Source organism: Pituophis catenifer, unplaced genomic scaffold, assembly GCF_029215685.1.
Source record: "Pituophis catenifer annectens isolate HBS135680 unplaced genomic scaffold, rPitCat1.0.hap2 SCAF_2, whole genome shotgun sequence".
Classification (NCBI taxonomy): Eukaryota; Metazoa; Chordata; class Lepidosauria; order Squamata; family Colubridae; genus Pituophis; species Pituophis catenifer.
In genome coordinates this window covers 169,310,144-169,380,157 of record NW_027256882.1, presented here as the reverse complement: position 1 = coordinate 169,380,157, position 70,014 = coordinate 169,310,144, and the positions used below count along the sequence as shown (strand labels likewise).

At 41.7% G+C, this 70,014-nt stretch overlaps 1 protein-coding gene across 1 annotated transcript; it reads left to right on the top strand.

The window, feature by feature from the left end:
- The first annotated feature begins 11,997 nt into the window (after nt 1-11,997).
- Nucleotides 11,998-40,714, top strand: ENDOU (endonuclease, poly(U) specific). The gene is made up of 9 exons (XM_070935001.1): nt 11,998-12,088; nt 25,656-25,790; nt 28,786-28,809; nt 31,293-31,458; nt 32,171-32,373; nt 33,957-34,073; nt 35,280-35,386; nt 38,428-38,570; nt 39,350-40,714. The coding sequence occupies exons 1-9, from the start codon at nt 12,031-12,033 to the stop codon at nt 39,462-39,464; spliced, it is 1,068 nt and encodes a 355-aa protein (XP_070791102.1). The 5' UTR covers nt 11,998-12,030; the 3' UTR covers nt 39,465-40,714.
- Nucleotides 40,715-70,014: the final 29,300 nt, after the last annotated feature.

The window sequence follows — 70,014 nt, the reverse complement described above, 5'->3', positions numbered from 1 at the left end:
CCAATTTCAAATGCTTATGGCGGAACAAGTTGCAACAAACTTACAATATGCGAAGCACAATACATTTTGTAATGCTAATAAACCGGGCAGATGGTTGGCTTACACATTGAGGAAAAAACAAAGTATACGGACTATTGATAGTATTGATATTGGAGGGAAAGAAATTTTTCAACAAAAATTAATTAAAGAAGCTTTTGTGGACTATTATACCAAACTATATGCCAAAGAGGAGGTGCAGAATGGACTTATAGAAAAATATTTAAACGATAAAAGAGTTACAAAAATTACTGATCAACAAAAGGAAAGAATGAATTATCCTATAACAGAGGAGGAGATAATAGTAGCAATTAAACAGCTAAAAACAGCCAAAGCTCCTGGCACGGATGGTTTGACCGCAGTGTATTACAAAACTTTGCAAGCTGAAATGGTGGAACAACTTAGAGACTTATTTTGCAATATTCAACAAGGGGGTAAAATACCCCCATCATGGACAACAGCTTACATATCTTTGATACCAAAAGAACAAGTCGGTCCTAAAAAACCAGAGAACTATAGACCAATATCTCTTTTGAATACAGATTATAAAATCTATGCGAAAGTATTAGCCAACAGGTTGATGCCAGTAATCCAAAAGGTGATTCATGATGATCAAGCGGGATTTATTGAGGGCAGACACATGAAGGATAATGTAAGGCAAGTAATAGATTTATTGGAATATCTTGAGAAGAATAAACAGATTCCTGCAGTGCTGGTCTTTTTGGATGCAGAGAAGGCCTTTGATAGAGTGGATTGGAATTTTCTACTAAAGACTTTAAAAAAGATGGATTTTGGGGATCAATTTATACAGGCGATTTCAGCAATTTACCAAGAGCAAAAGGCACAGATCATTATTAATGGAAGTTTGACAACAGAGTTTAAAATTGAAAAAGGAACAAGACAGGGATGTCCGTTGTCCCCACTTTTATTTATTCTAACACTAGAAGTCTTGCTAAATACAATACGGGACTCTAATATCTTGAAAGGTATAATGATTAGGCAAGAGGATTACAGAATAAAGGCATTTGCAGATGATCTGGTTGTTACCCTATCACAACCAATAGAATCAATAATCCTGATGAAGGACATTATACAAGACTATGGTAAAGTTTCAGGTTTTAGACTGAATCCAAAAAAGACTAAAATGATAGCTAAAAACATGACACAAGATCGTAAACATGAGCTTGAAAGGAGGGCAGGTTTTGAGATTGTACCTAAGGTAAAATATCTAGGAGTTCAGGTTGCAGAATCAAACATGAAATTGTTTCAAAATAACTATGAGGTGTTGTGGCGAGAGGTGCAGAAAGACATGGAGACTTGGAAAAAACTGCAGCTGTCTCTACTTGGAAGAATAGCAGCAGTTAAGATGAACATTTTGCCAAGATTTCTTTTTTTGTTTCAAATGATTCCGGTGCTTAAAAGTGATAAACAATTGAAAGTCTGGCAAACTGGACTCAATAAGTTTGTCTGGAACGAGAAAAAGCCGAGAGTGAAATTGAAAATTATGCAAGATCTTCCAGAAAGAGGAGGTCTTAAACTTCCAAACCTACAGTTATATTATGATGCAGCAGCTTTAACTTTAACAAGTGATTGGTTTGGAAGTAAAAAGGCTGGAATATTGAATGCAGAAAGTTTTGATCTTGAATTTGGATGGCATGCTTACTTATTTTATGATGACAAAGTTGATAAAGTATTTAAAAGTCATATACTTAGAGACTCTTTGATGAGAGTTTGGAAGAAGCACCGACTCAAATGGGATTATAAAATACCGCTATGGCTGGATCTTGGTCATACTTTGTGGAATACAAATATAATGTCACTCGGGGGGTTTTTATACAAAGAGGTTCTTTTTACAGATGCGGGCAGATGGCAGCTGAAGACATTGCAGACACTGTTGGACGAAGGGATTAATTTAACTTGGTTACAATATAATCAATTACAATTGAGATGGAAAGAGGACCAAAAAACTGGTATTATGTTGCATGAGGAAGAATTGGTTAGACATATAAAAGAGAAAGGTCCAATGCATATCAAAAGGCTTTATAATGTTTTGCTAGAAAGGGATTCAGAAACTGAATTAGTTAAAGATTGTATGATTAAGTGGGCACAAAATTTTGAAGAACCAGTGATGTTGGAAACATGGGAAAAAATTTGGGTTCAGAATGTTAAATTTACACAGTCGCAGAACCTGAGGGAAAATTTCTATAAAATGTTTTATAGATGGCATTTAGATCCCAAAAAGTTGTCATGTATGTACCCTAATGTTCAGCCAAAATGTTGGAGATGTGAATGTTTGGATGCTACGTATTATCATGTTTGGTGGACCTGTAGGAAAGTTAAGGCTTTTTGGATAAAAATTTGGTGGGTCATGCAGAATGTTTTGAAGAAAAAAATTCAATTCTCTCCACAATTGTTTTTATTGGGCATAGTTAAGGGTTTTACATTGGGTGAAACAAAATTGATATTGTATATGATAACAGCAGCAAGATTGTTGATAGGTAAATATTGGAAAAATGAAGCTTTGCCCACTATTGAGGAATGGACTTTGAAGATGGCCAGTTTTGCAGAGATGGCGAAGATTTCAGCATACTTAAAAGATTGTTCACAAGAGACTTATGAATGGGAATGGAAAAGGTGGATAGAATATGTTCAGAAATGATTTTTAAAGCTGAGAAATGTTCCCACCACACTGTAGAATGAAAGAATACATTTTTCTTCCAAATCAAGCTTCGAATCTATGTGAAAATATATAACAAAAAAAAAAAAGTGAATTGATGGGGAAATGTTCATTTTAAAAGGGGAGGCAAAGGATGAATGGCTACAGAAATAGTGCAGACTACCTGTGAACTCTTCCCCCCCCCTTTCTGATCCTTTCACTATCTTCTTTCAACGTCAGCGTTATTAATCTCATTATGCCATCTGTATGCATGGCACTTTACTTATGTAAAGTGGCCCACGCCCAGATGGCATCATGTGCACAAATCTATTTTGCATATGTGGCTTTCTTCCAGATGCGGATGGATCTAGGCCTCCCACGCCTTACATCCCAGGCCTCGCCTTTTCCTGCAGCTGCTTATTTTAGTATCCTAATTCTTCTCTTGCTACATCATAATGGGTGTAATGACAATCACTGGATCCTTGCACACATCCCTGGAGATGCCTAACTTTGGATTCTGTGATTGTCTTACCTAATGATGGGAGCCATCATCCTCATCTTCTCAAACAGCTCGAATTACAGTGACACCCAAGGATACGCAAATGAACTTCCTAAAGGTGGGAAGAACGATATAAGTGAGATCACTTGGGATAATTGTAGGGAAGTTCAGCAATCTCTCCGGGATGTCTTAATTGTTCTTTCCTCAACCGTGTTTCTCTTGGCTGAATGTAATTTTAAGCAGCCTAGGAAACTGGGTCTTATTCAGAGTTGAAGAAGTTTTTTGGGGGTGGGGGGGGCACACAGTTAGAAATAGGGAAAGCTGCTTACAACACAGAGTCCACAGTCTTGACTCAGATCTTCAGCAGCAGCTCACACATTTATTTTTGAATTTGTAAGCTGTTTTAGTTAAAGTGACTCTGATGGCAATAATGACAACAACAATAATAAAAGAACCACAATATATAATTACTGTTTTCATTAATTAACAAAGCATTATTGGCATCGAGAGCTCTTCAGCACTCAAGTCCCAAAGATTTCCAACAGACAGTTTTTAAAGAGCTCTTGGTAAGACCACAAAGGTTGAAACCCCTCTTGCATAGTTGTCAAGATATTTCAAGGGGGAATGGTTGCCACAGAGAATGCCTATCTTTGGGACCTTTCTAGGGGTGGGTTCTACTTACCTTTACTACCGGTTCGCATCATGCATGTGCAGATTACTTCTGATGACATCCGGGTCAGTGGGTGGAGCCTCCTGCCAGGTTTACTACCAGTTTTTGCGAACCAGTCTGAACCAGGGGCAACCTACCACTGGACCTTTCCCATTATACTTCTCAATAGGTGAGGATCTTCAGTAGGCTTTCTCTGTGTCCATCTTGCAAGGTAGTGCAGAAAAGAAGCAAGCCCAGATGAATTAATTCTAATTTATTGTAAGGTTACGTCAACAAAATTTTGCAAGTGCCAGGGTTCCGACCGATGCCCTAATGAATCAAGCAAAGTTTCAAGAAAAATCCAGTTGTTTATTAGGAGCACCATGTCAACATGGACCAAGTGAAGCCAGGTCTGACTTCACTCGGTTGCCTCTGATCCTGTTTCCCCCTCTCCCGCAAGGTGTGTCTTCAGTCACATTTCCCAATGAAGCAATTTTGCGGGTCGTAGAAGTCACTCCCTCCGACCGTTGCAGGTTTCTGTGGAGATGACCTTGACTTTGGCTGGCTAGGATGTGTTTTGTTTTGACTGAGGTGCAAATTCTCCGATGCAGCTGTGAGACTCCCCCTGCCTATGGCAACCCAGGAGCAGGTCAGGAAAGCTTTGCAAGTTGACAGCAAGTTTGAAACTCCCCCAGAAATGATGTTATATAATAATAGTGTTCAGTAACTCTATGGACTACAACTGAAGTTTCTAAGTGGTCTTCAAAGGATTTCTAAATAAAGCAAATCATAGTAATCCATATATGGGTGAGTGTTTACTTTAAGTGCGTTCTGTTTTAGGTAAATCTGTAATTGATACTCCAATTTAAGCAAGTGAAATGCCCACCTGACTGTCAATTCCATTGGCTGTTCTAGCAGGAGTCATGAAATCGGAGCAACCCCAGTCTTGGACTCTGTTTTCCACAAGCGAGTGCAACTTCACTGAGAGTCAAAGATAGTAGAATCTAGAATCAGAGGGCCATTCTGACTTGCTTCTTCCTGTTAATCCAGAATCGTGACACACTCCAAGCAGTTAGTCAGGGCTTCTATTGCCTTTCACCTAGGATGGAGATGAGCAACTGATTATCTCTGCATACTGGTGATACCTCACCCTCAGCTGATGGGTGACTTCTCCCAGAAGTTTCATATAGATGTTTAAGAGGGGAAGGGATTCAAGAAAAGTCAAGCAGGGCAAGATCAAGTTGGTATTTGGATCAAAGGCCATCAGGGAATTTCAATGTTGCTATTTGTACTAGAAAGTTAACAACAACCTTGCAGGTGCTGCCATACTAACCCCTTTGTTGTTATTGACTGAGTTAGAATGAAAATTAGAGAACTTTGTAATACTATATATTTTCTTTTTCCCGTTGTGAAAAGAAAATGGGTTGACAAAATCCTCTGTCTCAAGATTGTAAACACTATGATCTATTATTTCTTAACAGCTTTCCTTTTACTTTTTTGGGGGGTTGGTGGTGGAAACAATTAGAGCTGTAAGAAAAATGCAGAGTTTAAACTTGATATTTAAGAACCCCCAGCTGATCATTGTGCTGATCAACTTTTGCTTTGGAAATCTGATCTGAAGCATACTCTTAAAAATCAAAACCCATTTAAGGAACCTATTGTTTAATATTAATGCCATGCTGTTAAAACATTCACCCAATCTGGAGTTCAAAGCTTTGTCCCCCCTTCCCAGGAAGAGCAATCCTACTCTTGAATTAAGCAAGCTAAAGGGTTTTAAGACTTGATGCAAACTTGAAATACCATACAGATGAAACTATGTTCTTTTCTGATGAAACTACTGTTCTGGCTTATCTAGATAAGCCAGAACAGTAGTTTCCTGGTTTATCCATTCCATCTTCAAACTAGATGGTTTGAAGATGAAACACCTAACAGGAGGCTTTGAGTTACCTACAATCTCTGAAAGATTTCACTGGGATAAGGGAAATGAAGTAGCTGTCAACAATGGCTACTCCATCATAGCAAGTCCCAAGGGAAATTAGCTTACAGAAAGATAGTGTGTTTTCAGATCATGGGAAAATGGGTACATTTATCCAGTGGTGGGATTCAAATAATTTAACAACCGGTTCTCTGCCCTAATGATTTCTTCTAACAACCAGTTCACCAAACTGCTCAGAAAGTTAACAATCGGTTCTCCCAAAGTGGTGCGAACTGGCTGAATCTCACCACTGCATTTATCGAATATTTTCTTCTCCAAATATCCACACCTCTTATATTTAAACGAGGTTCCCTCCACCTGTGAATTGGGGGTAATAGCGTGGTGGTGGCCTTATCTTCAATAAGAATGTGGTGCTAGAGGAAGTTGTATTGAAAGTGAGTAAATAGTAGAGGAAAAATATTCTGAAAACGTTGCTTAGATAATTGTACAGATCTGCCCATGTACTCACCGGGGGACAAAATTGTCCTGAAGTTAAAAAAAAGAAGAAAAGATTTGTATAGATCATGTTTGCTGAATCTGGATTGTTGCAGTCCCCTCTTAGACACCATGTCAATTATCACAGCCACTCACAATTAAAGCTAATATAGGATAACAGCAAAGACAATAATGCTGGGGGAAAAAGAACATGGCAGAGGAGCATAAAAACATTTTCAAGAAAGCTCAACAAATGGCAGCCCATAGGGTTTTTAACAGGGTGCCAGAAACAGACTGACCAAAGTGTAGATGCCTAGCATGTGAGATGTCATTTCAGTTCAGTCTTCCTCACATGCAAAATGCAACTATCTACAGCAGAGGTGGGGAACGATGGCCCCTTTTTATGACTTGTGGACTTCAACTCCCAGAATTCCTAAGCTCAGGAATTCTGGGAGTTGAAGTCCACAAGTCATAAAAGGGCCATTGTTCCTCACCCCTGACCTACAATATAAGGCACCCTCTCTATTCATTCATTCATTCATTTATTTAAAACATTTATATAGACACCCATCTTTCAGCCAACTGGGTGGCTCCCAATCAAAAATTAAAAGACATAAGATCATTTTAAAAACTACAAAAAACAACTAGTTAAACACGAAACATTAAAACAACAAAAGTGCCACATCTGGCATCATTCCAGCTGTGCCATTATCTAATTCTCTCTCAAGCCTTTATGGAAGGCAAAAAGGGCAGAGACCTGCTGAACTTCAGGAGGAAGTGTGTTCTATAGGGCAAAGGCTGTCACAGAAAAGGCACACTTCCTAGTTCCCTAGTTCCCAATATTTGGGAAAAGGACAAGGAGTGTACTCAGCCTGTCTACCTAGTAGGATGGATAGATGTCCTTAGGGAAAGGCAGTCCCACAGATTGCCCAGTATTGTCTACATTAGCAAGGACTGATGGGACATAAATTCAAAGATGGACAGGTACCTTTCATAGAGATTTAATGGGAAGCGTCAAGTGCATATACACAATTGTTTCACATGAATCTTTTGTGTGTGTGCTGGCATGTATGAATTTGTGCCAAAAGATTATTTGATGAGCTTTCTCATCCCAATGGGTGGAGTCAAAAATCTACGCTCTTTGTTGTGGCTAATGTGACAGCCTGAAGCTTTTGTCTTGCTAGCAATAAGAATAATTCAAAACCTATTCCTGAGTTGAAGGCTGAATCTTGGGAAGTTTGGCCAACAGCATTAACTTAGTTTCTTTCTCTATTTCATGGATTGGCATTGTTACTTGAGATATGTTTCTGCCACAAATGATAAGAAGGGGTTGTTTTTTGTTTTTTTTTTTTTTTTTTTCTATATTGCAATAATAAAAAAAAAAAAACAGAAGTAAAATATGCCTTGGAAATGAAGCAAGCTGGCCAAAAATTGCTCCATGGATTTGACACCCTGGACTATAATACTGTATAGTAAACAGAGAGGGGGAGGGAGGGAGGGAGAGAGAGACTCAACAATGACTCTGGGCAACATACACATTAAAAACAAAACCACAGTACATAAAATCAAAATAATAAAAGATGATCATAACAGGAGGAACAGACCAGAGGTGGGTTTCAGCAGGTTCTGACTAGTTCTGGAGAACTGGTAGCAGAAAGTTTGAGTAGTTTGGAAAGCAGGTAGTAAAAATTCTGACTGGCCCCACCCCCATCTATTCTCTGCCTCCCACGTCCCAGCTGATCAGGAGGAAATGGGGATTTTGCAGTAACCTTCCTCTGGAGTGGGGTGGGAATGGAGATTTTACAGTATCCTTCCCCTGCCATGCCCACCAAGCCACACCCACAGAACCGGTAGTAAAAATTTTTGAAACCCACCACTGGAACAGACATACACTATAAATGAATACAACATGAAGCAGTGTAGATAACTATGCGATCCAGGGTCAGGGATAAAAGCCCAGTCTTCAAGACTTGTTTAATGGATAGCAGGTTCAGGGCTAATCAAACCTCTAAGGGCAGTGGGGTGGCCTGCTGTTCCAGGCAGCAGGTCTTGCAACATCTGCTTCCCAGGCCCTGTGAAAAGATGATATTGACAGGATTTGAAGCAACCTCACTTTGTTTAGGTTTTACAAAATCAATGAGCAAAACACATTCCTATTTATATATGTGTAATCCATATATCTCCTAGTTGACTAGAGCCTCTGTGAGATGAGGCAATTGGATCCATACCTTGATGAGCAGGTGGTTCCTTCCACCTCAATAAGTCATTGCTCGACCCTTGTCAGGTGCAAGCAACCGGAATAGCTCGGAGACCAAAGTCAAGAGGTTTCTTTATTGTTGATTCACCAGTTCACAGGAATCTCACTAGACTGCCTGCTTTTCCCTGGAAAAGCCTCATATAGACCTAAGTGTTTGATCTCATACACTTCCTCCAGGGGTGGGTTCTACTTACCTTTACTACCGGTTCACAACGGCATGCGCAAATCGCTGATGATGACATCTGGGGCAGTGGGCGGGGCCTCCCGCCAGTTTTACTACCGGTTCTTGCGAACCAGTCTGAACCGGGGGCAACCCACTACTGACTTCCTCCTACCTATGGAGTCCCAGTTGGAACATCTCTCAACATCCCCTACTTTACTGGAATTTACTTCCTTTCAGCTGTTGATTCCATCAAAGCCCAACACTTCTGGATCATTTTCATCCACTCCAACCTAGCCTTTTTAGGAATGGTTGATGAGAAAGTGATCAGGTTGCAGATTTAGAATAAGGGGATTATTTGGACCAGTAGTGGATTTCAAACACGGGCGCCACCAGTTCGCTATTGGGAGTGCGCAGAAGTTTCTGCACATGTGCAGAGCTTTTTGATGATGTCTGGGTGGGTGGGCAGAGCCTCCCACCACTGCCGCTACCAGTTCACCCGAACTGGGGCGAACCAGTAGCAACCCACCACTGATTTGGAACCATTTCAGGCAGGATCCTGGTAGACATGGCACTCATAGATTATCTTGGATGGAGACTGGATGGAGTTGGTACAGTCATCCTAATTTTCTTTGATCACTCAGCAGGTTTCAGTATCATCAATCATGATGCCCCTCTAAGACTGATTATGGGAATTGGGAGTGGAAGACAGTTTGTTACAGTGGTTCTATTTTCTCCATGTCTGCTACTAAAAGCGTTGAGAAGGGGAAGAGGTTGAACTCAAACCCCTGGTTTGTGAGGTGCTGTAGGACCTCACTTTGGGCCCCTCCTGTTCAAGGTCTACATGAAGCTACTAGATGAGATCACCTGTTAACACAACATCAAGTATCACGAATACAGCATTGATACTTAGTTATAGGTCAATCAGGATATGAAAGTCTCATCCCAATACTTGGAGATGGATGTGGCTTAAATGGAAAAAAACAGGCAATCCTGATAAGACCAAGTGGCTATACAATGCAAGGTTCTTCCTGTGCCAGGAATTTTCCATCCCAGATGGATTTGCACTTTCCTAGGCAGAACTAGTATGCAATTTATGAGTTTTCCTAGACTCATAACTCCTGCTTGAATTGGCAGTGGAAGCTATGGGCAGAATAAGCCTTGGTAGATTCTTTTAGTAAGTCAATTGCACACTTTCTTACATTGGAAGTCTTTTCTCATTGTCATTTACATTGTGTAGCAATTTTTTCTAAGTGCATATTAACCATGAATATGACATTTTTCTTCCACTGATAGTCTCACTGTCACATATCAATTGATCTGCTTAAATTCTGCATCACTTTACTCATAAAGTCTTTAACTTGATTCCTTTCTGAATTCTATTTCAAGATATAGATCAGCTCCAGTAAATGATCTGAATTTTGTGTTATAGGTTTTTCAAACTGTTGAATTTCTTAGCATTCTGTCTTGGTTTTGTAATCCCTTTTGAACTATACTGCTTATTTATAAATACTGAAACTGAAGATTTTGAAGTATTTCATCTTCATCTTATTAATAAGTTATTGTCCTTTCCTGATTACATTTCTTTGTACATTCTCTATCATGGAAATTACTATTTAATATCAAAGTAAGTTTAATATCAAAGTAAGAGGCCATAAATCTGGACTGTTTCTTGCTCTATCCCATACTTTTAAAATGCTATTTATTCTTGAGTGATTCCTTAAACTTTGTACTTTTCTATTTATATCAAACAAAGATATTTGAGCCGACCATCTGAAGGTCCTATTTCTTCCAGAGAAGCAATCTAGCCACAAAGTGTTACATCCATTCTGATATCCAGATTACTATGACAATTTATATTATCTTGATAAATTAAACTATCCATTTTTCTTAGTAATTTAAATTTTAGTACTGCCAATCTGTCTTGTCCTTTCAAATCTTATAAAATGTTAAAATTTACTCTGGGTCTTTTATCATTAACTCATATAAAATTGGTTAACTATCTCTGCCAGTTATTTAATGTCTTATCTTCAAATCTTACGGGGATCAAGTGAAACAGAAAATAGAACCCTGGCAATTATTTTTTAAAAAAATGTTCTCCTTCTACACTAGAACAACTTCAGCTTCCCTGTTTTGAAATGTCCTCCATAGTAAATAATAAATAGAGGTTTTTTGACTTCGCAGTCCAGAGCTGAAAGACAGTGACTGTCCCAAAGACATCCAGCCAGCTTCCATATCTAAGGGAGGACTAGAACCTGGGTCTCTCCACTCCTAGGCCATCTACACTTTGTCCATCCCTCCATCCATCCATCCATCCATCCATCCATCCATCCATCCATCTTTCTGTCCTTCCTTCCTTCCTTCCTTCCTTCCTTCCTTCCTTCCTTCCTTCCTTCCTTCCTTCCTTCCTTCCTTCTTTCCTTCCTTCCTTCCTTCCTTCCTTCCTTCCCTTCCTTCTTTCCTTCCTTCCTTCCTTCTGTCCTCCTCCTCCTCCTCCTCCTCCTCCTCCTCCTCCTCCTTCCCTCTCCCTCTCCCTCTCCCTCTCCCTCTCCCTCTCTCTCTCTCTCTCTCTCTCTCTCTCTCTCTCTCTCTCTCACACACACACACACACACACACACACACATCTATTTATTTATCTATGCTGAATATCATGGTATTATGAACTGTACAATTGGCTGCTACTAATCTGCATACAGAATGTTAGGATTTAAAATGATCTTGGATCATCTTCCCTGCCCATGTGGGGATCTACTGTCTGTAAGGCAGCTAGTCTTTGAAGTCTTTTCTGAGTCTAAAGATCCCAGTGGTACAGTATTTGCGGAATCCTCATATATTGCTAATTGATATGAGAATTTGGGGCTGAAAGCATGTAGCTTGTCTAATGCTGCAAATTTTGTGGCTGAGAGGTGAGATTTGTGTCAAGTGTGACCTAGTTCAACTTCTTAGTGACACTATCATTTTAACACCGTGTTTTGAAGGCGTTAATGGGCATCCTACACAGATAAAGACCTTCCCAGATGAATTCACTACAAATAGCTGTATCTCAGCACACTTTTGTCTTATGGGCAGATGCGTGTGTCACAGTAGCTGCAAACAAGAATTTCCTGCTTGGATTAATTTGATTTATATCAGACTAGAACACATAGACTCATGCCTATGGCAAGGGTTGATATTGGTGGACACGCCCCTCTCCTCCTTGTGGGATGCTGTGCTATCTATCCTTGAACCTCAAGCTCCTCCTAGCTTGACTCCACATGAACCACCCATGTAATATATACTGATGTAGCAATGACAACTGGCTGAAGTTGGTTGAGTCTGTTTCCTGTACCTCTTGGAGACTCAGCATCTGGGCTGCGGCGATAATGAAGAGTTGGGCATTTCTTCTCCTGTCAGTAGTGATATCCAAACTAGCATCTGGATGTAAGTTTCCTTGTAAATGGATTGTTTAGAAGAATTGCAACCAGAGATGGTCTGCTTCTTTAAGGTACTGAGAAAGAACTTGCTAGGGGAACTTCAAACCTTAAGAAATATTTTTTGTAATCCCATATGGGAATAAGGCTGAAGTCAGTTATGTATAGGCAGTGATCGCTAGGCTGCCAATCCATGATACATTTATTGTGGAGGAAGCTAAAAAGAAGAAAGCAGATAAGAAAACTTTTGATCATGTATACATGCATGTTAGTTGAGTTTTTACATATTTTAAGATGATGTGTTTAAAAAAGCCACAGCTGTACTGATTTTGTAATAAATGATTGAGTTGGGTGATAGGAAACTGATGTTGAGTAATAGGAAAGATTCTTAGATGAGGTATACGTGAATGTCAACATTCCCTTGCAGTCATCAAGTCAGCGGACCTAGGAGGGAGGATGTTTCTCCAGCTTGATTCATACAACCTTGTTGTAACTCAATCAAGTCTATTGCCAGTAGAAGAGAATATTTGTAGCTCAGGGTTGAATTGTTGGGTCCTTGGTACTCTCTTGTCTTGGTTATTTTCTTGCAATTGTTTTATTACCCAGCTAGGTAACATCTTCAATGCTGGAAAGGAGTGGTGTTTGCTCTCTGTTTATGTACAGTGGCTCATCAACACCTAATAGAAACCAAAGAAACATCTGCAGGAAAACAACCAAGCTCAGGGAGCAACAAATATTCCACAAACCTGTTGCTTTGGTTATTTTTCCTTCCATGGAACCCCACACCTATAGTCCCTCAAACACACATACACACACACACACACACACACACACACGTACAATATATACTGGGTTGTAATTTCCACCTTTTAAAATTATTTGTTTTATTTATATATTGCCACTTCACCTATGAACCTGATGTCAGTTCTCTTACTACTATCATAGCTTGCTGGATGAAGAGCTCTCGCTGTAAATTGTGAGAGATGGAATTAAATCGGAAAAGACTTTTACTGGAGAAATTTTTAGCAGAAATCGACATTCATTAAGGATGCCATGCAGTGGTGGGATTCAGCCAGTTCGCACCACTTCGGGAGAACCGGTTGTTAATTTTCTGAGCAGTTTGGCAAACTGGTTGTTGGAAGAAATCATTAGGGCAGAGAACCGGTTGTTAAATTACTTGAATCCCACCACTGATGCCATGATTGCAACAACACCCCTGGTCCTAAAATAAGATTGAATGGGTTAAGAATCTGTTCAGTTCTCATAATTTATGATTCCTTGATTACCCTTTCAAGGAAGACAAGTCTAGGGATATATAGAGCTTTGTAAAAGTGGTTTCAGAACTTGTAGTTCATGAATGTCAATGGGGATTCTCAGTTATCCAGGTCATGGCTGTCTGGAAGGTACTTTTAAAAAGGCAATTGGATTGTCTTTGTTTTTTCCTTGAAGACGTTTCACGTCTCATCCAAGAAGCATGGAGTTCTTCACATCCCCAAAGAACTTTTTGTTACATTTTAAGTTGAATAGCCTTGCCCTGAATGGCTGATATAACGAGGAACAAAAATGGGCTGAATATTGAAGTGGTTACTTAAAGAAAAAAAGGTGGATTTCATTTCCATATTTGTCACACTTGGAATTTGCTCCCTTGTGGTTTCTATGTATTTTTGTTGCATCAAGCGACAAGGTTGTTAAGCGAGTCATCACATGATTGGAACCAATTTTATGACCATTTTTATCATGGTTATTAAGTGAATTTACATAGTTGTTAAGGGAATCCAGCTACCCCAATTGATTTGCTTGTCGGAAGCCATCTGGGAATGTTGTAATCCCATGATCCCCAAGACTCTGCAACCATCATAAATGTGAGCCGATTGCCAAGCTCCTCAATTGCAATCACATGATTGTGGGGTAGGGCAATGGTCATAATTAGGAGGATGGGTCATAAGCAGGGGTGAAATTTACTTACCTTCGCTACCGGTTCGCAAATGTGAGTGTGTGCGTGTGTGCGTGCACTTGCTACATTTGCATATGACACCTCTGTGCATGCGCAGGACCTTCTGCGCATGCGCAGAGTGTAAAAAAACAGGACGCAATGACATCCAGGTGGGTGGGCGGAGCCTCCTGCCACCGGCGCTACCGGTTCACCTGAGCTGGATAGAACCAGCTCAATTTCACCACCGGTCACAAGTCACTTTTTCTGGGGTTGTTGTAACTTCAAGCCATCGTTAAACAAACAATTGTAAGTTGAGGACTGATTGGTATGACTATCAAAAAATAATTAAGATATGACAATATCAGAAAATAGGGTAACAATCAGAATTGCCTCAAACTGGAACAATCCAGAATGTATTTTAGATGGGAGGAAGAATAAAATTCCCCCTCCCACATGTACACACAATTTTTCAAGCAAGCTTTGGATACGTTTGATTTCTTTTCTGATCATAAAAATGTCTTAGCTTTTGACAGCATATTGCAGAACTCAACTGGATTTTTTTTTAAAAAAAAATCAGCTATTATTTTTTGAGGATTTATACTGTTGGAATTGGTAGGAAATATGATTGCCCATTTCAAATGAAAAAAACAAAATGTTTAAAAGTTACGATATTTATGTAGTTACTTACCAAGCACATCTAAATTATATTAAAGTAACCAAAATAACTTTACAATTCCCAAGACATGTCATAACTTTTGAGCACCCCAAATGTTTGGAAACTGAAAGCTGAAAAATTTGACACACCTTAAGCCCAGTGACATAGTCATAGGAATCACATGTTAGGTAAGAGCCCAGGCTAGGCTATTCCTTGAAGTAATGATTATTGATCAATGCAGTGATAAAATGTTCTCCTAGCATTTAGATAAATGCTAAGAAAAACAGCATTTGAATGCTCACAGAAAGCTATAGTTGTGCCTTAGAAACTAGCCCATCAGTGCATCTTCCTTATTAGTCTTCAGTGAATTAGGCTGAGTCAGATGGCATTTCCAAGCAACAATTTTGTACCATTTTCTTCCTTCCACCTGAAACAGGGCGGAAATCAAAGTAACTGGTGTGGGTGGAAGCATGGCAGCAATGAGAAACTATGAGTAAAGAGGTGTCCAACGGGTCTTTGGATGCAAAGCAAGAAATGCAGATGTATCAAGTTTCTTCTGGCAGGCTATATTGGAACCAGCTCAACTGGCATATCTAATTGGGAGTTTTATAGTAGAAAAGCTAAGAAGTGGTTAAGATAGAATTCCAGGGACAGCTGTGTATTAAATCTGATTCTTTGCGAAATCAGTGGTCAGACCCCTTACCCAGTGAAATCTAAATTTTTTACTACCGGTTCTGTGGACATGGTGTGGCTTGGTGGGCATGGCTCGGTGGGGAAGAATACTGCAAAATCTCTATTCCCACCCCACTCCATGAGAAGGATACTGCAAAATCCCCATTCCCTCCCCACTCCTGGGGGAAGGATTTTGCAAAATCTCCATTCCCACCCCACTCTGGGACCAGCCAGAGGTGGTATTTGCCGGTTCTCCAAACTACTCAAAATTTCCGCTACCGGTTCTCTGAACTGCTCAAAATTTCCACTACCGGTTCTCCAGAACCTGTCAGAACCTGCTGGATTTCACCTCTGCCTTTACCTCTTTCTCTGACCTTGGTTATGCAATGAGACGGATGGCCTCCTCTTATATGTGTGTGTGTGGGTGTGTGGGAGGGTACTTTTAATATTGCAATTTCTATTCATGTTGATAATGGACAGATTAACTATCAAAGTGTTTATGAACCTCAAAAACTCATTGCGGCACAGAGATGCTAGAAATCTGGAAGAGTTTGGGAGAGGGGAACAGTAGAAAAATAACTGCCTGGGGCAGTAGGGTGTGGTATTTGCTTCAAGGAGTAAATTTTAGTTAGCTGGAACCATTTATGCTTTTCATCAAGTTAAATTGTCCTCCATCTGAGCTCACGTTTTTTGGGGGATGGTTTGCCAATGCTGTCTTCAATGAATTCCCCCCCCCAGCACAGAGGATTTCCCTTTTAAAAATTTTACTGAGTATCAAAATGAACACAAGTTAGCAAAACATGGAACATTTAAGAAAGCATGAAAATAACATACAGATAATAAAGCCTGGGTAGATAAACAATATATCTAAGAATGAAGCTCCTAAATGTTTGTCATCCTACCTCTCTTTAAATACTAGATTTTTATTCCATCTTTATTACTTTGTACATAACTCAAGGTGGGGAATATATCTAATACTCCTTCCTCCTCCTATTTTCCCCATAACAACAACAACAATCCCAGGAGGTGGGTTGGGCTAAGAAAAAAAATGACTGGCCCAAAGTCACCAAGCCGGCTTTACTGTAGTCTTAATGTACACACCTTCCCTAAAAATCAAAACATGGAAATGTATACAAATGAACAATGAAAACAATAAAATGAAAGTTTGGGAAAGGTGGATTTATTGCAACAATGTAACCGAAAGGTTCTTCACATCTCACCTGGACTCTTACTGCCCTGACCCAAAGGGGATAACATTACACAACTTGGGAAATCCTGAACTAAGGTATCATAAAAACTAACGTGTTTCAGTATATATTTAAGGACATATATCATTATGGAATATTTCATATCCTTTCTCTAAAGAAAATCCAAGTATCCTTATTGGACTTAAACCTAAGCGCACATGGTGAACATGGTCACTTGTTGAGATGGGCAGCTACAGAACAGAACAGAACAGAACAGAACAGAACAGAAGATTGGATTGGATTGGATTGGATTGGATTGGATTGGATTGGATTGGATTGGATTGGATTGGATTGGAGTGGAGTGGATTGGAGTGGATTGGATTGGAGTGGAGTGGAGTGGAACGGAACGGAACGGAACGGAACGGAACGGAACGGAACGGAACAGAACAGAACAGAACAGAACAGAACAGAATGCTTTGGGATTTTCTGGATCCAAATTCTAAACCAGGCTGCTTAGTTTTCTAGGTCAGCTAAGGTTGGTTAATATCATCAATTCCTTACGTAAGAAAGATCACAGAATTATATCCAACAGGAAGATGTAATCTGGGTGAGATGTCCCAAGAGCATGGGCTGGTATAAACCATCTTCTCTCTCTCTCACTCACAGTTTGGAACTTCAAAACACTTTTATTGCTTAATGATCCGCCTTGACACTTGGCCAAGTTGTGCAAGAGAAGCACTTAATGGGTCATCATAGTCGCTGCAGTGCACAAGTGCTGCTTTCATCATTGTGCTTCGCGTTGCTCTGACAACTGATTGCTAAGTGTTCAATGTTGATTATGAAATATGAATCACCACCAAAGCGATGATAACAAGACGCGAACATCTCATAGATGGAAAGAGGTGGAAAACCATAAATCACATTTCTTAGAATCGAAATTAACTGCTCTAAGGTTGGGCTTTCAAATTAAAATTTCAAAATATGAGGGGAGACAATGGGAAGAGCTGAATATTATGTAATATTCAACATCTGCAAGTAATGCATGAAATGAATAGAAAGAGCTTAGCCTGAAGATCAGTATTTTGTAAGAGAGCCGAAGGCAATTAAAGACGACTTACTTTTCAGTGTATTTAGGTTAATGTATATTCACCATCATCAAATTACGCATCCTTATGGCCAGACAGTCAGTATGATTTAGGGGTTATAATTTTGGACTAGGACTGGGAAATCCCAATTTCAAGCACACACTCATCCATGAAAACTGACAAATTGTTAGTTCAGTCCATCTTGTAGGGTCATTGTGGGGAAAAAGGGAAAAAGGGAAGTCTACGCAATGCTGCTGGAGATAAATCAAACAAATAAAAAAATATGTATTGTCAGAAAGAGGACAGATACAGGGGCTGTATTCATGCAATGCATCTAATCAGGTTACGTTGTGGAGAATCACAGGGATGTAAACCTCTTAGTGCAGTGATGGCTAACCTTTTTGCTGTTGCGTGCCAAAAGTGGGGGGAGCATGGGGGAAGTTGTGCATGCACATGCCCATACCCATAATTCAATGTGCCCCGCCCCCATACATGCACACATGACTCCCCTGCACTCCCGCAGCTTTTGGCACATGATAGTATGGTGGGCCCGGTAGGCCCATTTTTTTGCCCTCCCCAGGCTCCAGAGCCTTTCTAGGGGCCTGGGGAGGGCTAAAACAGTTCCCCCCCCGGAGGCCCTCCGGAGGCTGGAAACAGCTAGTTTTCCGACTTCCAGTCCCTTCGGAGCTGAGCTAGGGCAACGCTCGCGTGCCCACCGATATGGCTTCGTGTGCCACCTGTGGCACGCGTGCCATAGGTTCGCCATCACAGTCTTAGTGTCTTATGTGAACAGGTTTATTTGGTTCATCATGATTCAATCTTTTCTGCCACTCTTCCAAATGGATTAATTCTTAACCAGATTCAAAACGTTGTATGGGCGATCCCTTTCCACACAACCACAAACCCCAGCTCAAAACTATTTGGACTTCATTTGAGATGTAATACAGGGAGTCCTCAACTTACAATAGTTCATTCAGTGACCATTTGAAGTTACAACAGCACTGAAAATAGTGACTTATGATAGTTTTTCACATTTATGACCATAGCAGCATCCCCATGGTCATGGGGATGACCCCATGCCAGATATAATTCCATGTCATCCATTGCCTTATTCGAGATTGTTAAGGTTATTGTTGTTGTGTTACCAACCAGCAGAGTAGATTGCACAGAGAAACGTTGCTGAGAGCAATGAATAAGAGATATGCAAACTGGTTTATCAAAAGCTTATTTTATAGTAGAAAAACAGTCTCGTAGTCTTTAAACAAATTCCAAGTCTTTGCCAGTAAATCAGTCCAGTAGTTACAGAATCTTCTTACTCAACAAACAGTAGTTGGTTAGAATAACAAACTCACTCTGGTTCACAAACCACGATGGTTGCAGATCCATCAAACAATGATTACAGATAGCACCTCCTCTCAATGATAGCTTATCATCACAGCTTCATCATCTCATCATCTTCATACACAATGGCAGCATAACATTGCAGCTTCATCATCAACAGCAGATCATAGCAGCTTCATCATCAACAGCAGACTGAATACGTTACAGTACCTTGCTTAAATATTCTCACAACCAGTAATTATGTAATTACAGCATGACTCAGCATTAAAGCCACATAATACATATACAGCTTAAAGTTACAATACACTTATATTGCCTGGACAACTGTTAGGCTCAAACCATATCCTAACAGAGATAATATTTTTTTACATTTATAACTGGTTGTCCTGAAGAAAATAATGTGGTTTCCAGAACAAGTGAGGACATGCTGGAAGGTAGGCTGTGGGATTGCAAGGAAAATCCTCCCTGCCTTCTGTATGAAATTAAAGGTAACAACAAGTGCAGAATTCCATTAGGTAGAGACCAAGATAAGAGTATTCTCTTTACAAATAATACATAATACATTTTTTCCAGTTAGCCGGTCTGTCTTGATTTTAGGGTTAGTTTTTAAAATTTTAATATTGATTTTAATTGACAAGTTTTAAATTATGGGCCAAATTATAAATTATTTTAACTTTATTTTTAAACTGTGATGTTTTGTATAGATGTTTTTATCTTGGCTGTTCACCGCCCTGAGTCCGAAAGGAGAAGGGCGGTATAGAAATTTGAATAAATAAATAAATAAATAAATAAATAAATATATAAATAATAAATAATATTATATATTATATTATATATAATATTATTGTAAATAAAACAATGCCCACCAAGGCCTGGCCCGAGCTGTGCTGTAAAGAATAGCAAAATAAAACAGACTTACTTTTCAACAAATTTGAAGATATTTATGTACATTTAGTTTTCTTTGTCTGCTGTGAAGCTCATGGGTGATTTCTTGAATTCGGGTAAAAGCAGTGGTAAATCAGAACAAACAACACAGTGAAGAGTGAGTCATTAGTCTGGCATTTCTGTACTATAATGAAAAAAAAGGTGCTTTTGTGGTGAAATAGTTTTATGGTTTGATAGTCAGAAAGGTCTCTGTGTGTGTATTTGTGTCTGTGTATCCCTCTATGGATTAAATTCTTTTAATTCCTTGGGCAGAGAAAGGCATAGGGCCATAATGTTTAGGAACTTTGATCCCATAGACCAGGGGTCCGCAACCTGCGGCTCTGGAGCTGCATGTGGCTCTTTCACCCTTCTGCTGCGGCTCCTTGTCATCCTTGTATGCGTCACAACCGGCAATGTACGACACCTGCCAGCACGTGATTTATTGAGCTTTGCAACTCCTGGTAGGCCAACCATGGATAAATCCAAGAAAAGAAAAGTTTCAGAAGAAAAACAGAATGTTTAATTCAACTACATATGCTAGTTTTGTGGCCGCTCAAGAAATAGTCAGGCATGGCTCCCGGTGTTTTCTTTTTCTTTCTTTTTTTTTTTCAATTAAAAAGTTTTAAAAAATTTTACACATATTTTTCCTTCCCTCCTCCCCCCTCCTGCCCCAACTCTCTCCCCCCCCCCCCGGACTTCCCAGAGCAAATACAGGATATAGCATTTAACAAACATATATAAAAAAATATAAGCTAACTATCTATAGATTTATCTCCCTTTTGCACTTTAACTCCCCATGTTCATATCTGGATATAACTATTTAAACCAATTATTGCTTGAAAATAATCAATCCAACTTCATTCTTGTCCATTCTTCAATAATAAGTAAGTCTTCTTTCTTCCAGCATTGTACAATCAGAACCCAATTACAATTAACCATCACATCTCCAACCCTTACATATATTAAGACATTAACAAAATATTTTAACCAATCTTAAATAAATTATATTGTAAAAACCTTATTTTTACTTTTTACCCCATAAACTCATATTGATTCTTCCTGAAAACATTCCTTACTTAATAGCTTTGCATAAACTTATTCATCTTGTTCTCTACAAATCCACTACTTATAATCAAATAACATCTTCACTATTTGATATCTATAAAAAATATTGTAAAAGACCTTCCCTCAACCCTTGCAACACTTATATTTTCCTTATAACCCATAAGTTTATATTTATTCTTCAACAAAACATTCTTTATAAGCTTATATAAATTTTTCAGCAAAGCATTCCTTGAAATATAACTTTAGTGTTAATATACTTCAGGACAAAAATGAAAGTTTGGTCAGTAGCCCATAACAATTCAAATGTAACATTACTTAATATAACTTTTCAAGACAAATCATGTTCCTAAATATGAGTAAATCATTCATTTACACTATAACATAATTTTTCAAAACAAATCATATCCCTAAATACAGGTCTAGTCATTCATTTTCACTACTACTATCCTCCCCAGGCAAAAAGATTGTAATTTTTCCATCTCGATTTTTTCCTGACTTTTTTGCGAACCTTCTTCTTCAGTCTTATTCCTCCATCTTTTTTTCTCTTCGCAAAGTTATTCCTTTCATTAAACACACCTCTTTAACTGCAATTGAGAGTCCATTTTTGTAAAAAAGTTGTAAAATTCCACTTCGAATCCTCCTTCTTATATTAGAGATCCCAACACCTCCTGACAATTTTCCAGTTGACTGTATCAAAGCCTCTGGAGAAATCTCTCTCAATATTTCCTGGTCACACTCCTTCAAACCTCTCAACCTTTCCTTCTTAATTTGAAAAACATCCAATCCATTTTCAAAAGGCACCTTAAACTGGATTGTTTCTTCCACCTCTTCATTCAGCAACTCACTATTATTTGGCAACTGAAATACCAATACAGTATCTTCGCTTGTAACTTTGTTTCGAGCTTGAATAAAATCCTTGTTGATAAACCCTTCCATTCTGTCCAGCACGGAGGTAAATGATTCTAAATTTCTTTAAAGAGATCCTCAATCAACATTTGTGTATTTACTGATGTTTGTAATAGTGAGCCTTCATCACTTTCAAAAAAGCCAGCCATTTTTTTTTATCCATCCACCTTGAACAATGCTGGGTGTTAACAGCTTTATCGAAAGTTAACTTTCACTTTCACACCCTATTAAGCACATGCACCATTTTCTTCACTCCTTTAAGCAGCTTCAAAAAGTAGCAATTTAAGCGTGGAATTAAGGGTTTGTTACTTGCAATTGTCTGTTCTCCTGTCTTCACTCCGTCTGCATAGATAATCAACTTAGATCTCATTAAAGATTGCAGAAGTGGCTGCGATGTTTTTTTCTGCTTAAAGCAGAAGGACCCTGGATCTCGGAGTTTCACCGGACTTCCTGGGGAGCTCTCACCCTCCGAGCCCCCAAAGCTATTTCAGGGGCTTTTGGGGAGCTCTACCCCCATCCGATTACTCTCCTTTCCCTCTTCTCCCAGGGGAAAGGTTTTCCAGCTGCCAGACAGCTGATTTGCACTGTCAGGGCGGCTTTACAAGATCACAGGGCTGGCGCTCCGAAAGAGAGCATCCAGCAATGTCGGCGTTGCCACCGGAAGTCCCCCGGTGTTTTCTTTTAATCTGGGAAACGGATCCAAATGGCTCTTTGAGTGTTTAAGGTCGTAGATATTGGAAGCCCGGACTCGTAGGATCTATAGGTGCAAAACACATGGGAGTAAATAAATACCAAACAGTATGATCATGTCTCATTATAACAGAAGACAAATGTGTAACAGCTACAAAATGAATATTTTCTTCTGCTTTAGAGGAAATTTTTTTTAAAAAAATACTTTGAATACTATTTTTTTAAAATTAAAACATCCAAGTAAAAAGTATTTATGAAGATCTAAGATATGTAAGAGTACTTTGTTAGCTGGATGTTATACTGAAGAAAGATGGACCTGGATACAGATTGGTTGATTCGTGTCAGAAGCATCACAATTAAAATAAGGCATACTATACAAAATAAAATGTAAAATATAAAATACAAGATTAAAAATATGTACAAGTTAAACAACTCTTGCCCAGAAATGAGCAACATTAACTGCATCCTATCAAGTGGCCATGAGGTCCTCAGGTGTACACTGATTGGGACACAAAGAGATACATATGTATTGTGGTCCACATGTCACCACAATTGCAAAGAGCAAAAGCCACTGGATAGCCCCCATTTGTTCAGAGTGTCTCTGAATCTTGATACAGATGTCCCTGGGTAGGTTCTGATGCTATTTCAAAAATGTAAGAAAAAAGATGATTCCATATGAGGTTTATTTTGTGACAAATGAAGATGATTTATATGCAATAGAATTGTGGCATGTGTAACATCCTTAGGGAGACAAGGAAAGGAAAGCAAGGAGAAAAAACAAGCAAGTTTTAAAAAACTTGTCCCACTTTGAATCTTTCATAGCAATTCTCCATGGAAAAATGTAGAAAGCAGAGGTGATATTCAGCAGGTTCTGACTGGTTCTGGTGAACCGGTAGCGGAACTTTTGAGTAGTTTGGAGAATCGGTAAATACCACCTCTGGCTGGCCCCGCCCTTATCTATTCTCTAACTCCCCAGTCCCAGCTGATGAGCTGGGTCTTCTTTTGTTGCCCTGCACAGGAGAACGGAGCTGGAAAGCAAGTTAGTGGGCTGAGGAGGGAATGGGGATTTTGCAGTATATATATATATATATATATATATATATATATATATGTATATATGTATATATGTATATATGTATATATGTATATATGTATATATGTATATATGTATATGTATATGTATATGTATATGTATATGTATATGTATATGTATATGTATATGTATGTATGTATGTATGTATGTATCTATCTATCTATCTATCTATCTATCTATCTATCTATCTATGTATCTATCTATGTATGTATCTATCTATGTATATATATTTGTCTTCTTAAGTTTTCGCGGGTGTGCATATGCAAAAAATTAAAATCTCGGGTGTTTTTCCGCGTCATTATAAATAAGTTGGTTAAAATATTTAAAATCCTGGTTAAAATCCCATCTTAAAATCTTCTAAAATCTTCTATTTTTTGCATATATATATATATATATATATATATATATATATATATATATATATATATATATATATATATATATATATATTCTTGTCTGGGATCTATTTTTTGGCCAATCCAAATTGAGAGTTCTATGTTTGGTTTCCCTGGCATAGTTAGTTTGGAAGTAAGCCACCAGCAATAGAAGGTGAAGTTGACTTAGTTCCAGAAGAATGTGATTAACTTTTTTTTTTTTAACTAAAAGCTTTGTGTTTTGAGGAAGTGCATTTGATACATTGTCAGCTGTGTAAACCATCTCTTTCTCTATATTGTTTAAAATAAAAAGAATACAACAAAAAGGAGAGAGAGGGGGGGAGGGAAGGAGGGAGAGAGAGGCAAAGAAGAGGAAGAGAAGAATAAGAGGGAAATGTTATTTTAAATGGGTGTATTTCAAATGATCAAGAAACAATACAATAAATACTTTTCAAATATTTGAAGGGTCATCATTCAGACAAGGGAGATGTATCTTCTGTTGCTCTAAGGGATTATATCCAAACAAGTGAATTCAGATAACAAAAATAGGCTCTGGATTAAAGATGAGAAATATCTATTCCTGGTGGAATAAAGTATCTGAACCATCTTCCAACGATTCTTAACAAGGTAATGAGACAAGTCTCCCTTGGAAGGGGGACTTAAAGCTTCAGATGCAGGAAGGCTTCAGGAAGGCTTCTGAAGCTAATCTCAGTGAATGAATAAGTTTATAGCAGGGGTGAAATGTAAAATTTGTTACTACCGGTTCTGTGGGTGTGGCTTGGTGGTGGTGGTGGGTAATGTGACTGGGTGGGCATGGCCAACTTTTTTTAAAAAAAACTTTTCAAAGCATTTTTTCTAATGCTTTGAAAAGCCTCTGCCGATCAGGCAACTCAGCTGGGATCATCAGAGAGGCTTTTTAAAAAATACCTCTCTGCTGATCAGGCAACTCAGCTGGGATCGTCAGAGACTTTTCAAAGCATTTTTTTTACCATCTCTTCGGCCAAGAGGTTGCAGAAAAAAATGCTTTGAAAAGCCTCTGACGATCCCAGCTGAGCCGCGCAGTCATTAGAGGCTTTTTTTTTTACTTTTAAAAGCATTTTTTTCGTTGGAAGAGGTTGTAGAAAAAATGCTTTTAAAAGTTAAAAAAAAAAAAAAGCCTCTGATGATCCTGCGTCTCAGCTGGGCATGGTGGGGCGGGGGGCGCAGGGATTTTTGCTACCGGTTCTCCGAACCACCCGCCGCCATCGCTACCGGATCAGGTGATCCGGTCTGAACCGGGAGCATTTCACCCCTAGTTTATAGGAATAAGTAACCTTTAATATATTCTAAGCTTCAGTGTTTTAAAGATCATCACCATTATTTTGAGCTGGTACCTAAAACCAATGTGGAAGCCAATTCAAATCAAGTGTTCTCTATATGCCACCCACACATCATTGGGTTGTTGTAATTGCTGTATATTTAGAGAGACTCCCTTTCTTTGACAATATTCAAAGGAACAGAACCCAAATGTTCTTGAAGCCAGCTTCTAGCTGAGGGAGACACTCCATTAGCCCTCAAATACTGCATCAGGATCATCTTTTTCACTGCCATTTTCTGCTAATCGTGGCCCTGCTCATTATTTTTGCCTCTTCCAATATATTTCTGCTTTTCAGCTTTGTATGGTCCTGTGGATTCCTGCAAAGGACGATGTAATGAAAAATATAACAAGGAAGATGAGTGCCACTGTGATGTTAACTGTGAACAAAATCAGAACTGCTGCAAAGATTACCACATCCACTGCAGAACAGGTAAACCATTCTCTGATCAAGCTTGACTAAGTGGATGTCACTACTATGTATTAGTTGTCCTGAGATCAGAATGGAAATAGTTTACACGTTGCCTTTTTCCCACGTATTAAACTTTTCAATCTAGCCACAGACTTGGAATACTGGTTGTCTCCCATCTTACTACTCACCAGTCTGACCAGGGATGGGTTCTAATTTTTTTACTACCGGTTCTGTGGGTGTGGCTTATTTTGTGGGCATGGCTTGATGGTCATGTGACAATTCTTTAGGATTTAGCAGAGGTACTGGTCTACCAGGCTTTTAACTGCTTGCAGAGCTGTACCGGTCTACTCATTCGTTTTTGGAGGCACCAGTCTACCCATTTGTTTTTGTAGGCACCGGTCTACTCATTTGTTTTTGGAGGCACCGATCTACTCATTTGTTTTTGGAGGCACCGGTCTACCACCACACTGCCTTTTAACACTGATCAGCTGTAGGGCAGCCCTTTGAAGCCCCATGGCAAGAGTTAAAACAGTTTTTTTCCTTCTAGCCGATCAGCTGGGACTTGGGAGGCAGCAATAGATTGGGGGTGGGGTCAAATAAAAGGTAAGAATAATGCGGGGTGGGTGGGAGGACCCAGCTCCCGAACAAAGAGAACTGGTTCGGTTACATCATATCGTCACCACTACCGGCTCAGCTGAACCGGGCCGAACCGGGAGGAACCCACCACTGAGTCTGACCTACCTGATCTTTTTTAATTTAGCCAGGATTAGCAGCAGACTGTCTTTTGTTGAACACACACACACCATGGAAAAAGTGACTATCTTCATGCATATCCATATTCTCCAAGTTTGTGTAGATTTAACAAGAGATAAGATAAAATGTTCTGTAATAATTCCTTGTTTCAAAAAGTTAAGGTCACATATATATACAATATATATACAAACTTAAGGTAAACCGCTTCAAACTCGATTGCAGAAAATATGACTTCAGCAACAGAGTGGTCAATGCCTGGAATGCACTACCTGACTCTGTGGTTACTTCTCCAAATCCCCAAAACTTTAACCTTAGACTGTCTACTGTTGACCTCACCCCATTCCTAAGAGGTCTGTAAGGGGCGTGCATAAGCGCACCAGCGTGCCTACCGTCCCTGTCCTACTGGTCCCTGTCCTACCGTCTGTCCTACCGTCCCTGTCCTACTGGTGCTGCCTTGGTGGTGCAGCAGAGTAAAGTGCTGTTAAGTAGCACCAGCTGCCTGCAATTACTGCAAGTCCGAATCTCACCAGGCTCAAGGTTGACTCAGCCTTCCGTCCTTTCGAGGTAGGTAAAATGAGAACCCGGATTGTGGGGGCAATAAGCTGACTTTGTATAAAAAAGAACACCGCTTGGGGGGGGGGCGAAAGCCCTACTAAGCAGGTATATACAAAAGTATGAAGGCTATTACTTAACACACTGTAAACCTTCGGAGTCTCCGGAGAAGGGCGGCATATAAATTGAACCAATAAATAAATAAATAAATAAATACTGTCCCCATTTATTCGTATCCATTTCCTGTATTCATAATCATGTTTATACTTATATCTGTTATCTTATAGATGTTTGACAAACTAAATAAATAAAACACTGTATCGTCAAATTGGAGACACATAATCTGGAATAGAGATTTGATATGTTGCTTCTTCTTGCTGCAGGTTGTTTATGTCCAGCCAAAGAAAGTGTGTAGGCCAGGGGTGGATTCTACTTACCTTTACTACCGGTTCGCAATGGGATCGCTCATGCACGTGCCTTGCTTCTGCGCATGTGCAGATCACCGATGTTGACATCAGGGGCAGTGGGCAGGACCTCCCATTGGTTTTACTACCGGTTCTTGCAAACCAATCCGAACCGGGGGCAACCCACCACTGGTGTGGGCCTAAGCCAATGGAAGAAGAGGTTTACTAAGCTATTTAAACCGGGTCCCATCTTTCGCCAACTTAAGACTCCATTTTGCAGGATGGACTCTGGAGTGCATGTCTGAAGCCTCACAATCCAGGAAGACACCACCCCTCCCCAAATCTCAGAAGTTGTAGCCATATGGCCTCTGTACACTTCTCCCACTTCAGTTAAATCCCAAGGGAAGATCTCAGGCGATCACTCCTCCCATGGGATTTTTTCAGTAGCAGCATTATTGATCTTCCTGCAAAATTTCTTTCTTCCTGTTGTGTCCACCCCTAAATCATTGAGAAGTTGTCTTTGCAGATGCAAAGCAAAGCAGGACATTGAAGTGTCAAGGGGACTGTGACCCCAGTGAGGAACAACTAGCAATTCATGGTCTTTTCATTACCAGACAAAGCAATGTTGATTCTGAATCAATTAACACCCTGAGTTTGCCAGATAGTGTTGTTACATGCTTTGGATGTGGGCGGCTACTTGTGTGGTTTATTCTTTTAGCACTATGTATTTAAATTACCATGTTATGATATTTTATTTTAAGTGCTTGGGATTTCATTGGCTGATTTTAATCTATTGTAAACCTCCCTAGGAAAACCTGAAGGTAACATTTAAATTTTTTTTAAAAAAATAAATATATATATAGTTCAAAAGAGCAGCATCTAAATAGTTCAGCTCCCTGCCAGGAGTGAGTTCTACAGTACTTACCTTTACTACCAGTTCAGAATGGGATCGCGTGCATGCGCTCGCTTAGCTCGCAGATCGCTGATGATGACATCCGGGGTGGTGGGCGGGGCCTCCCGCTGGTTTTACTACCGGTTCTTGCGAACTGGTCTGAACCAGGGGCAACCCACCACTGCTCCCTGCCCTTCTCTCTCTATTGGGAATCAATAAATTGGAAAGTGTGGAAATATTCCTCCAGATGAGATGCCAAATCCAAAACAGATAAGTGGAACTTGCAGCCGTCTTTCCCACACTGACAATCATCCGCCTGTTTTGGCAAGAAGGCCATATCTATAGAAATAAATGACAAGTTTTATGCTCCTCTGTAACCAGAAGATTCACACCAGATTTCTTCCTTCTTTAACAGGTACTACAGATGACCAAGAAAAGGGTAAGTATTGACACCTTCTTTTCTTTATATGAAATGGGCAATGAAAATTGAAAACTGCTTAAGCCATACAGCTATTGGCGAACCTTTTGAGGAGCTAATGAAGGCAGGAGTGAGCTGATTGGATAGGAGCTCCTAATATGAAGGAATTCCTAGCCAATTATCACCCCTACCTCCTCTAGGCTCTTAGTTGCTTAATTTTACTATTGCAGTTTCAGCAGTGAGTAGAAGCTGCTTCTATCAATAGTAATTGCTAGCTTATCATCAGTTGTTTACTTCATTGATGATGCAGACATTCCCCAGTTCTATTTCCTCTAGCTAAAACAAACTTTTACTTCCTCTTCACTGACACCCAGTGGCAACAACCTTTGGGGATATTTTGGATGACAGTTCTATCACCCTTTGCAATTGGCTCTGTCTGCAGGCTGGAGTTTATAGGAACCGTGTTCAAAATACTTTTAAGGTAACACGTTGCCTATCATTGCAATCAAACATTAGCAGTTACAAAACTGAATTCATCCATGGGCCTATATGGTCTTGGTTCTCTTAATTTTAAGGATTTTGCAGGAAAATTTACATTTAAAAAAGGGTTTAAAAACATGCTTCCCTTCTAACAATATATAGCCAGAAGCATTTGGATCTTTTGATATTGCTGGGAACTACAGTGAACAGAAAACTAAAGTCCAATGTATACTTGAACCCAAGAGGTACTTACTCTGTACAGTGCTACTTTACCATGAATCTTTTCCAAAATATCATCCATAAATCCAGGGGTCTTTCTAGATCAGTGGCCCCAACTTTTTCAGCACCAGGGACTGGTTCCATGGAGAGAGGTTTTCCATGGACTGGTGGGGGCAGCATGTATTTTGCATGCTGCCTGCAGATGGGCCTTCACTTATTTGTGCAGCCCAGTTTCTGGCATGCCACAGTCTGGTACCAGTCCATGGACCAGGGGTTGGAACCCTTGTTCTAAATGACTGGTTCTTCAATAGTTTGATCCTATTATCAAACTATTTAAACTTTTCCCAGTTTTAAATACCGTGTTTCCCTGAAAATAAGACCTCCCCCGAAAAAATCCCTCCCCTGAAAACAAACCCTTCCTGAAAATAAACCCTCCCCCGAAAATAAGCCCTCCCTAAAAAATATTTAAACTCATGCACAGCCAGTCTGGTTAGGGTTAGGGAGACAGAGCTGGAAATCAGGTAAGATGGCAAGCGGAGCCCCATCTTGCTCCATGCGCTCCAAAATAATAAGACCTCCCCGAAAATAAGGCCTAGTGTTTATTTTGGGGTTCAAAAAATATAACAGGGTCTTATTTTTGGGGAAACACGGTAATGTCATTAATACAACCTTTTCCAAAAGCCAACCCCAAATTAAAAGAGGCTGTTGTTTTATACAAGTGTCTCAAAAACAGCAATCCTAAACTTGAACCTTGACTCACAAACTATTACCAACTCTTTCATTACCCTCAGGATAGGTACAAATGTTCACAGTTTAAGAACCACTGCTCTAGGTAGACCTTGCTGTGAAATAGGAGGAAATTCATCAAGTGGCATAGTCAACTCTACTTGGATTTGAATATGTTCTCAGGTGTTGCCAGGTGGCTGTAACAATACCTGGAGCTCTCCATGGTGATCAGAACATGGAGCATTGGGGCAGTCAGGCTAGATCCTTCCTGCTTTATGATCTAGTGGTTCTAGTATAAAAATAGAACTAGGAAGAGCCAGATGTCAATCCCACACAGCCATAAAACCCAGAGGACAACATGTCAGTTGTCTCTTTCTTTGTTGTGGTTCAGCCTAAAATATCTCACTAAATAGCTGTAAAGATAAAGTAGAAGTAGACTCCTTGGGAAAAAGACAGAATCCTTGGTAGAATTAGACACATTGTGTGCATTAAAAAGTAATCATCCACATTCTAAGTTGTTCTGTTGAGTAACTTAATCTTTCTGTTGAGTAATATGATTGTGCATGGATAACTGAAACATTGTTACTCAAATATTTTTTCCTATATACATATATACTGTTACTAAATTTGCCAATACCTACTGTGCTGCTTTGTGCGTGCATGGGTATTATTCAATATTTGCAACTTTGCACTCTCAGTATCTTCATCTCTTACAACGAGGTGCTAATCAGAAAATAAATCTTATGATACTGTTTTTTTAAATTTAAAAACAAAACACAGATAATATATGCTGTGTTTTGATATACAACTATATTTAGAAATGTATCTTCTGAAATTAAAACATCTTTACACTTTAAAATAAAACATGGTCAAAGATCAATGTTAAATGCATATGACAGATACAGATCAGAAATCATTTCAGCTATGTTTTCCCAACAGGCACACTTGTATACTTTTCAAATTGTACTTAAAATTCTTTTATCTGCTATCTTTGAATCACCCTGTGTGGATGGCATAAGCAGCTTTGCCCAGTGACTGATTCAAATGACCATAAGCTAAAATAATTATTTTTCCAACAGAAGGATTCTCATACACAGACAATACTATAACCGATGAAGAACTACAAGAAGCATCAGAGAAGATTTATCAGAGTGACCACAATAGAGCAGAGGAGTCTGACATTGTCCTGAACAAGCAATACTTCACTTCCAAAACAAATGGGCAGGAAGATAAATCCCCAGATCCGTGAGTTTAACCTAATGTAAACTACAAAGCGAAGGTAGGCATTTGGAATGGTGGACAGATAACCTAAATTCCAGATAACCAAAATTCCAGAGATGGAAAAATAGGGAAAAAATAACTATTTAGCATTCTTGTTTCTAAATTTGGAGCCGGAAATATTTATTGACGACTATATCAATAAATGGACTACTATACTTATTAGATATTTACATTCAATCAACCATAGTACTGCATTGCAGGAGCATAAGGAACTATAGCAGGAGCCCAATTTTGATCACAAAATGTTGCTTTTTCATGTAGAAAAAAAAATGTCAAGTTCAAACCCAGGGGCTGCTACATTAGAAAATCGACATCTGATAAGGCTGAGGTGATTAGGAAGAACCAATTGTCTTTGCCTTTTATCTAAGGCAAAATATTGACTAGTTACAACCCACTTGGAATGGATCCTGAAAGGACATATGTCCATCGGTGCTTGACAGAAATAGGGAAGGCAGGAGATGGTTCTCAGAACCACAGTTCTATGGTATGAAAGCCATCTCAGCTATGTATACTACAATTGGAAAGTTGGCAGTCCCACACAGGCACAACCAAGAGGTTCTATGCCACTGGTTATGAATGAAATAACTCTTCCAATCTGTTATGGAGTGTGGGATGAATCCTGATCCTGTGGGGAACTGTAGGCCAGCCTCACTTCAAATGGTTTTTCATTGGGCAGGCTCTTCAGCTATGTCAACCATGAGAAACTCTTCTCAAGGCCAACGTATGCCAGTTTCATCAAGCTATTGGATAATTATAATGCACATGTTGGGACAGAGGAGAAATTCAGCAAAGAACAGATGAAGGAACAGGACAATTTCCTCCAGGAGATCATGAACACTGAGGTCATGAAAGAGCTTTATAAGTTTCTTTACAGCAAAAGTAAGTCTTTGGTAATTGAGGTATGATGAACATTATTTTATACAGAATCACAGAACCATAGAAGGGGTCAACCTCAATGTTCTGCTCAGTGCAAAAATCCCAACTTATTTATCCCAGGTGGACCTTTGTAGAATGTATGGTTGCATGAAGAAACAATAGGCAGCCCTAGTCAAATTTCATTCCAAAGTAAACAGAAGCTGACATAGTCTGTACATGGTATAAAACTAAATATCTTTCTAGAAATTTGCTTTCTATTCTCTTGGGGAATTCACTAAAACCTACAGTTTGACCAGGGTTGTTGGAAATTTTGTACATAATAATGCTTAGCATAGGGATGCCATGGCTCAATGGCTAAGATGCTGAGCTTGTCATTTGAAAGGTCAGCAGTTCAGCGGTTCGAATCCCTAATGCCACGTAATGGGGTGAGCTCCCGTTACTTGTCCCAGCTTCTGCCAACCTAGCAGTTCAAAACCATGTAAAAATGCAAGTAGAAAAATAGGGACCGCCTTTGGTGGGAAGGTAACAGCGTTCCGTGCGCCTTTGGTGCTTAGTCATGCCGGCCACATGACCATAGAGACATCTTCGGACAGCGCTGGCTCTTCAGCTTTGAAACGGAGATGAGCACCGCTCCCTAGAGTCAGGAATGACTAGCACATATGTGTGAGGGGAACCTTTACCTTTACCTTATGCTTAGCATGTGGAGCTCTCGGTTTCACCAGAAAATTGGTTTTGCTGTCAAACTCCTTCCTTTGTGTTCTAACATTGGATCACATGGAAGTTGTATCTGTTTTTGCTGAGTGTATGGATGAATAAATCAAGCTTCCATTCTCTCGGACATTTCTGGAAATAGTTCTGTGACTGAGGAAAGTAACATATGAGGTGATTCACAGCACTCTCATAACCTATGATTCCTAAAGCAAACAAATTTGACATTTTCAAAACTAATGTGAAAGTTGTGGACAACAATTTCAAAGAGCATATTTTTCTCCCAATCTTCTTCCCATCTCAATCAAACATGCCTACTTTGGATTTCTTTCAAAATATCTCTGGTCCACAGAGCAGTGGTGGGTTCCTCCCGGTTCGGTCCGGTTCGGCCGAGCCGGTAGCGGTGATGATATGACATCACCGAACCGGTTCTCGCCCCCCCCGCCCTCCCACCCCCCACCCCCCATGTTATTCTTACCTTTTATTTGGTCCCACCCCCAATCTATTGCTGCCTCCTGAGTCCCAGCTGATGACTAGAGGGAAAAAAACTGTTTAAACTCTTGCCGTGGGGCTTCAAAGGGCCGTCCTACAGCTGATCAGTGTTAAAAGCAAACAAATGAGTTGGGTCGTAAGTGCGAGGACTGGTCGTAAGTGCGAGGACCTTCCAGAAATGACTGACCAGCTAGCCACGCCCACCTAGTCCATGACCTCCAAGCCACACCCATAAAATAAGCCACGCCCACAGAACCGGTAGTAAAAAAATTTAGAACCCACCCCTGCCACAGAGCATTGTTGGGACGACGTGAGTGTTCTTTGTGGGCTCTTTGGGTAATAAGAAATCAATGATTGTTGGCCATCCATCTGTATCTCCATCCTAGATCGTTATGACACAGAAGCAGAGTTTGTTGACGATCTTAAAAAGATGTGGTTTGGCCTTTATTCCAGAGGCAAGGATGAGGATGATGACTCCAGCGGCTTTGAACATGTCTTTCTAGGTAGGTTTAGTTCAAACAAACTGAGGTTCTTTCATACATTTAATTACAGGTAATCCTTGGGTTATGAGCTTTCATTCAGCAACTACTCAAAGATATGACAGTGCAGAATGAGGGAGACTCACAATGAGTTCTTGAAGTTCTGGCTGTTGCAGCATCCCCATAGTCACGTGATTGCAATCAGAGTGATCCCTGCCAGCTTCCCACAAGCAAAGTCAATGGGGAAGTCAGCAGGAAGTTGCAAGTCAGGATCCTATGAAGTCTTTCTTTCTTTCTTTCTTTCTTTCTTTCTTTCTTTCTTTCTTTCTTTCTTTCTTTCTTTCTTTCTTTCTTTCTTCCTTCCTTCCTTCCTTCCTTCCTTCCTTCCTTCCTTCCTTTATTTATTAGATTTATATGGCAGCCTATTGTAAGCAACTCTGGGTAGCTAACAAACACCATAAATTGGGATTCCTTGGACTGCTGTCATTAAGCAACATGATCACATGATATTGCACTTTACAACTGCGTCACTTAGTGATGGGGTTCCCAGTCCCAATTGCTGTTGTAACTCAAGGACTACCAGTGCAACCACAATTTGTCTGTCTGATGTTGTTTTAGCACATTTTACTCCCTTAAAAGATGGAAGTTTATGGCAAGCTAAAGACAGTTCTGCTAAAAGCGAACTGATGACCTTGACAGGATGAAAAGGGCTTGCTGATATAAACTGATTTGGATTAACTTTTAAAGATATTCCCTATTTGGGAACCCCTCATGCTGCTTCAAAATACAGTTGCACATGAACTCAATGTTATTGAGGCTCACCAAACAGGGGAGAATGGTCTATGTAGTTCAACTTGCAGAAGAAGTTCATTAGGTTTCTTGGGCTCCACCTCTCTGAATTTCCAACCATCATATCCTTTAGTGATTCAATTTAATTTTGCCTTTCCATTAAGCTTTACCCATGTCTTCCTTTTTGCTATGATCATTCTTTCTATTTATCCCTCCATCATAATATAGTGAACTTGGTAAACTTCTCCTCCGTTTCAGAAAGCACTTTGAAGAGTGACAAGCCTGAATGATTTACTTAGGCTTTTCTTATGAATAGGCTGGAGGAAAGCTCTTTCTTAACTGTACTGTATAAAGTTTCTTTGCAAGGAATTATATTGCATGACGTATAATTTTTGTTATGAATATAAATTAATCTGTTCATTTGTTTATGGTCCTTTTTAGGAGAAATCAAGAAAAAAAAAGTATCTGGATTCCACAACTGGATTCGCTTCTACCTTCTGGAAAAACAGGGCATCGTTAACTATCATAGCCACAGCTATGATGGTCTGGTACGTTTCACTGTGGAAAATGAATAATCTTCCACTACTGGTGAAAAATTAACACACTTTATGAGAAGAGAAGAGATTCCAGTTCAGCTATTAATTCACTGGCACTTTCCCCAGGATGCCATAGCACATAGCCTATGAACTAGACATACAGTGCATCTGTTTAGTCTCTCTGTGAAATACTGAGCTATAATTTCCAACATCCTTTGCTATTGACTGGATAGAACCCTGTCAATAAAGCCAATTTCTCCTTGTTTAGGGGATAAACAGCCACACAAATATTATGGAGGCCTGCCATTCCTCGGGATAAGGGAAGTGGAGGAAAAAATAATAACAGAAGTTATGGCACTAGTTATATTGTTGTAATGCCAGGCTGTTGCTAAATTTAATAGAGCATATCGGTATATGGGTAGAGAAAAATACATGCATCTCTGTCTCTGTCTGTCTGTCTGTCTATCTCTATCTATTTATACCCCCCCCCAGTGTGGTTGGTAAAATTATCATTATATATATCCATTCTATCTATCTATCTATCTATCTATCTATCTATCTATCTATCTATTTATCTATCTATCTATCTATCTATCTGTCTATTTATCTATCTGTCTGTCTGTCTGTCTATCTATCTAATTATCAGTCAGTCAGTTTGTCTGTCTGTCTGTCTGTCTATCTATCTATCTATCTAATGATCATTCTGTCTGTCTGTCTATCTGTCTGTCTGTCTGTCTGTCTGTCTGTCTGTCTGTCTATCTATCTATCTATCTATCTATCTATCTATCTATCTATCTATCTATCTAATTATCTGTCTGTCTGTCTATTTATCTGTCTGTCTGTCTATCTAGCTATCTAGCTATCTATCTAATTATCTATGTATCTATGTATCTATCATCTATCATTTATCATCTATCATCTATCTAGCGAAGGGCATGTCATTAACAAGGTATCTTGCATGTTTCTTCCTTTTAAAAATATTTTATGAAGACAGAGGCAGGATCTCCTGGATTTGTTTCTAATGAAAAAACAGTATCATAATTATGACAGCACTACTACAAGAAAGTCCTTTAAAAACCCTATTGCAATAAAAGCATGAAAGATTCTTATAGTATCTTAACAGTAAGCTCCTATTTTTTGGGTGCAAGGTTTCTCAGACTGTAGCCCAATGTTGCAGATATATGGATGTGTATCTCAGCATGGTTAGCAGGGAGATGTGTGGTTTTGGACAAGAGGAATGCCTGCCCCCCCCCCCCCGCCTAAAACGGACTCAGAAAATATGTTATTAACAACGGTGGTTCAAAAGAGAGAGAAGAAGAAGGAGAAAGAAAACTTATACATAATTATCCAGTTGTGACTGATGACACATTCTGGGTACATACAATGTCAGAAAAATAGTCTTTGGCTGGATTCAAGCTACCAGAGAACGCTATGAGTTATGTCCATCTTAGATGCTTCTTCGTGGACTCCCTCTCCTCTTAGCAATGCAGAACGGGCTCTTTAAGACTAATGAGAAAAACGCTGGAGCCTTCATTCATTTCCTCTTCTACTCCTATATGACACACTAATACACCCTCTTGTTCTAGAAATGTCTGGGACACAGCAGTAATTTCTCTTTTTCAAAGAAGCAATGGTTTGATTTTTCTCTAAGGGAAATACAGCACCCCTCCCTCCCTCCCTTCTCCCACTGCACCAGCCTATTCAGGTCCTGCTTTCCACAGGCTATGTCACTGTTCATCTTTCTTCATCAAGCAGGACTTTCACGCTACTGCTATAGTCCATCTGATCTTTTCTCCCCTGCTATTGGCTCAGATATGGAGCAGCAAGACCAATCAGGAGCTTCCACTGGAGCCTTCTGTTTGGCAAACACTGTGTTAGCCTGCCACCTAGCATTGCCAGTTGGTGAGACAAGACCAGATGACATCTTGGTATGGGATGATTTCTAGAGTATCGCAAGGAGCTTGGGTATTAGGACATCAGTCACTTGTGGGATTCTAGCCCAAAACATTTTTCTGAGGTTGAGATAAAATCATAAATTCGATCCCACCTCACTAAGTCCAAGTGTAATGCTTGGCTATGTTATTTTGATAGGCAGATAAACCTACAAATATATCTGCTCCCATATATATGACCGTGTGTCCTTATTTATTTTATTATTATTATTTTATTAGTTCGATTTATATGCCGCCCTTCTCCGGACACTCAGGGCGGCTTACAATGCTTTAAGCAATAGCCTTCATACTTTTGTATATACCTGCTTAGTAGGGCTTTTTTGGCCCCCCCAAGCGGTGTTCTATTTTATACAAAGTCAGCTTATACACACTCACATACACTTGAAATGTGTTTAAATATCTAGTTTGTTCCGTGTTCATGTTGTTATCTCTGCCTAATGGTAGGGCTGGCCATGGTCACATGTTAATATCCATTAACTATGTTGGAACTCTGACTATGTTGGATTCTGAGCCAAGCAGGGGTGGACTGAGAGAGGATTAAGAAGAGTTTAGGAACTTTTGTCTCTTGAAATTTTCTTTGGCTGGTTTAGGCATAGGCCATTGTTTGACTTATTTTAATCACTGCCGTGACATTTGTCACCCCATTGATTACCAGAGTTGATTTGACCGACCTGGCTGGCTAGGCCAATGTCCTCTTCCTCCCTCACTGTTCCATGTGCAACCAGAAGTTTCATGCCCATTGAATGAGGACAATCATCTCCAATAGAATGACATTGGTGGCCCCACTGATCAGCTTTATGTGGGAGGTTATGTGGAGCAAACACTGAACCTTACTTGCCGTATGACAAATCTTTTCTTCCCTTCTCACAAAAGAAGCACCAATGTATTTTCTTTGCCTCACTTTGCTGATAGAACATGGTATCCCTCTTATGTTCACTAGTCTTCACAAATAGTCATATCTCATCGAACTGGGTTTAAGAATTTGTGCTTTGTATGGCTTCACAATGCAAAATTCTTCCTGGAAATATTTTATTGTTGCAAACTCTGTAGATCAAAGTTCTTGAAAAATTTCCAGCATCATTTTTTCTCCCCTCTCTTTAGTGGACCTCATATCCAGATGTGTTGGGAATGCAATTCGACTTTGATGGATTTTATAAACAGGTTGGAAGTGCTTTTATTGGAAGCAGTCCTGAATTTGAATTTGGACTCTATTCCCTGTGTTTCATTGCTCGGCCTGGAAAAGTGTAAGTATATTGTTAGGGCCAAGAGTTATTTTTCATGGCAGTTAAAAATGAGAAGATGCAGTGCCAATAAAAGATAGTCTGGAAGCCAATACATGTTTTTAATGTGCTACTTCCTATTTACCAAAAGTGAAAGTATGCACATTCTGAATGAAATTGGATCATTCTTTCTAAGTGAAATGAAAGCTTCGATCCAGTCAATTGTTTTCAGAAGCAGAGCTGACAAGCAGGGAATGAAATAGCAATATTCTTACATTGACTGTGCACTCCTTAACATCTGATTTGAAAAGGTCTGTCACTTTTGAAGACAAAGGTTTCATTTAGCTATCTTAGTTAATTGATGGCAATAAATGTAGCCTTCAAATTAAAGCCTGAGCAAAGTAATGGTCATTAAAACATCTCAAGATCTTGATTCAAGGTAGAGTAAAAATTCTGATTTTTTTCAGTAATGTTCAGGCAAATGATTTTTATGATTTAGAAGTAGCACATAATAAAACCTTGCAGAATTTAACAGCCCCAAGACATGAATCACATCAGTGGGTTCATTCAAGCAGTTTATTAAGGTTGTTCCATAAACAATCCTACTCATGGGAGATCTTCTGAACCTTTCATGAAGAGGTTTCCAAGGGGTTGAAGCAGACAACATTCATAAAGGTGGTGCTACAGAGAAAAGGTGAAATTGTTCAGCTAGTAATTTGACTCAATTGTAGCCTATTCTAAATAATTGTCTAGAGCTTTTATTTAAGAAAGATGATTTTATACCAGTTTTTTTTTTCCTTCAGGTGTCCTCTGAAAATTGGAGGCCATAATCTAGATATCCAAACGTATACTTGGGATAAATCCACTTATGGCAATGGCAAAAAGTATATTGCCACAGCTTATGTGACTTCCCAATGAGGTTGGAGGATTAAAAAAAAAAACCCTCCTAAAAGACCCAGAAACAATCCACAGAACATCCAATGTTAATTTCTCTTCATTTCACAACTGCTGTATATTGTATGTGTTCTTTGATCTTTTAATGTACTTGTGATAGCTGGAATCGGTCATAGTGAAAAGAGATTACAAATCTACAAGTCTTTGGCAGACTACAAGTTCAGCTGGAAGGCATAGATGCCAAGTAACTTTTTTCTGGAGATGACATACATTTCGCCTAAAGTAAAAACAGAATGGAAAGTGAAATCATGTTTGATTTTTAAAAAATGAACAACGGAGAGCAGGCAGGTTCTGAACATTTCTAAAATTAACAGCCATTGTCTTTTTTCTTGAAATAAACCTGCCTTTCGATTTAGGCAAAAAAGAAGGAAGAAACTTTGCAATAAATTGAATGTGTGTGTGTGTGTGTGTGCGCACACACACACACACAAACACAAAACACACACACATTTCATTCATTAGAAATGGGGACAAGAAGGGGAAGAGAATCTAAATCAGTATTTAATATAACTATATGACATATCAAAATAGAGTCTTTAAGAATGGTACTTAATCTCCTATTTCTGATCCACTGAGTTGCTTTCTGATTTCTTTCTTTCTTTTTTCTTTTTGTATATTGTTTAAAAAACCAAAACCAGTTTGCATGTACCTGCCATGTCACAGAAACTGGCACAAATTTAATCGTCCAGGGTTCTTTGAATTCCTTCCCTTATACTGGCCAGCCTCTAAGCAGCATTAAAACTGAGAAAACTAAGAAACTGCACTAAAAGCTTGTGTTCAAAATGTTGCTGAGCCATGGACCAAGTGACTAGTCTTTGACTAAAATCACCATTTCTCAGGCCTTTGATTGGTCATATGGAGAAAATGGTCTCCTACCTACCTCACAGGGCTGTTGTGAAGTTGTAAAAAGCTGATGGCAAAAATATATATGTAGTAAGATACAAAATATTATATATTAATAATATAATGCATCAGTATGATTTGGTTAATAAATCTTTGTTTGAGTAACTGTTATTTTTAAAACAGCAATTATGATGTTTACATTATCCCCAGTAGTGATATTATATATATATATTTTTCCGGGAGATGTGCATATCTTGCAGCTCTACAGGTTCTTCAGATTTTCTTTCTGAATCTGGCAGAGTTTAACTGTAGCATTCAATTGAAACTCAATAAAATGTCCAATAAATTCACATTTGATGTGGTGAAAACTGTGTCCTGTTTGACTGATTCTATGGCATTCCAGGTCTAATCTCAGGAAAGATAAATATGTAACTCATCTATTTCAGTTCAAAAGTCAAAGATTCAAGAGTCTCTATTTCTGAAGCTGCCTGTCATTCCAAGTGAGCTGATAGAATAAGTAACAACTTCTAAGTAGAAATTGTCAAACAAAAGTTTGCCAGTACATTGGGTTCTGAGAATTGAAGCCATTATCAAGCAGCTGAAAATAATTATTTAGAAGAAATTCACTCATAACAAACTTTTAATTTTAACTTGTTTAATTTCAGATTTTTTAGATCAATACACAACCAAAATAGGGTTACCTTTGGAATTTCATACCTATCTGAATTTTGCAATAAAGTTGCTTAATAATAATAATAATAATAATAATGAATCCTGTGATGACACCTTTAATACCATCAAACAACAACATTTGCCTAACCCAAGTTCTTCAGAAGGACTTGATAGGTGGACAAAAAAATGTCAAATCCAGTCTAACGTACCCTTATAATACAATAATACAATAATAATAGATATTTAAAAAACCCTCTGCACTAGAATTTCTTGAAAATTATTTGCCAAGTTGAACTACATTTGGGAAAACTGTAAATCTGTGGACATGAGGCAATGAAGCATTACTGTGTCTCTCTGTTGAGTAACAAAGTTAGCCTACTCGTTAGCTGCACACCCAGAAACTTGATGCTGCTAACCACCTCCACAGGTGAATCATTAATACACAGAGGTGTGTGGCTTGCTCTTCTGAAATTGATAATGATCTCTTTAGTTTTTCCTGCATTTAAAAGGAGGCAGTTTTTATTACACCAGTTCACCAAGCCCTCTACATCCTTAGGGTAAGCACTCTCATTGTCATCCTGAATAAGACCCACTCTTGTTGTATCATTCACATACTTCACAATATGGTTGGTGGCAAACCTGGACCAATAGTCATGGGTGAACAGTGGATTTAGAACACAGCCCTGAGGAGAACCTGTGCTCAAGAAAATGGTGTTAGAAGCATTAGTCCCAACTCTATTGGTACTCTACAGTATTCCCCACCGCACTTCCCAGCTCCTCTCCCAGTGTAAGAGAGGAGCAGCAGCAAAAGCAGCCTCCAGCATGGATAGATAGACCAAACATATGCAGGAAAGTTTCAGCAGCTTGAATAGTAGCCCAGCGGATGCTGAGCTTCAAGCTGGAGCTGCAGAGAGCTGGGCCATGAGCAGTTTGACAGATGGCTCAGCTGCAACTGTTTCAGAGCAAAGGGGTTGGCCTCCCTTCACCATCTGCCAGGGGGTCACAGTTGACACCCAAACATCGGGGTTTTGTGTGTGTGAGAGAGAGGGGGGGGGAGATGCCAGGGACTGATTTATAGGCATTTGTTGGGCTCAACTTGACAATTTGCTTATTCCAAAAGATTCTACACAGAGTTTACAGCTGTGGCCTGTGTAAGCTTCCTGAATGGAGTGGAAAGGGAGGGCCATGGACCTCTGGCTGAAAGCACATTAGCTGGTACACATCAGTATGTGGCAAGCTGATCATAGGGCCCAGACCATATACTGATAAGGTGCTTAGCTGATTTGTTGACCAAACCTCTCTGAGGCTCTTAGCATGCACGGTCTGACTTTTGCCCAATACCTCTATCTTTGTTCAGAGGTGGGTCTTCACATAATGGAAAGACAATGTTTTGAGGGACTTATAAGTAGGGAGTGCTTAGTGACCAACTGCTTTAGTAACAGCTCTACAATATAAGTGTAGCACAGGGCTGTCAAACTCGCGGCCTGCAGGCTAGATGCGTCACCTGCTGGCCATGCCCACATCCGGTTTAGCGAAGGGGGAAAAAGTCACGATATGTCATGTGATGATGCGAGTTTGACATCCTTGGTGTAGCAAGAACACAAGAGAAGAAAATGAAATCACGCTCATCATGACATAATGCAAATTATGTGCCATATGGCATTTGGTGTTGTGATGCAGCTGATGCAAATTACATAATTTGTGCTATTGGTATGACTTCATTGTGTTGTCTACCAAAAGCCTACCCTGTGATACAGATTAGGAAATAATTGCACAACACACTATGTCATCTTATTAGAAAAAGAGAGCCTTTGCATCTTATATTATTCTAACGCGCATGCTCGAAGATGGCGGTGCTGGGTGAGCTCCCGATCTGATGATGGGGGCTATTTGGCCTTTTCGAGGGGTGTAGGGGCGCTAAATCCTCCTGCGACCCCGAGCCCCAGTGAGGAGAGCCCCTGCCCAACCTGGGGAGGATTTTTGCTCCCCTTGTGACATCATGGTTGGAGCGAGGGGCTAGCGGTTTGGGAGAGGTCCTGAAGGGTGCTTGGGACGCCGAGGACGCTGCGGAGCGCCGCAGGGTTGGTAGCGGCGGCGGCGGCGGCGGCGGCGACGCTGTGAGACCTTCCTGGGCGCTGTGGGACTGCCTGGAGCCCCGCGAGGTTGTGGCGGCGGTGAGGGCGCCGTAAACAACTGAGGGCGCCGAAGAACAGCTGAGGGCGCCGAGAAAGCATCGGCGGTGATGGCGGCGGCAGCAGCAGCAGCGGGAATGGCGGTAGCAGCGATGGTGGGAGCAGCTTGGCGTGGCCGCAAAGAGTCATCTAGCTGCGGTCCTTGTTTTTTCCATCGGAGAAGAGGGGCTGGAGGGGGACGGTGGCTCCGGCGGTGGTACGAACTGCCGTGGGGCGATGCCCCCCCCTCCTCCCCCCTCCCCCCCCCCACTCAAAGCAGCAGAACCAAGGCGGTGCTGGCGGTGGAGGCCAGTTGGCGGCGCTGGTTCCCCCCCCCCCATGCATCTGTTATGGTGCTGGGGTGGGGGGTGACACTGGCTCCGGTGCGACGTCTGCCACAGAATGCTGCAGTGGTGGCTTGCTGAGAGTGGAGAGGAGAAGCCGAAGTGAGGGGGCCTGGACTTACAGATCGGCAGAGGAGGAGATGTTACCCTCCTCTGGGGATATTGTTTCCCCCCCCTCCTTCCCCCTGCCTTCCCCCCCCCTTTTTTATGGGGGGTGGGGCTTACGAACTACTATGCTCTGGACATCCTGGACCCCCCCCCCCACTATGTTCCACTCATGCCCTCGCTGGTAGGAGAGACTGAACACCATTTGAAAGAACTGAGGGATTTTTGTATCCCAACGGGGAGGATAGAACATTGTTCCCGTTAACCCTTGTAACGGGACCGGCCATCGTGAGAGGATGGTTGGCTATTAGCCTCTGTTGGAGAAAAAGAACATTGGACCTTCTCCCTGTCGTGAGAGGACAGTGGAGTCCAGCTCTACAAATGGACATTTTTGTGATCTGTATGTTCAGTCACCCCTTTGGACTATGATAGACCCCCGGACTGGCCTTTTTCCCATCTTGGTTCGGTTGATGCTCCAAAAAGCCGACCTTCTTGCGCTGCGAGACTCCCCCCTCTCGCAGGCCTGGCCCTCCACATTATCGAGGGCCTATCTTGATGACGGGCTTTGGAACCCCGAGAGATGGCATGTAGCGAAGAGGGGGTTGAGGGGTTTTTTAGGAAAATTTTTTAAAAAAATTTTAAGGGGACCCGGGAGGGAGGGGGGGGTTGTAAAAGCGGACCTGGGGGGGTCCAGATAGCAACCGAGCGGGATGATGGGTCGATTAGTTGCAGCAGGAGGGTCGCGAAAGGAAATTCAACCGGGAAGCAGGGGGATGACAGGAAGGGCTGTGAAATTGAAATAATGAGTGGGAGGGGCAGGTATGACGGACGCAGGGGGCCATATCAAGTGTCGGGGGTGCGCATACGCTGTTTACGAGCGATTGCGCACTCCGGCCCCCGATGCGTGACTCGTGTCCTGGGTTGTGTAGAGTCTCAGGCCCTGGGTCCGCGGCTGATGTTGTGTAATGCCAGGTCGGTGGTTAATAAAGCCCCCCTCATTTGTGACCTTATTTCGGAGGGGGGTGCGGACCTGGCAGGTATCACGGAGACCTGGTTGGGCCAGGAGGGGGGGGTCCCCCTCGTTGAGATGTGCCCGCCAGGTTTCCGTGCATTTCATCAGCCAAGGGCCCAGGGGAGGGGTGGGGGAGTGGCGGTGATTATTAGGGAAAGTCTTTGTCCGAGGGAGACCACTGTTCCTCAGATAGCCGGATGTGAGTCCCTCTGTGTAAAGTGGGGCCGTGGGGTGCAGATGGGTTTGCTGACTACGTACCTGGCTCCCTGCCACGTGGCAGCGACCCTGCCCGAGCTACTCGACGTCATTGCCGGGGTGGCGGTTGATACCCCCAGACTTATTGTCATGGGGGATTTCAACCTTCCATCCGCGGGTGAGGCGTCAGAGGTGGCTCGGGAGTTCATGGCTTCCATGACGGCCATGGACCTGACCCAGTTAGTTCAAGGCCCCACTCACATAGGGGGACACACTCTGGACCTGATTTTTGTCTCTGGTCAGTGGTTGAATGATCTTGGTAGAGGGGACCTAGATATTAAACCCTTGTCATGGACAGATCATTCGCTCCTCCAACTAGACTTTCCTACCGCCGCCCCCCGCCGCAGGGAGACGGAGCCAACTAGATGGTTCCGTCCCAGGCGCCTGATGGAACCCGAAAGGTTCCTGACGGAGCTTGGGCCGTGTCCTGAGACCCTAGCACACGACTCGACTGAAGAGCTGGTGGCCGCCTGGGAAAGGGCGGCCGCTGGAGCTTTGGACCGCGTCGTGCCTTTGCGGCCTCTGACCCGATGCCGATCTCAACTGGCTCCTTGGTTTTCTGAGGAGCTGAGAGAGATGAAGCGTCGGAAAAGACGCCTAGAGAGCATTTGGAGGACTAGCCAATCCGATTCCGACCGGACACAGGTGAGGTCTTATATCAAGACCTACCTAGTGGCGATAAAAGCGGCAAAGTCTAACCACTTTTCCGCTCTTATCGCATCTGCAGAGAACCGCCCAGCCGCCTTGTTTAGGGTGACCCACTCCCTCCTCCGGGGGGGAGTGCGGGAAGATCCCTTGCAGGGTCGCGCTGAGGATTTTGTGCAATTCCTGCACGATAAAGTCGCTCGGATTCGGGATGGCTTGGACTCCGACTGGATGAGTCCACGGGAGGAGACGAGGGCAGGTCTTGAGAATGTTATCTGGGAGGAGTTTGATCCTGTGACTCCCGAGGATGTGGACAGGGTTCTGGGTAAGATTAGTGCCGCCACGTGTTTATTGGACCCGTGTCCCTCCTGGTTGGTGCTGGCCTCCCGGGAGGTTACACGAGGCTGGCTCCAGGGGATTATAAGTGCTTCTCTGAGTGAGGGTGCCTTTCCTGCCGCCTTGAAAGAGGCGGTAGTGAGGCCCCTCCTCAAGAAGCCTTCCCTGGACCCGGCTGAATTAGCCAACTATCGTCCAGTCTCCAACCTTCGTTTTGTGGCGAAGGTTGTTGAGAGCGTGGTGGCACGACAACTTCCCCGGCACCTGGATGAAGCTATCTATCTAGACCCGTACCAGTCGGGCTTCAGGCAGGGGTACAGCACTGAAACGGCATTGGTCGCGTTGGTGGATGATCTCTGGAGGGCTCGGGACAGGGGCTGCTCCTCTGTCCTAGTCCTATTAGACCTCTCGGCGGCTTTTGATACCATCGACCATGGTATCATGCTGCAGCGGTTGAGGGGGTTAGGAATAGGGGGCACCGTTTTGCGGTGGTTCTCCTCCTTCCTCTCCGACCGCTCGCAGTTTGTGTTGGCAGGGGGACAGAGGTCGACCTCGAGGCATCTCGCATGGGGAGTGCCACAAGGGTCGGTCCTCTCGCCTCTCCTGTTCAACATTTATGTGAAGCCGCTGGGTGAGATCATCCGTGGTTTCGGGGTGAAGTGTCATCTGTACGCTGACGATACTCAGCTGTACATCTCCACCCCAGACCACCCCAACGATGCCCTTGATATGATGTCCCGCTGCCTGGAGGCCGTGCGGGCCTGGATGGGGAGGAACAGGCTCAGACTCAACCCCTCCAAGACCGAGTGGCTGTGGCTTCCGGCGCCCCGATATGGTCAGCAGGTGCCATCGCTGACTATTGGGGGTGAATCTTTGCCCCCCACAGAGAGGGCTCGCAATCTGGGTGTCCTCCTGGATGCACGGCTGTCTTTAGAAGAGCATATGACGGCCGTGGCCAGGGGGGCCTTTTATCAGGTTCGCCTGATTCGCCAGTTGCAGCCCTTTCTGGATCGGGACGCCTTGCGCACGGTCACTCACGCCCTTGTCACCTCCCGGTTGGACTATTGTAATGCTCTCTACATGGGGCTCCCCTTGAAGAGCACTCGGAGGCTCCAACTGGTCCAGAATGCGGCCGCGCGGGTGGTTATGGGTGCAACCCGTTGTGCCCATGTGACACCCCTCCTGCGCGAGCTGCACTGGCTCCCAGTGGTCTTCCGGGTGCGATTCAAGGTGTTGGTTACCACCTTTAAAGCGCTCCATGGCATAGGACCCGGGTACCTTCGAGACCGACTTCTGCCACCAATAGCCTCCCACCGACCAGTTCGCTCCCACAGAGAGGGTCTCCTCCGGGTGCCATCAGCCAAGTTATGTCGGCTGGCGACACCCAGGGGGAGGGCCTTCTCTGTGGGAGCTCCAGCCCTGTGGAATGAATTGCCCCCCGAAATACGAAAGATTTCCGACCTCCGGGTGTTTCGCTGCGCTCTGAAGACCCTGTTGTTCCGCCAGGCAGGGCTATTAACATAATGTTTTAAATTGGGGTATTTTAAATTTCTGGGATTTTAATTGGAGCCTAATTATTTAATGATTTTAAATTTTAATTGTTGTCGTGTTTTTTGTGTTTTTAAATAGGCTGTACACCGCCCTGAGTCCTTCGGGAGAAGGGCGGTATAGAAATAAAATTATTATTATTATTATTATTATTATTATTATTATAGTCCGGCGTGGCTCCTTATCCACAAAATCAGTGGCTTTCCCAGATTTAAGGATATAATCTGAATGTGGATTAGAGCCATTTCCAGTTAATGTAAACTAAAACTGAGCAGATTTTCAAAACTCAATTTATATTAATTGGAAATAGCCACTCTGAGTTGAATCAATAGCAATATAATACAATACAATATAATCAATGGGGGGATTCAAATAATTTAACAACCGGTTCTCTGCCCTAATGACCGGCTGGGTGGACGTGGCCATGGTGTGCATGGCCAGGGGGTGTGACAAGCAGCACTCAGCCTTCTGCAACCCCCTGGAAGCAAAAGTGGGCCATGGGAGTGAACACCACACCCCTTCCATGCCCCATTTTGGGCCTAGAAGGCCTCCCTGAAGCCTCCTGGGAGTGAAAATGGGCTGCGGGGGGCGCATTGCCCCCCCCACTACATTTTGGGCCAAGTAGGCCACCCTGCACTTACCTGGGAGCCAAAATGGGGTGGTGGGGACTCCTGGAAGGGGCAGGGCAGGAAGGGATGGGGCCAGCCAGAAATTTAACTACCAGTTCGCCCGAACCAGCCTGAACCAGCTGAATTCCACCACTGAATACAATACAATACAATACAATACAATACAATACAATACAATACAATACAATACAATACAATACAATACAATAGGAAAACTACCAGCTATGATCAACTAACCTCACAGGATATGGATGAACTGTGGTGGCACAGTGGTTAGAATGCAGTATTGCAGGCTAACTCACTGCTTGCTGCTGGGAGTTCAATTCTGACCAACTCAAGGTTGACTCAGCCTTCCATCCTTCCGAGGTGGGTAAAATGAGGACTCAGATTGTTGGGGGCAATATGCTGACTCTGTAAACTGCTTAGAGAGGGCTGTAAAGCACTATGAAGTGATATATAAATCTAAGTGCTATTGCTAAGTGCTGTAGGTTGGCAGCATCCAGATTTACATCCATCGATTAGAGTGACTTAGTGTATCATGAGAAATGTTCAAAAAGTGGCATTATCTCTCAAGATTATAAAGCCCTAAGTATCAGGTGCTGGCTGCAAGGACTGGCATGGTATGTTTCTGTAGGAATATTATTCAAATCCTTCTTCTTGGCCACTTGTGTTTTGAGATCCCGGGCATACAAAACATATTGGAAAAGAGATAATTCTGGTAATTCCAAGAACAGCAGAAAGCAGAGGCTGGAAAACAGAGATCTTTCTGAGGTTAGGTAACATTCCCAGTGGACAGAATAGGCTTAGATAAATCAACATTATTCATGGATCACATTTCATCTACGGAACAAATTTGTCAGGTTCTTCGGAGCCATACCAAATCACATTTCCTCTTTACTACTTCCTCATATCCCCACAGATGAATAGCCTTTCTGGTTCCCAGAAGACTGATTTTCATTATAAAAGATACAGCGTTACATTATAAAAGATTTCATTAACAACAATGTATTGACAATATTGTTGTTTTATTGATATTGAAATGTATTTATCTCCCCTTCCCCAAACAATCTGACAGACACCTTTCTGTGGGGAAGGAACCACAGCAATGCGTGACAAAGACCATGTTTTAAATCCTGGCACTCTGTCTTTAAGGCCCTGCAAGAATATGACTATCCATCAGAGTAGGCAGTTCTGAGTCACCAGCATAAGCCAGCTTCTTATTTTCTTTAGAGATCTTTTATATTTTCTGGCAATACCATGTTTCTCCCAAAATAAGACCTGGTCTTATATTAATTTATGCTCCAAAAGACGCATTATGGCTTGTTTTCTGGTTAAGTCTTATTTGGGGGGAAATACAGTACTAAACACCTCCGTCTGCCAACGATCTTAACTGCAGCTTATTTTGGGGGTAGGGCTTATATTACGAGCATCCTGAAAAACCATGCTAGGGCTTATTTTCCAGTTGAGTATTATTTTGGCGGAAACATGGTAGTAAGAGACAAGAAGTAGAGATTGGCTGTGCTGTGTGCTTTTAGTCTTCATTCATCAAGTAGGCCTTATAAGGTTTGGGCAGAAGGGGGAAGCACTGTGCATATTTATGTATGCGTATATGGGAAAGTGTAAAGCAAGAGGAGGACAATCTAATTCAGCCATCATTTTCAGGAGTGACTTTTTCAGTGCAGTGGCTTGGGGACGGGCAGAGGCTGGGGAGTGGATTGTTAGACATCTGTTGCCAATGGGGGTCTGCCAAGGGGCTCCCCTAGGCTTGCATCTGACAGGGGGAGCTTCATATCTCAAAGGGTTTGTCCAAGCATCACACCCCACCTGAGCGCAGCAAAGTTGGGGAATTTAAAAGGGTGCTGAAGCCAACCTCTCCCATGAGTTCCTTTTTAGTTGTGTTTAGTTAATGACTTTCCAGCCGAGCATCTGGGTGATAGCTGGGCAGTGGTCCCTGTAGGTTGCTTCCTGGCACAGCTTGGAAACAGCAGAAGGGGCTTCTAATGAGACATGGCTGGTCCTAAGAGACATGTTCTTCTCTAAATAGGGGGTGGTGAAACCCTTTCTGCTTATTTTGGCTCAGAATGACAACCAATTCCCACCTACCCTTCAACTGTAATTCTGAACAGCATTGTTACAGCCAATGACGCTAATATAACATGCCTAGAACTTGAGAGTAAACTGATGGGGGAAATTTAAGAATTTTGCCCTAGGAATGGATCTCACAGCCAAATGTCAGAAGTGATGTCTGAAGCCCTCCTGACAGCATCATTTTCAATGTTGGGATTAATACTGTACACCATGCAGAAAAATCTGCCGGGAATTTTGGCGATTTCTCAGGAAACTGTAGTTTTTTCAGAATGAATGACCCTAAAGCAGAATAGAAGAAGAAGTTTAATTTCCCACGTATAGCAACGCAAGCCCCACTTTGGTAATACCACAGTCCCTGTAGAAGGCTAAGAGAACATCAAGCCAAATCAATAGCTAAAAGAATTGTTTACGGGCATCATGTCTTGACAAATAAAACAGTGTTTCCTGAATGCAAAGAATTTTTAAGTGGAAGATAAGTTTTTACTTACATGGATGACCAAGTGGAACCATTATAAAGTGGATGTGTAATTTTGGCAGTTAAAGCTAAATACCCACTCCCCTTCACAATACCATTGGAGAAGGTAAGGGGGATTTATATATTTGAAGATAAGGGTAGGGGCTTATATATCTGAAGACTACCCAGATGGTACAGCTGGTCTGAAATATGGTAGCAGAGGCAGCAATGGCCTAATGCCCATGTATCATCATCATTTTTTTTTTCTATTCTATCATTCCTCCATGAGCTGCACTGGTTACTGGTAGGCTTCTGGGTGCGATTCAGTTTGGTTGCTGATTGTCATGTTCATGGCATATGGTGTTCATGGCATATGGCTTGATTATTGGAGGGGCCACTTGTCTCCAATAATTTCTGAATATCCAGTAAGATTGGACAGAGTGTGGATGTCCTGAGGCCCCTCAATTAAACAAAATCACCTAACATTGTGCTTTCTCTCCCCAGTGTGAAATAGGTGATTTGTCAATCCCTGGTGGTGGTGGTTGGGTTTTGTTTTATTTTTAACGTGTTACACTTTTATTCAGGCATACATCTTTTCTCTGTATTTTGTTGTTTTTTTTAAAGAAAAATTTAACTATGTAAGCCACCCAAAATATTTGGAGGTTGGGCAGTTCTAAATCTAACCAAACAGATAAACAAACTTGATAGCAACTAAAAGTTAGCAAAGGGAAACAGAAATGAAGTATGGAAAACTCTCGTTCTTTGCTGCCATGTAGAACTCATCTGGATTTTTATAGCCATGATCAGGCCACGCAACAGAAACACATTTTCATATTCTAGCTCTCTCTATGGTTTCATTGTGCTTCATCATTCCCAAATGAACCAAAAAATGTACACCGTCTTTGTTTTGCTTTCTCCAGTGGTGAAATCCATTTTTTTTTACTACCGGTTCTGTGGGCGTGGCTTGGTGGGTGTGGCAGGGGAAGGATACTGCAAAATCTCCATTCCCACCCCACTCTGGGACCAGCCAGAAGTGATATCTGCCGGTTCTCTGAACTGCTCAAAATTTCCGCTACTGGTTTTCCAGAACCTGTCAGAACCTGCTGGATTTCACTGCTGGCTTTCTCTCTCTCTCTCTTTGCATCTGCATTTGTGTTTTGTTCATTTCCTGAATGAAGGGAATTGTAACCTAATATATATGGGTTTATGTATGCTTGTTTGTTTCTCTTTTAGATCCCACCATCTATTTTTGGTTGTGAAATGTTTCTCCTCCATGTAAATATTAAAAAAAATATCAAAAACCATTCTGAGAGTGTGGTAGGTCCCCATGTTGATGACTGTGGCTTTAATATGGCCAATGTAGCTTATATTTTTCCTCTGTTTGAAAACATATTCTCCTACGTCTATCTCGCACACCAGCCACAGTAGTATCCCAAACTGGACCAGTCCCAAGTTCAGGACAGGATAAGTAGAGTCTAGGATGCCTACCCACATTCTGAAGTGACTATTCATTTGCACCTTGGGTTTTTTCCCTCCATTCCTATATAAAAACTGGACATGTATACCAGATGCAAGTATAGTCAATAAATTGGCTGATTGGGAATGTAGATATGCTGCTGGCCGTGTCATGAATTTGTTGGGATGAATCCAGAATGATGCAGCTTCCATAAAGTGAGGCTAAAAGAGGTTTACTGCCTGCTCTGACACTGATTTCAACAAATCTGGCTGTATTAGATTCTAATCCTGGAGATCTCTGGGATGCTACATACAGTAGTGGCCAAAATTGTGATAACGTTTTAGGAAAAGTGTATTACACCACTTTTTTTTTTGGAGTAGTACCATAAAATTATATATCAATGGAAAGATAATTTAATCAAGAATGTAATGCAATAACTTTTATGAAGGATTTGCTATTAGAATAGCAGTTACAGTATAAAGAAGAAAAGTGAAACACGTAGAAAAAATGAGATATACAAAAATGATCATGTCAGTTAATACTTAGTTGGGTAACCTTTAGCATGAATTACAGCCTTACAACGTCTTCCCATGGAGTGAACCAAGTCTTTTAGTTTTGCAGGTGTTATAATGTGAAACCACGATTGAATGATTGCTTCTATTAACTGGGTTTTATTGCTGGGTCAATTCTGACTAACAAGTTTCTTTAGTCGGCTGCATAGATTTTCAATTGGGTTAAGGTCTGGGCTATTCCCAGGCCATTCTAGCAATGGAATATGATTATCTTGGAACTCCAAAAAAAAAGTGGTGTTATTAGCCATCAAACCTCAAAAATACACTTTTCCCAAAAGATTTCCACAATTTTGGCCACTACTGTAATCCTTTCCAGTAAATAATATGGCTCTAATTACCCTGATGGGACTCTGGGCACATCTGGTAGTATAGTCCCTATTTATCATATATTCTATTATCTGTATCTGTATCTGTATCTGTATCTGTATCTGTATCTGTATCTGTATCTGTATCTGTATGATAGAGATAGCAATAGGCCTTAGACTTATATACTGCTTCAGAGTATATTCTCTAAACAGTTTACAGAGTCAGAATATTCCCCCCAACAATAGGAAATAGGAAAGTGATCGACCAGGTAATAGAGGAAGAGAGGATGGTGAACTAAGGCAACACAAGAGAACATGAAAAAAAAAAGTGAGAAAGAGTGAGAAATGGGCTATAAAAACAGAGTGAATTCTAGATCAAGATGGTATAAAATAGCAGATGAGAAAGTTAGGGAATGATGAATTGGGAAGAGAAAAAGACAAGAGAAACAGAATGAGCAAGAGAGAGAGAGAGTGAGAAAGAAAGACTGCGCAAAGTAGGCCCAGCAAGACAGATAGCAAGAGATTACGAAAGAGTGAGTGAGAGAGCATGCTAATCTTGGTGAGGCTGCAGCAGTGATGGGTTGCTATCGGTCTCCCCGGATCGTGTGAACCGGTAGCAGCAGTGGCGGGAGTCTCCGCCCACCTGCCCAGATGCTTCTGTGCATGCGCAGAAGCATCACGGACACGCGCGCACGAGCGGACCAGTAGAAAACTAAATTGAAACCAGAGGTGGGTTCTAAATATTTTTAGTACCGGTTCTGTGGGCATGGCTTATTTTGTGGGTGTGGCTTGGAAGTCATGTGACTAGGTGGGTGTGGCTAGCTGGTCAGAGTCATTTCTGGAAGGTCCTCGCACTTACGACCAGTCCTCGCACTTACGACCCGACTCATTTGTTTGCTTTTAACACTGGGACGGTAGGACGGTCCTTTGAAGCCCCACGGCAAGAGTTTAAACAGTTTTTTTCCCTCTAGTCATCAGCTGGGACTCAGGAGGCAGCAATAGATTGGGGGTGGGACCAAATAAAAGGTAAGAATAACGTGGGGGTGGGGGGGTGGAAGGGCAGGGGGGAGAACCGGTTCGGTGACGTCATATCGTCACCACTACTGGCTCGGCCGAACCGGACCGAACCGTGAGGAACCCACCACTGATTGAAAACCACTACTGGGCTGCAGCCTCTAATCTATGGGGGTGAGCAGGGGCTTTCTGAAGAAGCAGGAGAGGTGGAAGATAAAACTTGCCTGGTACCTCAGCCATACTGGCCAAAAAAACAATATCCCTTAATCCTTCTCCTTAGCTTGGTCTATACACTGCCCTTCTTGCTGACATCAAATAGAAATTGCTGGTTGGAGAAAGAGGCCTCCTCCCGTCAGAGGAACAGCCTGCTAAATCAGGGTCTGCCTGGGCCTAATGATGGGACTTTTCCTCTTAGGCAATGCCAGGAGCATACCATTTATCCCATAGAGCCCCAGCAGGGCTTAGCTTGCTAGTCTCCTGGGGGAAAGGAGAGCCAGCAGAGCTCTCCTGCTGTTCAGACAAGACCATTTGGTGCCGCATGCACACAATGTTCATTTTCTTTCCCTGCTATTATTATCGGTAGCAAGGGACACATGGGGTGAGGAATAGGGAGGGTAGTCAGGCAGCCGGTTCCTTAAACTGGCTGGAAGCTTGTTGAAAGCTGGACAGGAAACAAAGCAACTCGGAGCAAAGGTTAATGAGGAAACGGCGCTCTTTTGAACAGAAGAACGTGTGGCAGTTATTCCATATGGATACAGGAAGCTCTTTCACCAGCTCCTGGAAAGAAGCTTTCTTGTATGTTTGCATGTCTGAAGGGGTGGAGGCGGGGGTGACATTTTAAAAGATCAGAATTCTTGCCCATATGGTGAACTGATCAAAAATGGTCCCAGGGCATTGCATAAAATCTGAACCTAGTGCAATCCAAAGTTTCTGAAGCAACTGATTGTGGGAAAGGCCCTCGTAAGTACACACAGAATTACATTAGTTGTTTCAAAAGATACTTTGTGCAGACAGTCTAAAAAAATGTGAGCCGGGTTTTCCTGTCCACTTGGCATCATGAAGCTGACCCAGAAATGAAAAGAGATGCCTCAAGCAAGTATTTTAGTTTCAAAACTTGGAACTCTACTGGCTGGAGAACTTTGGGTGTTATATTATCAGTGCACCTAGTTGGGACAGGTGCTGTATTTTACTGATCAGTACAGTAGTTGTCAACCAGGGAATATGCAGGAAGATTGCTTACTTACATTTTGAAATCATGGGAATAGGTATATCAGTCTTTCCTAACTTTCTAACCAAGTTAGAAAGGTCTAATTTTTCTAACTAAAGACTAGAAGACCTCCAAGGTCCCTTCCAACCAGAGATGGGAATCACTTACCTTCCTACCAGTTTGCAAATGTGAGCATGTGTGCGTTCCTCTGCACATGTGCACCAGGGGTGAGTTCTACTTACCTTTACTACCGGTTCACATCACGCCTGCGAGCTCGCTTCGCTCGTGTGCCCGCGTGCTCTTCTGTGCATTCGCAGATCACCTATGATGACGTCCAGGTCAGTGGGCAGAGCCTACTGCCAGTTTTACTACCGGTTCTTGCAAACTGGTCTGAACCGGGGGCAACCCAACACTGATGTACACGGCCTTCCGCGCATGCGCAGTACTCGCGTATTACATCTGGGAGGGTGGGCGGAGCCTTCTGCAGTCACCACTACCAGTTCACCCAAACCAGACAGAGCTGGCTGAATCCCACCTCTGTTTCCAACTCTATTATTCTGTTATTCTAACTTGCTAGCCTAGAGATTGGGAAAAGTATGAAATATAGAGAACTACCTACTGAAGTGAAAAGTTCAAATCTGATTTGTTTATTTATTTGTTCAGAAAACTTATATGGCTGCCTATCGATAATCCTAGGCAGCTCACAATAACAGTCCAAACACCCCTCCCCCCCAAAATAAAAATAAGCCCCCTCCAAACTCCATGAAATACATCACTTTGATTGCCAAATTAAAATAAAACTGGATTCTAAAATATCTACAGCACTAGATTTGACAGGAACCCCAGATGATTTCTCCTAGCTTAGCCAATATTTATTGATATTATGAATTAGTGATTCTTACAAAAGATTGTAAATCTATGTTCTCCATATGTAGAAATCTACTCCACTCCACTGATCATGCCTGAGTGTGAAGAGGTAGCAGGTCCAAGAATCTCATTCTGGCAAGCCTGGGTTTCAACATCCTATCCAATGCTACATTTGATTTCCTCAACCATGGACTCCTTCTTGTGTCTTGTTGACACACTTGCCATACTCTCTAGCTCCTCCCCCATTTCCATCTAGCAGCCAATCAGAATGAGTTTTAGAGAGGACTTGGTACATTCAAAGTGGATCAGGCTATCAGTGGTTATGAATATGGGTAGCTGTTTACTCCCTTGAAATATAGACCGCATGCCTTCGATATTGATTACTAAGCGTTTACAATGGAAAGAGGGCATTGCTTCCAATCCAGGCTTGCAAGCTTCCAAATGCATCCATCTGGTCACTTTGTGACATCAATCCATGAGTAAGTGGGCCTTTGGCTCACTTTGCTCTTGTCTTCTTCCTAGGGTCTTAAACTTGGATTCTGCCTAATGTACATGGATAATAAGAGTGGAAGCACTGGGGGTGGAAGAAACAGAAGAGGAAACTTACGATGCAGCTTTGCAAGATCTGCTCCCTCCCCTTCTATGCTCCTTCACCCTTCATGCATGGCCTCTCTGCTGTACTGAAAACTGCCAACTGCTCCCTATGGAGGCCAAGGCAGCAGCAGTGGCCTTCATCCTAATCCAATTTGTCAGGAAGGTAATGAAGTATAAAAGTGTGGATTCAATTAAAAGGGATTTTGATGTAGGATGGAGCCCGTGGGTAGGGAGGGATAGAAGCCTACTGTTTGAAAGGGACCATCTGTGCCACCAGGCTGCTGCTTTTGTGTTTGTCCTGAAAGGACCACTTTACTTGAGACAGGGTCTTTGACATGCCTCATGGTTGGCCCGTGGAAGCAGTCCAACCTGCAGGGAAGGAGGTGGATGTCCTTCAACTCTCCAGAGCCTTGACCTCTTTCTTCCGGGGTCTGTTCTCTATTAGTGCAATTGCATCCTCCGAGACCTCCCCAACGGCCCCAAAGGGCTTTGCAAGCATGGGTGAAACCAGCTATCAGTTCAGCAGCATGACTGAAGCAATTACAGATGTTAATATGGTGAACCTGGACTGGAGACATGTGCAAAGAAATGGTGGGGAATGAGATGGGCATAAAGCCCCTGATTTCTTTTGTGATCCATCAGTCAAAATGTGTTATTTCATCTCTTGCTCTTGATTGAAACTCTCCTCTCCAAGACTGTGTCAGCCTTTCAGTCTATTCGTGCTATGCTAAGTGGTAAGAAACGATGTAAGAGACAGAAATATTTATTACATTCATTCACTTTTTCTTTTGGAAGTTAAGTTGGTTTACTACTGAGATGGGTTAGGCTGATGGACATCGATGATGTTTCCTTCAAGCCAATCTTGACTCTTGGTCTATTGTGGATACATCTGCATGACCTTCATGGCAGCAGAATAGATGCGGTTTGCCATCACCTGGATATTCTTTTTTACCTTTCTTTTTAGTCCTGAGATTTAGTCTTCTCTTCAAAAACAAACCAAGAAACCCCCTGCTTAATTTCCAAACCCAGACAATTGGACAATAATGAGTGATGCAACTCTTACTGTTGGGCAGAAAAACCCAGTCTGTAGACAAGAGTGAGAAGATGGGAGCAATAATTGGAATGGAAGCATGAGCACAAGAATATATGAATAGCAATTGAGTAAATATATCCATATTAGTTATAGCAATAGCACTTAGACTTATATACCGCTTCACAGTGCTTTTACAGCCCGCTCTAAGCGATTTACAGAGTCAGCCTATTGCCCCCAGCAATCTGGGTCCTCATTTTACCCACATGGGAAGGATGGAAGGTTGAGTCAACCTTGAGCCTGGTGAGATTTGAACTGCCAAATTGCAGGCAGCTGGCAGTCAGCAGAAGTAGCCTGCAGTACTGCACTCTAACCACTGTGCCACCACGGCTCATTTATATACAATCCTGCATTTAAATCTCCCCCAATAATAAAATAAGCAAAATGAACTATGTTAAATATTTTGCCAGCTAATATCCAGATTTCATTGTATCATTTTTTTTAAAAAAAAAAATTAATATGCAAAGAGCAACTGATGCTGACATCCAGAGTGGCACTGTCGACTCATTATATAAAAGCATAAATTCTTTCGCTATGTCCCATGTTCAGTAAATGTACAATAGTTCATAAATAACTTCCAAATAAAATCCAGCATCACATTCACTAATATGGTGTAAATATTATCCTTTTTTATTTTTCACTTCCAACATAATGAAGCTGACAAACTCTTTAAAACAGTAAATAGGAAAAAAAAAGCTTTTTTATTGAATTAATTTCATTTTAAGACCAATATTTGAGGGGCTGTATGCTGTAAATGTACAGTATGTTTAAGATGCTCAAACAATACTTTGATATTATGGGTTATTCCAATTCTTTCTTCCAAAGTTCTTGCAAGTAATCACAACTGACTTTAATGATACTCTATTTTCACAGATGTCCATTCCAAATATTCTTCACAACTTAATGCTGGAAATGTAGTTGAATTATGACTAAAAAGAGAAATCAAAGCTTTTCATAAAATCAGAGGGGTCATTATAAAAAAAACGGTCTGTAGTGTTAGGGGACTTGATTTTATGAAAAAATAAAAGTCATGAGATATGATTAGTGATGAAAGCTGAAAGGTCAGAATGTTAAAATCCCCATCACCATATGACATTATGACAACCATAATTGGGGTAAAGAAAATTGTCCCCTGCCTCCAAAACTCCTAACTTGACAGCTGTCACTTGCAAGCAGACAAACATGTCCCACTTAGAAAATACACAGTTCAGGAGCTCTCAACGCTTAATCTCCGATAGATAAACTAACCGAGGAGAGATTTGGAATTATTTTCAAAATCTTGCCGCTCTGACGAGATTAGAGCTCTGTTAATCTTGCCCAACGAGTGTTTGGGGGATGGTTTAATGAGAATTTGTGCAGGCATAATCCTGTTGTTAAACTCATTCCCTAAACTAATCTTCCGAGTTGGACAAGATGTTCTTAGGGTTGAAGCTGGGAGGTAGGTTATAGGGGTGGGATGGCAGCATGCTTGGGAGCTATGAAATTCTGAATGTTGAATCTCTGCTGTCAGTTCTAGTAACTGAATAATAGAATAACAGAGTTGGGAGGGATCTTGGAGGTCTTCTAGTCCCCTCCCCCCACCCCCCCAAGCAGGACCATGTCAGACAAATGGTTGTCCAATCTCTTCTTATAAACTTCCAGTGTTGGAGCATTCACAACTTCTGGAGGTAAGTTGTTTCACTGATAAATTGTTCTAACTGTCAGGAAATTTCTCCTTAGTTCTAGATTGTGTCCCTCCTTGCTTAGTTTCCAACCATTGCTTCTTGTCTTGCCTTCTGGTGCTTTGTCTGAAACTCTGTTTTGCAAATGGCACCTGTTCACTTTCCCTCTCATGGTAAGATCCTAAGAAGGAGAGAGAGAGATCATCTTCTTTTAATATACAAGAATTTTAAGAAAGCTAGAGATGTAGAATAATTAGAGATAAACCCAGTTCTCGTGGTTTATCCGACTAGTTCAGTGGGGGAGAAGCATTAAAGTGGGAACACCTAATCCAGTCCAAACAGCCCAGAAAATTATTGAGATCCAAACTAACTTCCTCTGATGCACCAACAGCTTGTACAAACAGATGCTAACCCTTTCTATTGGCTTCAGAAACAGAGATGGTCCTAGAGTGGCTTTGCAAAAAACAGGACTTCTCTAGGATTTTCATCTTTGTCACCATTTGACACTTTATTGTAAAGAGCTACAGAGATCACTAAGGAGATACTATGAATCAACCATTTCAAAAATATGCTCCCACAGCAGAAGAAAACATGAGAAAGAAACTGGAACTTGCTCTGGTTTGGCTTCCTGGAATATAAAAAGAAGGGAGGGAAAACTTACAGGTTTCCAATATTGTGGCCTGAATCAAATACAGTAGGTTTCCAGTCATACTTGAGGAATTTTCCTAACGTGGCCTATTTTAAAGGATTGGCATTCATTATTTTCTTTTCCCAATCCATTCCTCTTTGATTCCTCTTCAATTTTCTTCATCCCATTGCATAGAGATTTTCAGGGTTTAATAAGATTCTTTCATAGACCCAATAAAAATATATAATTTTCAGATCATTCTCTTTTGGTCGACACGATGTAAAAAAGACGTTGAGATTCTAGAAAGAGTGCAGAGAAGAGCAACAAAGATGATTAGAGGACTGGAGGCTAAAACATATAAAGAACGGTTGCTGGAACTGGGTATGTCTAGTTTAATGAACAGAAGGACTGGGGTGACATGATAGCAGTGTTTTGATATCTCAGGGGTTGCCATAAAAAAGAGGGAGTCAAGCAATGGTGGGATTCAGCCAGTTTGCACCATTTCGGGAGAACCGGTTGTTAATGTTTGCGAGACTGCCTTCTGCCACCGATAGCCTCCAACCAACCAGTACGCTCCCACAGAGAGGGACTCCTCAGGGTGCTGTCAGCCAGGCAATGTCGGCTGGTGACCCCCAGGGGGAGGGCCTTCTCTGTGGCAGCACCTGCTCTCTAGAACGATTTGCCCCCGGAGATACGAAGGATACCAGATCTTCGGGCCTTTCGCCGTGCCCTAAAAACTTTTCTTTTTCATCAAGCAGGGCTGGCGTGAACCCCCCCCCCTTTTTAGCTTTTTTTAGCTTTTTAGCTTTTTAAGTGTAAATTGGGTTTTAATTGGATTGTTTTAAATTGTGGGCCAAAACTGTATAATTCTTTTAATTGATTTTAAATTTTATATTGGTATGTTTTTTATCCTTGGCTGTGCACCGCCCTGAGTCCAATAGGAGAAAGGCGGTATATAAATTGAAATAATAATAATAATAATAATAATAATAATAATAATAATAATAATAATAATGTGGTCACCTTTTGTGATCTTCTGGCAAACAAAGTCAATGGGAAGATTCACTTAACAACGATGTTACTAATTTAACAACTGCAGTGATTCACTTAACAAATATGGCAAGAAAAATTGTAAAATGGATGGGACAAAACTTATTTAACAAATTTCTCTCTTAGCAACATAAATTTTGAGTTTAATTGTAGTTCGTAAGTTGAGGACTACCTGTAGTCCTGTAGTCTCCTGGTGTTCAAACCCACAGAAACCCACTGTCCTGTAGTCTCCTTGTGAGGAACAGTTGTCTATTCACCAGTTCCTTGTTCTTTGCCGTAGTGATCAACTTGATGTCCCAAAGAGGCAACTGGACTGTTTTTTCTTTGAAGATATTTTGCTTCTCATCCAAGAAGCTTTTTCAGCTCTAAGACAGAGAAGCTTCTTGGATGAGAAGTGAAATGTCTTCAAATAAAAACCAGAAAGTCCAGTTGCCTCTTGAAAAAAGCACTTTGGGACAACCATGTCCAGGATGACTGAGAAACTCCATAGACATTAATCAGCTCGACTTTTGCAGAGCTGTCTTCATTTCACCATATTTTTCCTGGAAACTGCTGAAAATGAGTAACTTCTGGAGTTCCTTTCATCCACAAAGGTAAATCTATGTATGGTGGTGAAACAACCATCAGTGGTCTAATCAAGCCATAAAATTGAAAAGAAAAGAAAAAGATGCTACCAGAATTGATTCAACCAAGTGAAAACTTAAAGCAAAAACATCCCACTAAGATAAAGCCTCTTTTGAGTCTAACTCAGTTCTGGTTAGGTCCTTATTATACTTTTGTCCGCAGTACAGAAGCAGTTTGCCACTTGTTTTCTCAGGACACTTTTTTGGGCTCCCTAATCTAGCCTACACCTTGAAATCCCTGGTGGTCTCCCATCCCAGGAATAATCGGGTCAACCTTGCTTAATTATTTGAGCTCAACTGAATAAAACAAATGAAAAAGCACAAGTGTGCAAGACTGTGAAAGTGTAAAATGTTGGCACAGAGGGCCATCCAGTGTCAGTGCCACTCCCCAAATGACTCCTTCTTTTCTGTCACTTTTCTTATGGAAGATATCTCAAAAAACATTTCAACATCTTGAAGCTTGGGCATGTGGGGTGGCGGGAAGGGTAGGCTTCTTAAGGTACTTTTGTCATACAACTTTTAGGTAGATAAATATTAACCCTTGAACTCAAGGCAGAAGTGAACAGGCAAAGTGTATAATTCTTTCCTATTTACCTGAATATAGACCCACCTACCCATATTAATAGGAATTATCTAGAGCTTCTCAACAATTTAAGTTACTCCATGAAGTTTGAATGGATTTTCCTGCCTTAGCCTCTCTCACAGGGTTGAGAGAGAAAGAGAGAGGAGGGAACAACCTCTGGAGGACAGTGGTATATTATTGTTTTAAATTGCCACTGTTAGTCCCTCTTAGCTTAGTTTTTCAGGGTCAAAAGATCAGATCTCCAGTCATGAATCCATTTTGGCTCCCCTCCATTTACTTGTTCATCTTCAGTTCTAAGAGAATTTGAAGACTCCCCTAAAATTGGTGCAACAGCTGAGCCCTATATCCCCCTCGTCCTGCCCTGCTTTGGGCTCCCTGGTGCATAAATCCATCAGAAGACTGGGCAATAGGTGGGATTTTGCTAATCGCTGTTGCTATTTCTGCTCTCTCTAACCTTGGGTCTTGCGGTCAGCCTAACCCTTCCAGGCAGCCTAAGGCACTGAGAGGTGGGAGGAGAAGGAGGAAGGGGGAAATTCAGCCTCTTTGCAAGGGAAAAGGCCATCTGCCGTGAAAACTGACACCTGCTGATGCTGACAGAATCAGAGGCCACTCAGTCGCCGCCGCCTCCACAGTGCAAACAAGCATCCAAAGAGGGATTAAGATGTGGACAGGTCACCCTGTTCCTGGAAGTCCTCCTTCACCTCCTTTGGCCTAGAAAGGAAGGCTCAAACCAGCATTTTAGTCAACTGAGCAAAGTAAAAAATTTCCAGAAAGCCAGAAAGATGGAAAGGAAATGGGAGAAACCTGACAGCAGGTGGAAGAGAGAGAGAGAGAGAGAGAGAGAGAGAGAGAGCAGGAAAATTACAGCAAATGGCCTTTCTGTTCCAGCTGCTGCATTTGCTATTTTTCCTCCCACCCCTCGGTCTCCTGTTTCAGGGATGAGCAAAGCAGAAGCTGCAAAGATCCTAGAAACTGGGAAAATGAGACTTGCTAATCATGTGGCATCTCTGGGAATGTCACTATCTGTTGAACGTCTGTCTGCCTGCCCTGAAGATGTCAAATGCACAGGGACAAACAGGAGAACAGAAGCGTGTATGGGCATGTGACTACCCTGTGTAAAGAGAAGCATAGGTGAGAGACTCCTGCAAATATTAGCTCTACATGTTGAATCTGGTTTGTGAGTTAGCCTGGTTTTTTTTTTTTTTTAATTAAAGAGCCAGGTTGGCATAAAAACAAAACAAACCTCTCTCCACTTCAAGATTAGCAGTTTGGGTTCAGACGCAGTCTTCAGAAGAAAGCTGAGAGGCATCAGAGAAAATCCAGGAAGCAGCATAGACAATTCTTAAAATAGACATGCAATTGTAAAGCTTGGTTTGCCCCATCCTTGTCACTGGCAACTCATCAGGTTGCATAATATAATGGCATCCGAGCAGAAGGGAAGTGTGGTATAGTAGTTAAGGCATTGGATTGACCCTGGGAAAACCCTGGCTCAAGTTGATCTCCAACTTTAGTAGGTGATTGGTTGATTTTGGGAGGCCATTCTTTCTTAGACCCTCCTATCTCAGGGTGGTTGTGGGAAAAAAACAGGAGGATCGAGTTCCATATTTTGCTTCTGTATGGGTTATCAATCTGTCAAATGTCTTATAGAACAGAGGGGAATTCCAAGAACAGCCGATCCCCCACCCAGCTGCCCCAATTTCTGATGATGCTTTTTTTACCCTAACCCATAGCAAATTGTTGCCTGGCTCCAGATCTGGGAACAGATGTAATGTTGATGCTGCTGGTGTTGTAAAACAAGATCAGGTGAGCCTTCATTTGGTTTCTCGGCACATGTAGGTTAGCCAACCTGATCTAGGAATGGAGAGAAAGAAACCACGTTGATGAAACCTAAAGCATCTGGAATCAAACGAAGAGCAAATGAACATTTTCCTCCTGAGGAAAATGAGGCAGATCTGGGGATCCTTATCTCCAGTGGTGGGATTCAGCCAGTTCGCACCCCTTCAGGAGAACCGGTTGTTAACTTTCTGAGCAGTTTGACAAACTGGTTGTTGGAAGAAATCATTAGGGCAGAGAACCGGTTGTTAAGTTACTTGAATCCCACCACTGCTTATCTCACTTCTGATTGGGGGAAGGGGCAAAAGTTAAAGCCTTTTCCATAGCCCAGTTCATACACCAAGGAAGCTGGCTATTTATTCTCATTTTCTGTGAGAACTTGAAATCCCACTCGGCTGGGGTTGGTTGCTGGAGAGTTGAAGCCATCCGGCAGAGGAGCAGAGACATTAATAGCCCATGCTAAAGGGTGGTCTCCAGTCTGATGTCCAAATGTCATTAGGTGTGTCATGGTGTCCCCAAATAAATGGCTTTTATAGACTGCATGGTGGGAGGGGGGCTCTCTCCCACTCCCTTCTGCATAAGAAGAGTAAGGAAGCTTTTGCTTTAAGAGCGATGCTTAATGCAAGCACCTAGGCTGCAACTTTTGTGTGTTGACATCATCATGCATTTGCTACCATTTGCCCAGTGGTGAAATCCAATTTTTTTTTTTTTGCTACCGGTTCTGTGGGCGTGGCTTGGTGAGTGTGATGTGGTGTGATGTGGTGGGCGTGGCTTGGTGGGTGTGGCAGGGGAAGGATACTGCAAAATCTCCATTCCCACCCCACTCCAGGGGAAGGATACTGTAAAATCTCCATTCCCACCCCACTCCAAGGGAAGGCTACTGTAAAATCTCCATTCTCACCCCACTCCAAGGGAAGGCTACTGTAAAATCTCCATTCTCACCCCACTCCTGGGGAAAGGATATTGCAAAATCCCCATTCCCTCCCCACTCTGGGGCCAGCCAGAGGTGGTATTTGCCAGTTCTCCGAACTACTCAAAATTTCTGCTACCGGTTCTCCAGAACCTATCAGAACCTGCTGGATTTCACCCCTGCATTTGCCCTCATGAGTTAACATGATGCCAATGGCAGTTGATAGGCTTTGATAGTTTTTCAGCTGGGGTCATATTTCAATTTTTTAGAGTGCTCATTTTGGCCTCTGGGGACTACAGAGGACATATTTGGTGACTCAGTGATAGCACCAATGGGGAAGGGTGAAAATGTGTCTTCTTTTTTTGTGTGAGGATGTTTTGGGGTTAGGAATGAGTGATGGTTTTGCCTTGCAGAACTTAATGAATCAATTTTGTCCCTTATTTTAACAACAACAACAACAACAACCCATTAAAAGCAATTCCCAGTTTCTATGATATGATCTGTGGACATTTTGAGAATCATAAAATCGGAGACCATTCAGTTTAAAACCACGGATTGGATACTGTACAGGGGTGAAATGCTCCCAGTTTGGACCAGTTTGGCTGAACCAGTAGTGATGGCGGCCAGTGGTTCAGAAAACCGGTAAGGATGGCGGCGCGAGGCTTTGCCCACCCACCCGGTTGTCATTACTTCCTGGTTTAACCAGGAAGTGAAGTGACCTGTTTTTTACCCTTTACGCATGCACAGAAGGGTTTGCGCATGCACAGAGTGTCCAAGCACGCATGTGAAGTGCGCGTGGCGCGGGCACTTCCGAACCGGTTGGGAAGGTAAGTAGATTTCACCCCTGATACTGTATCTCATTCTATCTATTTCTAAAGTGCAGATAGAGAGCAGCTATACCTTGCTGCCCTATGATTCCCAGCATCCTTCAGCTTTGGTTGTTCTTCCTAGGGAAGCTGGGAAAGGTAGGTCAGCAACATCCGGAGTCCTGCAAGAGCCTTGGTAGTACAAGGGTTTAAGGCACCCTGTTATTAAGCTGGTTATTAAGACCAGCTGCCTGCAATTACTGCAGGGTTCGAATCTCGCCAAGGCTCAAGGTTGACTCAGCCTTCCATCCTTTCTAAGGTAGGTAAATTGAGGACCCAGTTGTGGGGGCAATAAGCTGACTTTGTATAAATATACAAAAGGATGAAGGCTATTGCTGAGCACATTGTAAGCCGCCCTGAGTCTTCGGAGAAGGGCGGCATATAAATCAAATTAAAAAAAAAAAAGTTGCCCATCCCTGCAAGTCATAGGTTGCATGGAATATAGTCCTGTTAAAGGAACCTTACAATATAAACAACTGCTATTGTGAAGGGAGGAAAGAGAAAAGGAGATATCAGGGAACTACCTTGAGACATATGTCACCAGAGCAAACCTGGATCGGTTCCCTACTCCCTCAGAAATCAAGTATTGGAGGTAATACAAGTTTTAGATATTTTCCCCTTTCTTAGTGTTTTCCCCTCAAATGCAGCATCCATTTTCAGGTTTTCAGATCAACCGAATAGTGATCCATCGGTTGCAATGGTAAATGAGAAATACTTTGGAAGTAGGCAGGTCAAATCACTTCTGTACTGTTGCTAAAATAAGACAGCCTAGTTGTTTTCATAAAGTTAGGAGGAGTCTTCCTGAAGGAGATTACCTGTTAGGGGGCATATGCACAAATAACAGGGTTTTTTTTTTCCTATCACGAATCAAAGGGAATTGGAGTGCTGCAGGAAATGGTGGGCACCAGCCTTTCTTTCATATCTGAGGCCACAAGGAAACGCATTGCAGCAAACCCTGCTCTGCTCACTGTAATTGGGGCAGTAAGAGAGAAAGAATTGGGGAAGGTCTTGGAAGAAAACAGGATGTCGACCCCTGAGTGGAATGGTTAGCTGGATTCTCTGATAAAGACTCATACTAGTTTTTCTGGGAGGCTCGTTCGAGGCCATCTGAGCAGATGTGGGGAGAGGAGGCAGAAGCATCATGGATTAATCTCCTGCCTGTGGTCACTGCTAAGCAAGCATTCTGTACTTCTCCCGAAACAGATTGAAATCCCGGCTGATCTGGAGCTTAGGGGGCTTTGTGGAGTGGAGCTGAGATTTACCCAAATTACAAGCTTGTATCTCATAATCATTGAGGAAGAATTTATATTCATAGCTGTAACTTCTTTTTTTAATGTCTCTCCCTCTCCCTCTCTCTCTTTGTGTGTATGTTTATGTGTGCACGTGCACGCATTTATAGATAGTAACCAGGGGTGAAATCCAAAATTTTTCCCTACCAGTTCTGTGGGCGTGGCTTGGTGGGCGTGGCAGGGGAAGGATATTGCAAAATCTCCATTTCCATCCCACTCCAGGGGAAGGATACTGCAAAATCTCCATTCCCTCCCCTCCTGGGGGAAGGATATTGCAAAATCTCCAATCCCACCCCACTCTGGGACCAGCCAGAGGTGGTATTTGCTGGTTCTCTGAATTATTCAAAATTTCCACTATTGGTTCTCCAGAACCTGTTAGAACCTGCTAGATTTGACCCCTGAGAGTAACCATCCTTCCAACTTGATAGCCTCCAAATAGGTTAAACCAGAACTCCTAGCATCCCTACCCAGCCACAAAAATGAGGGGGTCAATCTATTTTCCAAAACACCAGATGACAAGACAAAAAACAATGGATGGAAACTAATCAAGGAGACAGGCAACCTGGAATTAAGGAGAAACTTGCTAACAGTGAGAACAATTTACCAGTGGAACAGCTTTCCTTCAGAAGTTGTGGGTGCTTCATCACTGGAGGTTTTAAAGAAGAGATTGGACAGCCACTTGTCTCAAATTGGAGCCTTGGTGGTGCAGCAGACTAAAGCACTGTTAAGTAACATCTGCTGCCTGCAATTACTGCAAGTTCAAATCTCACCAGGCTCAAGATTGACTCAGCCTTCCATCCTTTCGAGGTAGGTAAAATGAGGACCCGGTTTGTGGGGGCAATAAGCTGTATAAAAAAGAACACCGCTTGTGGGGGGGGGGCGAAAGCCCTACTAAGCAGGTATATACAAAAGTATGAAGGCTATTGCTTAACGCATTGTAAGCCGCCCTGAGTCTCTGGAAAAGGGCGGCATATAAATCGAACCAATAAATAAATAAATAAATAAATAAATAAATAAATAAATAAATAAATAAATAAATAAATAAATAAATAAATAAGGGCTGGACTAGAAGACGTCCAAGGTCCCTTCCAGCTCTATTCTGATTGAGGTAATGTCTGAGTCAGTGCTTTGAACTGAAAAGTGCTTTGGGAATTCTGGCTGGCAAGAGAAAGGACCACTGCCCAGCAGTGATGCCTGGGCTTTGCTTGTGCCCCACAATATGTTACCAAAGTTCAAATCCCAGACGTCTCAGCCAGCATGGCTGGTGGTGAGAGATGCTAGAAATAGCACCTTGGGAGTATCAGCCACAGGTTCAAAATTTCAGAAGTAGAAGAGGTCTAGATTCTGGTTAGATTGAGCAAAATGATTTTAAAGGAGCAGAATGATCAGATTTAGTAGAAAGGCATTAGCTCTTTCAAGCCATGAATAAAGCCCAGAGCCCTGTCCCTGCATGGCTGGCTCTAGTTGCAGGTTGTGTTCATGGATGCAACCCCTTCCTCTTTTTTTTTTTAATTTGATTTATATGCCGCCTTTCTCTGGAGACTCAGGGCGGCTTACAATGTGCTCAGCAATAGCCTTCATACTTTTGTATATTTTATACAAAGTCATCTTATTGCCCCCACAAACTGGGTCCTCATTTCACCTACCTTAGAAAGGATGGAAGGCTGAGTCAACCTTGAGCCTTGGAGAGATTCGAACCTGCAGAAATTGCAGGCAGCTGTGTTAATAACAGGGTGCATTAAACCACTGTACTACCAAGGCTCCTCTTTATGGCCTTTAAAGCTGGGTCTGTCAGGCAAAGGAAATTTTCCCAAAGCCATTTGGGATCTAGGATTGTTCTCCATTAACGCTATTATAAAGCAGTTACATAATGCATCTCCCATCCAGGAGAGAGAGAGAGAAAGAGAGAAAGAAAGTCTCTCTCTCTCTCTCTCTCTCTCTCTCTCTCTCTCTCTCTCTCTCTCTCTCTCTCTCTCTCTCTCACACACACACACACACACACACACACACACACACACACACACACACAGGTTGATTTGTGTGGTCCTTGGGTCTCTCTGAGCTTGGTTGTTTTCTTGCAGACATTTCATTACCAAACTAAATAATGTTACCTACTTTGACAATGAAATATCTGCAAGTAAATAAGCTCAGAGAGCACCAAGGAGCCCACAGTTTAAGCCTCAGCTAAAAATATTTTTTTTTTAAATTGAGACTGAGATTTATCCCTCTGTCCATCCACCCATCTACTCACATATCCATAATCAATTTATCTATATCCGTCCGTTTCACCTTTCATGACATCTTTCCTGCCACTGAAATCTGAAATAGCCCCTTTGCCCCAAAACTCCCAGAACCCCATCCAGCCCCATTTCTAATCTTTCCACTGATGCTGTCTGATGGCTAGGGCTATAAAGACCCACATGAGGCCTTTTGCTGCTCATCCGGCCGTCCTCCCTTCACAAAACCTTAGCCTTTAATCCCACAATGTTTCCGCCACAGAATTACATGTGTTATTAGAGCAGATAGCAAATCAGCTGCCTGGATCAAATGTTACAGGACTGGTGGAGTTTTCCTTCTCTCAGCCACAGACAAACAATAGCTAGAGCATCTCCTTACACAACAGGGAAAGAAAAGAGAACAAAAGAGGATTCTAATTTGCACAGAACGTCTCTCTGTGAACATTTATTTAAAGAGAGATGCACACCTTTACTCGTACTAGATTTGAAACAAAATATAGTACAATTCACTTCATCCATGAAGACTTGTTTTGGGTATGCCAGTTCAATGATTCCTAGGGAAATTTCTTAAAGTTGCTGTTCTGGAATAGTTCTTTGTTGTAAATCCATTCCATGCTGCCTTCAGTT

Bases quoted from the DNA above. Each gene is read 5' to 3' on its own strand.
- ENDOU (XM_070935001.1), top strand. From the start codon at position 12,031: ATGAAGAGTTGGGCATTTCTTCTCCTGTCAGTAGTGATATCCAAACTA. The intron at 32,374-33,956 runs GTAAGTCTTTGG...TCTCCATCCTAG, and splicing joins TAAGTTTCTTTACAGCAAAA to ATCGTTATGACACAGAAGCA. The intron at 38,571-39,349 runs GTAAGTATATTG...TTTTTCCTTCAG, and splicing joins ATTGCTCGGCCTGGAAAAGT to GTGTCCTCTGAAAATTGGAG.